Here is a 72,089-nt window from a genome sequence, read left to right on the forward strand (position 1 = left end):
TAATACTGCCAAGCCCTGAGCATGGGAGATCTTTCCATCTTCTGGTATCTTCTTCTAATTCTTTCTACAGAGACTTGAATTTTTTTTTTTTCATACAGTCTGACTTGCTTGGTTAGGGTTACACCAAGGTAAGTTATGTCATTTGTAGCTATTGTGAAAGGTGTTGTTTCCCTAATTTCTTTGTCAGCCCTTTTTAATGCACATATAGTTACTTTAGAAATCACCATTCTATGGTGCTATCATTGTTTCCTTTTTGTGTACTTCTGAGATTTACAGATATTAAAATAGATTTAAAAATCTTGGATATTTTACTTGGTTCTCACCTGCTAAATATTTATGAGTAACATAATTATGGTTTCTTGGAAAAATGTTTCTGTTTAAATTAGGTTTAGATTTGGCTGTAGTAGAGATTGTTCAAATAGAAAAAAAATATATACCTAGGACTAAGACATAAACATCCAGGTTTTCCTCAAACTTGTTACAAAGCTGTAGATTATCTTGAATTTTTTTCCTCCTCTCTTCATCCCCTGAGTATTAAAATTATGAATATGCACTACCATCCTTGGTTTATGTAGTACTGGGATTTGAAGCCAAGTTTGCATACTTCCTAGGCAACACTCTACTAACTGTTATACCCCAAAGCCTAAGATACAATAATTTCAATAAATATTAACAGTTTATCAGGAGACAGAAAATCTGGCACAAGGAGGAGAGAATTAAAAATTCATCTGGGACCCAGACTAGTCATATTAACCTATTTCCAATGAAAGAACAGAAATGCAAAGCACAGCATTGTGAACTAAAACACATATCTCTCGCCTGCTAAATAGGTTGAGAGGAAAACAGAAAGGTGATATCTCCTGCAGTAGAGCACATAAACACCTTACCATTGTCTGATTACATCTTCTACCTCATGGTCCATGATGGTTGCTTAATTGCTCTCACTTGAATGTTGAACAATGACATGCTAGCTATGTTATATGAATACTTTTACCAAATTGTGTAGGGCACCACTTTTGTTTCATTAATCAGATGTGTTTATATTTAAATAATGTATAATATAATATAATACAAATATCAACATTATATGAGTTATTAATATTAAGCATTATAATTACATTACATACTATTTATATATTCTATATAAACACAATTTATTAATACAGATATATATCTGTATATGTATACATATATACATATATGTGTATATATACATTTATATATATATAAAGCTTGTATATATGTATATATATAAAGCTTGGATGCAAGTGAAATTGAGAAATGAGGGACTAGAACAAGTTAACTTTATGCTGATTTAGAGAAAAGCAAATAATACCAAGTGTCCCCTACAAAACTAAATTCTGAATGACTACATAGAAACTGATTTCTTTCTTTTTTCTTTTAGAAACTTATCTCAATTAATATAAAGATGAACTAAAAAAAACTTCCATGTCTAAGTTCTCTTTCTGATCTTATATTCTCTTATTACAAATTTCATCAACAGGGAGCATTAAAGGTATAGATCATGTATATATTTTTTCTGTGTTGCTCTAATAATTTTAACTATGGAATTTTTTATAGTTATAGCTGCAGCATATTATTAAATCAAATAAACAAGTGTAATAATAGCAAAATGTACTACAGTTAACTGATCTACAGCACCATGATCATAAATCATTACGCATAAATTACCATAGCATTGTGTGTTAAAGATACTTAAAATTAGTCATATGGGGCAAGAGAATCCCAATGTTCAAAATCATGCAATTTAAAACCACCTTTAACTCCAGTTACAGGGTGTTCTTTTCTGGCCTCTGTGGCACCTGCATGCCGCTGGTGCAAATAAATTCACACAGGCATGTACATATGCACATAAAATAAAAATTGAATTTAAAATTGGTCATATAAGAGTAAAAAATATTAGATCATGTTTTGTTCTGTTTTTTTTTTTTTTTTTTTAGAAATTGGTAGAGAATATGTATATTGGGGCACCCTAGTAAGGGGAGCAGGAGCTGTCTATGACAGGAACTCAGTGGCTGCCTCTTTGATCATCTCCACCTGAGGGAGGGAGTATCCTGACCAAGCCACAAGAAGACTTTGTTTAATTTCAACGAACATTTTTGATTAACAACATAAAGCATATGCTTTTTTAAAAAATTAAATAAATTTATCAAGCATTGGTGGCACATGCCTTTAATTCCAGCACTCTGGAAGCAGGGGCATATGAATCTAGGGTCTCTGTGAGATCAAGGCCAACCTGGTCTACTGAGCTAGTATCAGAATAGCCAAAGATACACAGAGAAACCCTGTATTGAAAAACAAAACAACAAAATGAACGAACAAACAAACAAACAAAAAGCTTGGCTGTGAGTCTCTGAATCTGCATCAATCCCCTGCCTGGTAGAGTCTTTCAGAAGACATCTATGGTAGGCTCCCACCCTGCTCCCTCTTTTTCTCTGCTTCTGATGTCTATCCTGTTTAAGCATCCTCTTTAGGATCCTTTTTGTTGTTTAGCTTCTTTAAGTCTGTAGATTTTATTATGTTTATCCTATATTATATGGCTAATATCCACTTGTAAGTAAGTGACTATATACCATGAGTGTCTTTCTGGTTCTGGGTTACCTCACTCAGGATGATTTCTTTTTTTCTAGTTTCATCCATTTGCCTGCAACTTTCATGTATTCCTTGTTTTCAATAGCTGAGTAGTATTGCATTGTGTAAATGTACCACAACTTTTGTATCCATTGTTCACTTAAGGGATATCTTGTTTGTTTCCAGATTCTGGGACAGGAGCTCCACAAATCTGGGCCCATGGTGAAAGATCTGCAGAGAAAGATCCATCAACCAAGGACCATGCACAGAGAAGACCTAGACCCACTGCTCAGATGTAGCCCATATGCTGCTCAGTCAACATGTAAGTTTTCTAGGAAGGGGAGCAGGAGCTGTCTCTGTAATGAACTCAGTTGCCTGCTCTTTTATCACTTCCCCTTGGTGGAGCGACCTTGCCGGGCCACAGAGGAAGAGGATTCAGGCAGTATTGATGAGACTTGATAGACTAGGATCAGATAGTAAGGGAGGAGGACACTCCCATTTCAGTAGACTAGGGGAGGAGAATGTGGGGGGGAGGGAGGAGGAGGATAGGGCACAAGGGAAGTGAGGGAGGGGACTACAATCGGGATATAAAGTGAATAAATTGTAAAAACAAACAGGCTGATGGTGCATGCCTGTAATCAAACCCAGTACTTGGGAAGCAGAGGTAGGTGGATCTCTGTGAGTTCAAGGCCAACCTACTCTACAAAGTGAGTCTAAGACAGCCAAGGTTACACAGAGAAACCCTGTCTCAAATCTCACACACACACACACACACACACACACACACAAACAAAAAACAACAATCAAAAACACCCCCCCCCACAAATTTAATATTTATTTACTTATTTTGTGTGTATCCATATTTTGCTTCCATGAATGTATGTACATAGTATAAGGACCTGGAACCCTTGAAGGTCAGAAGTAGGCATTAGATCTGCTGGATTTGTTGTGAGCCATTATGTGGCTCCAGTACATGCTTTTAAATATCCCGGTTATAAAAGCGTAGATCCTTAAAGTTATGACATACAGATAAAAATGATAAGCAATGTCATCTTTAATGATGATACTTTAGAGATTATAATCAGAAATAAAACATGCATGATCTATCAGTACATTGGTTGAATATTAATTTTAAATATTATGGTGAATGCAATAAAAATATTCACATAGAAATTGTAAAGAATCAAGCATAAAGATCTTAGAATTGATGACAAATTTTGTAGTAAAATGGCAAGTGCAAAATAAAAATCTTACATACTAATATTCATTAATTGGCAAGTATAAGGGGAAACAAAAGACCTACTTTCAATGATAACATAACATACAAAATACTCAGAATTAAACAATAAAAATGAGCTAGACAGAATTACAAAACTGTGCTGGAAGAGAGATAAGATTTATGTAAATTTATGTAGAAGAACAACATGTTCCTGGATGGGAAGACTAAACATAATAAACATGCCAAATTTTCCCAAACTCAGATGTAAGTTTACTGTTACTCAAATTGAAATCCCTACAGGATTTTTGAAAGTTGAGAAAGAATTTTAACATTTGCCTGGAAGCTTTTAAAAGTGGGAAAGCCAAAAAGGTTTTTTGTTGTTGTTTTGTTTTGTTTTTTGTTTGTTTGTTTGTTTGTTTTTAAGGTAAAAGAGAAGATACTTGCTTACAGAAAAATGTATCAAAGAAACATTTTTTTAAAACACTGTGGGGTTGCTATAGGAATATGCAGATGTGGAAAAAGACTGAAACTCAGACTAAAGATGAATATCTTAGTAAAAAAAATATTAAACACATGAAATAATAAATATGGCAATGTCCAACCTAACAATAATGAAAAGATAACTTGAAGTTTATATATAAACATTTATTTGCACTTATGATCCTAAAGTAATAATTCTATTTGGTGGTATAGTAATTCACCAACAGAAATTCGGTCACCACATGCTTTTTACCTTGATTGAATGTTTGATTTTACTGTTATCTATATTGGTGTACAGAAAGCATATGATTTTGTATTCTGTCATTTTACCAATTGAATTTCAGCCTCAAAGGTTGTTTGATATAATCTTCACTTTAAAAAAAATTATTTATGTGTATTTGCATGTGTCAGTGTGAGTGGTTGCCACGTGTGAAAGTTCACAGAGAGGCAAGAAAAGAGAATCAAATCCCTTGTTGCTGGAGGCTGTAGGCTGCTAGAAATAGGTCCTGGAAACCAAAGTCAGGTCCTCTAGAAAAACAAGCACTCTTAACTGTTGAGCCTCTAGTTTTTGCATTTTAAGAAGTTTTATTTTATTTTATTGTAAAATTTGACATGGTTAGCATGATTTATTGCCTTATATATGCATATTTGAATTTATAAAGTATGCTAATTGTTTCATTGTGACATTTCATAAATGTATATAATGTACTTTAATATTTACCTACCCATTCCTTTCTTTTCTCTTTTTATCCCCTCACATTCCTCTACACTGGCCTTCCTCCAAAATACAGTTCCTTCTTTTTTCTTCTTTTTTTTTTTTGCGTTTGAGTATTTGGTTTTATTTTTAGTAATTTACCATTATTTAAAACCCATCTCTTTTTATTTTTATTATTAGCTACATTTTATTAACTCTGTATCCCAACTGTATCCCGGTCCCTCATTCCCTCCCAAACCCTTCCTCTCTCCCTCATCTCCTCCCTGCTCCTTTCCAAGTCCACTGATTTTGGGGGGAATCTCCTCCCCTGTCATCTGACCCTGTTTTATCAGGTATCTTCAGGACTGACTGCAAAGTCAGTCTTCCTCTGTGGCCTAGCAGAACTGCTCCTCCCTTAGGGGGTGGGGATGTCAAAGAGCCTGCCATTGAGTTCCTGTCAGAAATAGTCTCTGTTCCCCTTACTATGGGAAACCAATTGGTTACTGAGCTACCACAGACTTCAACTGAGCAGAGGTTCTAGGTTATATCCATACATGGTCCTTGGTTGGAGAATCAGTCTTGTATAAGAACCCTGAGCCCAGATATATTTGGTCCTTGTGGAGCTCCTGTCCTCTCCAGGTCTTACTAACTCCCCCTTCTTTCATATGATTCCTTGCACTCTGCTGAAGATTTGGTTATGAGTTCTAGTATCTGCTTTGATACACTGCTAGGTAGAGTCTTTCAGGGGTCTTCTGTGGTAGGCTCCTGTCCTGTTACTTGTTTTCTCCTATGTCCAATACACCTCCCATTTGTCTTTCTAAGTGAGGATTGATCATCATACCCCAAGTCCTCTTTCTTGTTTATCTTCTTTAGGTGTATAGATTTCATTATGTTTAGCATATCTTATAGGACTATATGAGTGAGTATATACCATGTGTGTCTTTCTCTGTCTGGGATACCTCACTCAGAATGATCTTTTCTAGATCCCACCATTTGCCTGCAAATTTCATGATTTCCTAGTTTTTGATTGCTTCTCTTTTTATGTTTTATTTGTGTGTTAGTTTCTAATTGAAAAAAAATCATACAATAAGTTCATTTTTGATGTTTGTTTGTTTGTCTGTTGTTTCAAGACAGGGTCTTACTATGCAACTCTGGCTGTCCTGGAGCTTATTATGCCCACCAGTCTGGTTTCAACTCACAAAGAATGTCCTGTCTCTACATCCAGAGTGCTGTGATTAAAGGTGTGTCTCATATGTCTGTCTCATATAAAGATGTGTCACATGTGCTTATCTCATACAATATGTTCTGACACAACTTCTCCCAGATTATATCCACATTCCCACTCACCCAACTCTATGCTCTTTCTTTCTCTCTCTTCAGAAAACAGGCAAGCAAAAAAAGAAAGAAAGAAAGAAAGAAAGAAAGAAAGAAAGAAAGAAAGAAAGAAAGAAAGGAAAGGAAAGGAAAGAAAAAGGAAAAAAACCCACAAGAGACATATGTATAAGGACACACACACAGACACATACACATACTCCATAAAAATGAAAAATTCAAAAGCAAGACCACTAAGGCAAAAAACAAAAATAAAACAAAATAATTCCCAAACAAGGCAATATGAGACAAAACATACCATTAGGTTTATTTTGTGTTTCCATCTACTTCTGTGTGTGGGGCTTATTCTGACGCCCTTAAGGATGGTTAATATGCCTGGTGAGACTCGACTGGAGAGAAACAATTTTTCCTTTGTCAAGTGGAAGTTGTTTCTTAATTAAGAGGAGGCCTGTGTCCTCTTCCCCCTCAAGAGAGCCCCATCTAGCTTGTCCACTTCTGTGAGCTAGAGGGTCCCATCTGTTGCCTTCTGCATGCTGCCTCAGTCTGTGTGAATTCATATCTGCACCCATCCTGTTGATTTAGAGGGCTTTGATTCCTTGGCATCCTCCATCCCCTATAGCTCTTGCACTCATTTTTGCCTCCTCTTCTGAAGGTTTCCCTGAGCTTTAAGGAAAGGGATTTGATGGAGACTTCCCATTTAAGGCTAGGTATTCCAAAGTCTCTCACCATCTGCATATTTTGTTGTTGTGGGTCTCTGTATGTGTTCCCATCAGCTCCAGAAGGAAACATCTGAGATGATGATCTATATAGCAAAATGTCATTAAGAGTCATTTGGTATCTATGGTTTCTTAATAGAATAGTAGTATTGCAGCCTAGGTCCCTGGGCTATTTAGCTTTGAGACATTGTGACAACTATTGCGTCACCCAAGTAGTATGAGGTGCAAGTTCCATTTAATGGAGTGAGCCTTAAGACAGTCAGTTATTTATTGGTTATTCTGACAAAATTTGCACAACCTTAGTACTAGTATATCATGCAGTCAAGACATAATTGTTGATTAAACGGTTTGTGGCTGGGTTGATGTTTTATGTTTGTATTTTGATAGCATGCAGAGTACCTTCTTGTACTAGTCCATAGTGGTGAAGGTATATATAGGTACCAGATTGACTTCTTCACATTCAATTAGTTTTTTAAGTATTGTCTTCTTCAATAGGGCCTTGTTGTCAATTAGTGTAAGTGCAAACCATAGTCTTAGGAATGTTCTGGATTGTTTTGGGGCTTCCCTGGAACTCCTCTGGCCAACTACTCAATTAGAAGTAACTCAATCCCAGTACTAGAAGATTGATTTGGTGACAATAGATGCCTAGTTTTGGCTTTGTCTCCTCCATTATTTGTTGAATTCATATAGATTCCCTTCATATGTATAGATATATTAGAAGCTTCTAATGTACTTTAGGTCCATACCACTCCTCAGATGACCCTTAATTTTAGCTATCTCTCCTTGTATTTCTTCCCTCGTCCCCATCTTTCCTTCCCATCCCTGAATGATCCTCCTGTTCTCCTGTCCCCTTCCTTTATCCATCCATAACTATTTAGTCCATTTTCCTTTCCTAGATTGATTTATCTGACACCCACTCCCAGTTCCTCACTCAATACACATCCTTTGTGGTTCTATGGATTGTGGTTTGTTTATTACATTAATAGCTAATATCTGCATAAAAATACATAACACTTTTCTTTCTGGGTTTAGGATACCTCACTCAGAGAATTTTTTCTCGTTCTATTCGTTTGCCTGAAATTTTCATGATTTCGTTTTTGAAAGGCTGAGTAACATTCAATTGTATGGATGTATCATAGATACTATATCCATTTTTTTCTCTTGAGGAACATCTAGGTTTTTCCAATTTCTGGCTCTTATAAATAGAGCAACAACAAACATGGTTGAACAAGTGTCTTTGTGGTAAGATAAAGCATCCTTTGGGTATATACCCAAGAATTTAGCTGGGTCTTGAGGTAGACCATTTACCATCTTCTTGGGGAAACACTATCCTGATTTTCATAGTAGCTATATAAGATTACACTCTTACCAGCAATGTATGAGTGTTCCCCTTACTCTATATCTTCATCAGCATGAGTTATAAAATTTTGAAATGTCCAGTGTAAGATTAAATCTCAAAGTAGTTGTGTTTTGCACTTCCTTCATGGCTAAGGATGTTGAACATTTTTAAGTGTCTTGTTGCTCTAGCTAAAACTTCAAGTACTGTATAGGTATGAAAAGAAGCTCAAAGAAATTTTACTAAAAGCAAGAACAAGACAAGATCCTCCATTTACTTCATATCTATTCAATATAGTACTTGAAGACTATTCTTAATTTTGGGGCTATGGCTTGAACAGAGTGGAAGTGAGAAATCAAGCTGAGCACTCACATGAATATATATATATATATATATATATATATATATATATATATATATATGCTGTTTCTTAGGGATTCTATTTCAAATTCTTATAACTTTGTTGCTGTCTTAGTTACTTTTCTTTTGCTTTGATAAGACACCATGCCAAGGCAACTTCTAGAAGAAAGAACTTATTTGGGCTCACAGTTCAGCATGTAGTAGAGTCCATGACCATCATAGAGGGAATTGTGGAAGCAGGTAGGCAAGCAGTAACTGAGAGCTCATGTCTGATTTATAAGTATTAGAGTGAGAAAGATAACTGGGAATGGTGTGGGCTTTTGAAAACTCAAAGACACACACACACACCACCAAAGATACACCTTCTCCAAAAAGGCTACACCTCCTATCCTTCCTGAAGATTTCCAACAACTGGGACCAAACATTCAAATATATAAATGATGTGACACCATTCTCATTTAAATAATAATTAATACCTTTCCATCTCCAAAATGATGAACCTATAACCTGGAATTGTGAGCCAAAACATTCCGTTATACCTTAAGCTGGTTATCATAGCATTATTTGGGTAAAGTATTTTGTAGCGTTGTGTGTTCTTGTCTGTTTTTGGTACCAAACTAATACTGGCTTTAAAGCATGAGTTTGTTAGTATTAGTTTCTTTACTATTTTTGCAGTACTTTAAGAATCATTAATATCGGTTTGATAAGGGTCAGCATTGAATACATCATGTCTTGGTCAATTTAGTTGACGTACTATTAATATTTAAATATCATTGCATGTTCTTAATTTTAGTAAGACATACATGTGCTAATATTTACTCACTTCTAAGTTTTCTAATTTATTGCTATATAAATTTTCTAATTATTACTGTATTGAAATCCTTCTGGACTTTCATATTTAATAATTAAAAAATTCATGTAAAGTGTTCCAATTATATACATGTAGATTAATAATTGCTATATGTATTTTATAAATTGATACCTTTATTGTATAATGAAATTCTTCATCCCTTATGATTTTTTTGTTGTAATATCAGTTTTGTCATATATAGTTGTAGCTAATCCTGCTTGCCTTAGATGTTTATTTATTTGGATAACATCCTTTCATTTTCTTTCATAATCATTAATATTTGCAATTCTAAAAGCCTCCATTATTTAGATATCCATGATTTCTGTTAGACTAGGGACATTTGGTTTTCTAATTATAAATATTAATTATAAATAATAAGGGAATTTATTATGACATGTTCATACATGTAATATATTTTGGTAATATTAACCTCCCAACTGTAATAGTAACACCTACTTGTTGCCTCTATTTATGTGGACTACTATTTCATTCTTTCACTCTAAAGCAGTGTCTGTCCTTTCAGGCTAAGGCCCATTTTTCAAAGACAGCAACTAGATTCATTTTTTTTCTCTTAATCCATTGTTTCTCTGTGTGTTTTGGTTAGGGAATTAAAACTATTTTTATTCAGAGTTATTATTTAAAGGTATATATTGATTCCTTTCATTTTTATAAGTTTTGTGATTTATTTGGTTTTTGTTGTTTGGAGAGTTGGTTTTATTGTCATTTTTTTTTGTTTGTTTGCTTGCTTGCTTACTTTTGTTTCCTGAGACAGAGTCACTTTTCATAGCCCTGGTTGTCCATGAACTCACTAAGTAGACCAAGCTGGTTTTGAACTCACAGACATCTGCCTGCCTTTGCTTCTCATGGTTTTGTGCTTTCTAATTTCTCTCTTGCTTACCCATTATTAAAGCATGCATTATTCTTTCCAGTGACTTCACAGGTGTGTTATCTTTTTGTTTAGTATTAAGGACTCCTTGAAGTACCTTCTGTAGAGCTGTCTTAGTGGCTGTGAATTCCTTTAGCTATTTTTTTAAAACAGTGGAAATATTTTTTAAATCAGAAGGATAAATAGCTTTGCTAGGCATAGTAGTCTGGGCTGTCAGTTATCTTTCAGAACTTGAAATACATCATTCCAAGCTCTCCTGGCTTTTAAACTATCTGTTGAGAAATGTGAGGTTATTCCGATGGGCCTAACTTTGTATGTGACCTTGTGATTGTCTCTTGTTATTTTCAATCAATATAAAATGTTCTGTGGTTTTATTATACTGTGATGAGGGAAAGTTCTAATCTTGTCGCTGTGGTGCTGCTCTATATGCCTCATGTTTCCTTCACTAATTTTGGCAAGTTTTCTAGTGTGAATTTGTTTAGTACATTTTCTATACCATCAAAGCTATTTTTATGATGCTTAGACTTTGTATTTTTTCAGGGAACTTATTACCTTGAACATCTCATCCATTCTTTACTAATTTTCTTCTGTCTTCATTGCAATGCTCTGATTGTCCATCATGTTTTCAACCTCAGATATTTTGTTTTCTCCTTGGTCCATTATATTGGTGAGACCTTCCATAGAACTGTTTATTTAGCTTGTTATGATTTTTCATTTCCAGTATTTTAGTTACTATTTTTGTTTGTATTAGTTCTACTTCTTTGCTTAATTCTTCTTTAATATCTTGTTTTGACTTTCTTATTTCATTGTTTTTTTTTTTTTTTTAGTGTTGTTAATGTTCTCTTGGACATCATTCATGAGTTTATTTTCTTCTTTTAATATACTTATAAACATTCTTTGATGTCTTCGGGATTTTATCTAATTCACTCTCACTGGAGCTATTACTGTGGGATTAGTAATTTTTGGAGGAGTTCTGGTCCCCTGTATTTTCATGTTTCTTACATTACTGTGTTGAGATGTATACATCTCAGTGTTCTATGGTGCTGGTATAAGGGGAATTTGAGATTGAAAGATGTTGCGTGGTAGTCACTATGGTCCTCAGATGATTCTTGAAGTCTGTTTCAACTTTTTATGTTCTAGTAATGTTGGCATGTGAGAGAAAAGGCACTTCCATAGCAATTTCCACCACAGCTGCAAGTGCTTTGTCTGGAAGCTTATACAGACAGCTTAGTGCAGGCAGGCACTAATTCACAGTAATTCCTACCTGCTTTCCTGTAGGAGGACTCACTCACAGTAAGTATGTCTTCTTGTAGTATTTCATAGAATATATTTATTGTGTCCTTAATCTTTATTTCATGTGCTTTAGATAGACCAGTAGAATGGATGTTTCATCATTTAATAGTGGCCCAAAACTTGCTTCATTTGTTTGTTTCTGTTTTTAATTTTTTTTTCTTGCTTGATTTAAAAAAAAAAATACTAGATCTTGTTATTTAGTACCAACTGGCAGGGTAATTGCTATGTAGCCCAGCCTTGCCACTACTTCATGGCAATACTGCTGCCTCAGACTTTTGATTGCTGTAATTATAGGCATGTATCACCTTGCCCAATTTCCCTTATTTTGTTATTCTTGCTTTTTGTCTGACTGTAATGTTTCAAAAGACATCTGTTTAAGCTCCCACATTTTTTCTTCCATTTTACCTAATCTTTTCTTGACAGTTTAAAGTAAATTTTCTGTTAGGCTGTTAATTTCTAATATTTATATTTGGTTATATTTTCAAAAATATTTATCCCTTTACTAAATTTCTTAATACCCTATATTGTGTATTTTCTTCAGTGTATTTCATTGAGATTTCTAAAATTTATTCTTTTGAATTTGTCTTCAGTCATTTCTTTCATGTTGATGTGTTTGGAATTTGTTACTAGAATATATGGGTTTTTTGTTTGTTTGTTTGCTTGTTTTGTTTACTGAGACAGAGATTCTCTGTGTATTTCTAGCTGTCCTGGAATTCACTCTGTAGACCAGGCTGGCCTCAAACTCATAGAGATCTGCCTGCTTCTGCCTCTCAAGTTCTGCGATTAAAGGTGTGAGCCACCACTGCCTTGCAAAATATATGATATTTATTAGTTGTCATATTACTGTATCCTTTCATACTTTTTTGTGTCTAATGTTGATACTTTGGCATCTGATATAATAGATATCCCTACAACTTTTGGGAAATGATCTTGCTGGTAAGCAGCTTTTTTTTTTTTTTTTCAATGCAGTTTATTCAGGAACCTTGAACAATCACCTGACCCTGGGGAAAGCCAGCCCACAGCTTAAATAGCCTCTGGGTAGCCAACCCCAGCGTGCCACGTGGGCAATGCAGATAGGTCCACATACATGGAAGCAAGCCAGATCCTCAGCCTTAGCCAAATGTGGAATTGTTCGTGACAGAGAGTACTCACCATCGGGAAGGTGGAAGGCAGAAACCAGCTCCATCTTTAAGGCATAGCATTCCGCAGCTCTCTACAGTTCCCCCTTTTTGTTTTAGACTTATCTTTTAGTATCGGTGTTTTGGGTAATGTTGAATTTATATTTGGATGGGCACTGTACCTTTAAATATTTTACATGTATTTATTCCATGTGTGTGTTTGTGTGGGGGTGTGTGCCTGTCCCATTGTTATGCCCAGATCTTAAGGTCTCCAAAGACCACTAGGAGCCAGACCAAGTATGCAAAAGCAAAGAACTTTATTCAGGCTTAAACTTGGTCTCTCCACTGTAACCATTGTAGTGGATCAGAGAAGACAGCCCAGAGCAGCTACATGGCAGGTGTTTTTTTTTTTGTTGTTTTGTTTTTGTTTTTTTTTTTTTTTTTTTTTTTTTTTTTTAGGGGGTGGTCTTGAGCAAGAACCAGGAATTCCCAGTTTAGCAGTTACAAGATTGATAATCAGCAAGGGCAAGCTACAAAGTGACTGGCTAACTAACATCCAGTGAGCTATCTATAGACTTCAGGAATGTTTGGTTGGTGGGCTGCCCAGCCCAAATGCTCCAACCTGAGATAAGATCTCTTCCAATTCTTGTGGTTACCTCCAGGCTGTTCCTTGGGTAGAAAATTTTAAGAGTTTCTTATTTCTGGAATTGGTGACCTATGGCCTGGTTCCTGGGACTGATGACTTTCGGGGTAGGGGGTCACATCTGATTCTTTCACTGGTAACACAGGGCTATCAGAAGACAACCTGTGAAAGTCAGTTCTCTCCTTCTACAATGTGGGCTCCTGATATTGAAATGGAGTCATTGGGTTTGGTAGGAAATCCCTGTCCCCACTAAATTATCTTCCTGGTCCATCTCTCCTTCCCTTGGTTATAATTATTGAAGTCGGGAACATTGCATGTAGTATAAGTTTTGAAAAGAACTATTGTCTCTGCAGGTCACCTGAGAGAGGACACTAGGAACTGAGGTAGGTATAGTATATACAATAGATTGTGTCAGTTGCAGCATTCATGACTACACCTACAGTAGGAGTGGTGGCCTCTATCAGATGATGGAAATTGTCTAATGCGTATTGATGTTGGCTGTGTTGTTTGGAAAAGTCTTGTATCAGATGCTCTAGTAACTGTGAGGCACCTGAACACATAACTTATTCTTTGTCTAGACACTGGTGAGGATTTTGTTTTTTCAGGGTGAAAGATGGTGGCAGAAATCACAGCAGTCCTTATGTGGTGCTCAAACCCAGTCTTGCCAGCAGTGTGTGCTTAGCCAAGGAGCAGAAACAACCAACTGTGGGTGGCATAGGTGTGGTAAAAATAGCAAGTGCCACATTCCTTTCCTTGCTGTTGTGAATGGACATGCCTTCCCAAGCCAGTGTATCACACATTTCGTCCACCAGCTAAGTGACTTTCAGGATTTTTTTCTCTTCCCAATCCCAGCAGTAATCAACAGGAGTTGGTCACAGTAGAGCTGGGAATATTCACCCACCTGAAGTGCTTTAGGGAACTAGAGAGAGCTGAAGGTGGCTGATAAAAGGCAAAGTTTCCCTCGTGACCTTCTTTGCTGCAGCCCAGGGGTGGGGCAGGGCAACAAGCAAAGTGGAGTCATTGCTCAAGCCAGCCTCAGCATGCCTGTGGGTAGGAGAGAAGGTGGTAACAACAAATTCTTTCCTTGATAGTGTGACAGGCACTTAAGTCCAGTGAGGGGGGAAGGGCTGGTGGGTACTATGTAGGTAACTGCCTTGAACTTGGAGGGAAGCTGCGCTTGATTGCCCATGCCCCTACTCTCAAAGAGCAAGAATGACTGAAGAGCTCTAGGTTCTCTTTTGTCTCATACACACCCCCACAACAGTGAAGCTTTCTCAGGCACCTTTTGTTACAATCTTGAGTCAATTTTTGTTTGTGAGACAGCTACCTACTGAGCCAGTGCAGTGGAATGTTTATTGGATCTCAGAGATTGGAATTTGCAGGGGTTTCTGTCATGCAGTACAATGCAAATTCAAATGACCGAGGCTTTATCAAGCAGGTTTCTGGTTACAGCCCCCTGAGGGTTTGGTCAGAGGTGTTGTGAATTCCTTTTCCTAAGCCTAGCTACCAAGTATATTTTAAGTTGTTTATTTACCAAGGTTACAAGCCTGTAACAGTTTCATATCTTTTAATGGTTATGATTGTACATATTCATACTGACTGAATTTACAAGGATTTTACATTTGTAGTGCCAAGATATTTTATTTTCTTTAATGTGTCGTAGTCTCACTTGTTTTGAGATCTTCATTCTCCTCCTCTGGTCAATTTCCAGAGTTCTTCCAGTATTACTCACCTCATTTTGCACTATTCATTCCTTCTGTTGCTTTGCTTCTTTGTGGATAAGGTGAAAATAGCTGGTTGCCTGAATCCAGCCATTAAATGTTCTTAAAATCAATTCAATTTAGTTAAAAGCTTTAAAATATTTATATCTGAACAATTCTAAACCAGGAATATAGCCTAAGAAACTAGTACTTGACAGGTTAAGCTAAAGGTACACACAAAAACTCAAAATTTTCTGTTCATTTAAGCAGTGTAAAGCTGGCAGGAATTGAAATGAGTACTCATTGTTACTAAGGGAATGGTGGCTAACCACTGCACACTGTAGTTTAAATTTTTTTTAACAAATGCTCAAATGTTTATTAAACATTACATGGTAATTTAGTATATGAACTATAAGACATAGATTTACAAAACATACAAACATATAGAGTACATATGTGTCTAATACATATTAAGAACAAAAGGTAAAAGTAGAGAAACTGGAAAACTCCACTGAGGTTCACAATAATAAACATTTTATGATATTTCACCAAAAATTTTATGTTCCTATTAATAATTAGCATGCTTAAAAAACATCACCCAGATGTTAAGGTTTTGTCATGTTTGTTTGTTTTACTTCTCTCCCTCCATCCCTTCCTTTCTCCATCCCTCAATGCTTTCTTTTCTTTTTTTTAATGATTTATTATTATTATTTTATTTTTAAAAAATTATTCATTTTATACCCTGATTTTAGGCCCCTCCCTCAACTTCTTCCTACCCTCCACTGCTTCCCCCAACTCTTTTCCCCTAGTCTACTGAAAGGAGAAATTATTTTCTCCTGCCATCTGCATAGCTCAACTCCCCCTGCCACAGCTTATTAAGTCTCATCAGGATCCCTGGATCCTCTTCTTCTGGGGCCTGGCAAGGCCCTATTGCCAGGGGAAAATGATCAAAGAGCAGGAAAACAAGTTCATGAAAGGCAGCTCCTGCTCTCGTTACTGGAAGACCCACATGGAGACTGAGCTGGTCTTCATCTAAGCAAAGGTCTAGGGGTTCTCCATTCATGGTCCTTCATTGATACATTAGTCTCTGCAGGACACCTTGGGCTCAGATTTTTTTTTAGCTTTTTGGTCTCCTTGTGGAGCTCTGTCCCTTCCCTGTTCTTCTTTTCCCACTTTATTCCATAAGACTCTCTCTGCACTATGTTCATAGCAGCTTTATTTGCAATAGCTAGAATTTGGAAGCAGATATTAGTCTTATAATATAGGATAAACATACTAAAATCTATAATCCTAAAGAAGCTAAACAACGAGGACCCTGGGGAGGAAGCTTAATCTTATTCAGAATGGCAAACAGGATAGACATAGGAAGAAGTGGAAGAGAGGAAACAGGATGGGAGCCTACTCTTGAGGGTCCTCTGAAAGGCTCTACCCAAGAAGGGATCAGCTAAAACACTTTCTTTCCCTTCCTTCCTTCTTTCCTTCCTTCCTTCCTTCCTTCCTTCCTTCCTTCCTTCCTTCTTTCCTTCCTTCTTTCTTCTTTCCTTCCTTTCTTTCTTCTTTCCTTCTTTTCTGGTTTCTATGTCATTCATCAGAAACTGTCTACCTTGGTTTTCTTTTTTTTTTCTTTTTCTTTTTATTTTTTTTATTTTTTTTTTCAATGCAGTTTATTCAGGAACATTGAACAATCATCTGACCCTGGGGAAAGCCAGCCCACAGCTTAAATAGCCTCTGGGTAGTCAACCCCAGCGTGCCACGTGAGCAATGCAGATAGGTCCACATACATGGAAGCAAGCCAGATCTTCAGCCTTAGCCAAATGTGGAATTGTTCCTGACAGAGAGCACTCACCATCGGGAAGGTGGAAGGCAGAAACCAGCTCCATCTTTAAGGCGCAGCATTCCGCAGCTCTCTACAGTTCCCCCTTTTTGTTTTAGACGCATCAGGCAAGAGTAGAGGTCTGATCTCTGATATTAGAAATAAATTGGGACTTTGTACTGATGTTCATTTAGGTGTCATCCACCCAAAGAGCGTCAGACCCGTCTGATACCTTTTTCTCAGAGGCGGGACCTGGGGCATCAACCCGCATGCAATCAGACATGCTCTTCTCTGGGTCCAAAGCGGCTGACCCTGAGTGCTGTGCTTAGCCTAGCATCCTGAGCGTAACATTTTAGCTTTTTATGGTAGCCAACCATGCTTTGGGAGACTGTCCTGCTTCAATGGCTGTAAAGGCCTGAATGGTCATGGCTGCATTATGCTGTTGTGAGGCTCTAATCTTGCATATATACCACAGGCAAACCAAGGAGACCAACACCAGAAGGCCTGCTAATGCTCCCATGCCCGCCCATTCCTTCAACAGCACAGACTCTAAGAGCAACAATCAATAAATGAGACCTCATGAAACTGAAAAGCTTCTGCAAAGCAAAGGACACCATCATCAAAACAAAGCGACCGCCTACAGACTGGGAAAGAATCTTCACCAACCCTTTATCTGACAGAGGACTCATATCCAGTATATATAAAGAACTAAACAAGCTGAAAAGCAGCAAACCAAGTAATCCACTTAAAAAATGGGGAACAGAGCTAAACAGAGAATGCTCTGTAGAGGAATAACGAATGGCAGAGAAGCACTTAAAGAAATGCTCAACCTCATTAGCCATTAGGGAAATGCAAATCAAAACAACCCTGAGATTTCACCTTACACCCATGAGAATGGCCAAGATCAAAAACTCAAGTGACAACACATGCTGGAGAGGTTGTGGAGAAAGGGGAACCCTTCTCCACTGCTGGTGGGAATGTAAACTTGTACAACCACTCTGGAAATCAATCTGGCGCTTTCTCAGACAACTAGGAATAGCTCTTCCTCAAGATCCAGCCATACCACTCCTGGGCATATATCCAAAAGAGGCTCAAGTACACAAAAAGGACATTTGCTCAACCATGTTTGTAGCAGCTTTATTTGTAATAGCCAGAAGCTGGAAACAACCCAGATGCCCCTCAACTGAGGAATGGATGCAGAAATTGTGGCACATCTACAAAATGGAATATTACTCAGCAATGAAAACTAAGGAAATCATGAAATTTGCAGGTAAATGGTGGGATCTGGAAAGGATCATCCTGAGTGAGTTGTCCCAGAAGCAAAAAGACACACATGGTATATACTCACTCATATAGACATACAACATAGGACAAACCCACTAAAACCTGTGCATCTAAAGAAACTAAGCAAGAGAGAGGACCTTAACTAAAATGTCCAATCCCCATCCGGAAAGGCAAAGAGGATGGACATCAGAAGAAGAAGAAAACAGGAAACAACCTAGGAACCTACCACAGAGGGCCTCTGAAAGCCTCTGCCCTACAGACTATCAAAGCAGATGCTGAGCCTGATGGGCAACTGTTGGGCAGAGTGAATGGAATTTTAGGTAAGAACTGGGAAATAGTAAGAGCTGGAGAGGACAGGGTCTCCACAAGGAGAGCAACAGACCAAGAAAATTTGAACACAGGGAACTTCCCAGAGACTCATACTCCAACCAAGGACTATTCATAGAGATAACCCAGAACCCCTGAACAGATGTAGCCCAGGGCAGTTCAGAGTCCAATTGTGTTACATAGTAATGTGAAGAGGGACTGCCTCTGACATAAGCTGATTGGCCTGCTCTTTGATCACCTCCCCCTGGCGGGGAGCAGCCTTACCAGGCCATAGTAGAGGACAATGCAGCCACTTTTGATGTGAACTGATAGACTAAGATCAGAAAGGAGAGGAGAACCTCCCCTATCAGTGGACTTGGGGAGTGGCAAGCAAGCAGAGGGAGGAGGGAGGGTGGGATTGGGAGGGGAGGAGGGAGGGGCTTATGGGGAGATGCAGAATGAATAAAGTGTAATTGATGAAAAATTTAAAAAAAAAAAGGAAAAAAATAATTTAAGAACCTTAAATGACTTTCAAAAGTGGAAGAAAACATGGAGTTAGTCAATTTACATGGAGTACGTCTTGCCCCTGGAGGCAATGGTCTCCTGAACCTACTCAGACCTTGGACTCCACCACTGCTAGTTCTAGAACTGATGCAGGATGTTCCAACAAGGGGGTTAAGGCTTCTCATAATATTTCCTATAAGCCCACACCTGTTTGTTTATAACCCCCATTTTTATTCATTATTAGCCAAATAGAGCCAAGTAATTGTGGTAATGATACTTGCTTTTTTGCCCAATGCTGGAATGCTAGTGAATTTAGGTATGCTCTGGTTACTCGCATGCCTCGCTGGGTGCCTGTGCCCGTTGATGCCCCTCACGCTATGACTCTCTTCAGACAGAAAAGGGATCTTGGAATTACAGCTGCCATTGTTACTGCCATCACATTGGCGGTTGTTGTAGCTACCACCGGGGCATTAGCCATGAGTCATACTGGGCAGACTGCTCAGACCCTGAATAATCTTTTAGCCAATGTAGCTCATGCCTTAGTTGTACAAAAATGAATTAATGCTCAACTAAAAGGAAGCTTGATGGTGTTCAATCAGAGGATTGACCTCGTGCAGGAGCAAATTGATACCCTATGGCAAATCGCTCAACTTGGCTGTCAATGAAAATATGCTGAACTTTGGGTCACTAGCATACAACATGAGAATTTTTCCTGTGCTGCAAATCTGTCTAAACAATTGTCGAGCTATATTTTAGGTAATTGGACTGGAGAACTCGATACTACGATGGAGCACCTGAGAGTGGCCATTGCCACGGTAAATTCTACCAGAGTGGACGCAGGACTAGCCACAGGATTATCATCATTGATTGCTGCTGCAGCCATGAATCATCTACCTTGGTTTTCATATAGTTGAAAACTCTTGGCCAGTGAGTTCCAAGAGTTGATTCCTGTCTGCCTTCCCTGCCTTGAGATTATAGTGAAAGCCACTATATTTTTATGTGGGTGCTAAGGAATGAGCTCATGTTTTTATGCATGTGCTGTAGGTTCTGTTCCATAATTTTTAGGCATAAATATTTAATTGAAGAAATTTACTGTTGTTATAATGTTCTTGTGAAATGAATACAATTTGCCCTTGTTCATTCAAATGCTGATTTCTCTACCCCACTATCTGGTTTCAATCTGGACATTGTATTTAAGCATCACCTGTATCAAGTTTGTATAAATATGCCACCATTTGTTCTCTGTATTTTCAATAAAACAACCAACCAATGCTGTGCATTGCAGAGATTAGGGTGGGATATCATGGTCTGAAGGCGAGGAGAAAGAAGTTGGTGGGAAGAGTCAGAGAGCAGATTGCAGCGGACAGGATTTGGAACCACAGGGAGAGATGAATCAGACCTAAAAACAAGTATAATGTTGGAAATTCTGAATGGGAGGAAGCTATGTGGGCTTGGGGGTTTAGGATGGAGTAATCATTGCCCAGCATTCTGCTCTAGGTTTATTAAGTAAATCTTAGTCTCTGTGTGCTAATTTGGGTATTCAGTTGGTTTAGGATTAACAGCTGTTTAACTAAAACATAAATCAATAATAAATATTAATAATTCACAACATTTTACCCTAAACTTGCCTAATAGTTTCATCATAGGGATAACTATGACAGTATATTGTTTTTAGATTTATATTACAGTTCTACAATAACAATAGACATCTATTCTCTTTTGTAAACATGTCAATCTTTGTCTAGAGAATGAGCTAAGAAATTGCATTGTTAGGTTGTAGAACAGACATAGTTTCAGCTTTAAAAGGCACTTGCTAAAATACTGTTTAACAAGTCTGTAAACCACAGTATTTGAGAGGAACTGTTTATCCACACCTTTTTGTCAACTTGTAGGGCATGTCATACATTTTCTTAAAATTGCTGCGGAATGCTATGCCTTAAAGATGGAGCTGGTTTCTGCCTTCCACCTTCCCGATGGTGAGTGCTCTCTGTCACGAACAACTCCATATTTGGCTAAGGCCGAGGATCTGGCTTGCTTCCATGTATGTGGACCTATCTGCATTGCCCACGTGGCACGCCTGGGTTGGCTACCCAGAGGTTATTTAAGCTGTGGGCTGGCTTTCCCCAGGGTCCGAGGATTGTTCAATGTTCCTGAATAAACTGCATTGAAAAAAAAAAAAAAAAAGAACAGACAAGAAACATTAAAAAAAAAAAAAAGAATAAAATCAGATGAGGTGAACCTGAAAAAAAAAATTTGTGTTTCTCTTACTGTTAGAAACTTATATTTCTCTTTAATTAATTATTTGCCTGTACCATTTACCCAAATTGTAACTCTTTTTTTTTTTTTTTTACAGTTAATTCACTTTGTATCCTGGCTGTAGCCCCTTTCCTCCTCTCCTTTCAGTTTCACCCTCCCTCCCTCTTCTCCTTCTATGTTATAACCTTCCCCTAATCCTTAGACAGGGAAGGTCCTCCTCCCCTACTATCTGATCCTAGCCTATCAGGTCTCACCAGGACTGGCTGCATCATCTCCCTCTGTGGCCTGGCAAGGCTGCAACCTCCAGGGGCAGGTGATCAAAGAGCTGGCCACTGTCTCCATATCAGGGTTAACTCCTGTTCCATTAACTAGGGAACCCACTTGGAGACTGAGCTGTCCATGGGCTACATGACTACATATGAGCAGGGGGTTTAGGTCTTCTCCATGCATGGTCCTTTGTTGATTCATCAGTCTTTGCAGGAACCTTGGGCAGCATTTTTTTTTGGGGGGGCTGTGTTGGTCTCTTTGTGGAGGTCCTGTCCCCTGCAGATCTTTCTGTATCTCCCTTCTTCCATAAGATTTCCTGCATTCTGCAAGTTTGGCTAAGAGTTTCAGCATCTGCTTCAATAATCTGCTGGGTAGATTCTTTCAGAGGCCCTCTCTTGTAGGCTCCTGCCCTGTTCCCTGTTTTCTCACTCTTCTGATGACTATCCCATTTGCCTTTCTGCATGAGGACTGAGCAATTCCCTAGGCTCATACTTCTTGCTTAGCTTCTTTAGGTATACAAATTTTAGTATGTTTATCCTGGATTTTATATCTAATATCTACTTGTACGTGAGTATATACTATGGTGTCTATTGGCTTCTGGGTTACCTCACTCAGGGTGATCTTTTGTAGTTCCATCCATTTTTCTGCAAATTTCATGGTTTCCTTGTTTTTAATTGCTGAGCAATATTCCATTGTGTAAATGTACCACAATATCTGTATCCATTTCTCTGTTGAGGGAAATCTAGGTTGTTTCCAGATTCTGGGTATTATGAGTAAAGCTGCCATGAACATAATTGAGCAAATGTCCTTGTTTTATAGTTAAGCATATTTCATATATTTGGTTAGGGGTGGTGTGGCTGGATTTTGAGTTAATACTATTCCTCATTTCCTGAAAAAACACCAGATTGTTTTCCAAAGTGGTTGTACATGTTTACATTCCCACCAGCAATGGAGGAAGGTTCTCCTTTCTCGGCCCTTTTGTCATTTGTATACAGGAGGGCTTCTGATTTTTTGGCATTAATTTTGTATCCAGCCACTTTGCTGAAGCTGTTTATCAGCTGAAGCTGTTCTCCGGTAGAATTTTGGGGGCTACTCATGTATTCTATTATATCATCTGGAAATAGTTATACTTGGAATTCTTCATTTCCTATTTGTAGCCCCTTGATCTCTTTCAGTTGTCTTATTTTTCTAGCTAGTACTTGCAGCACTTTTTTGAAGAAATAAGGAGAGAGTGGGCAGCCTTGCCTTTTCCCAGATTTTAGTGGAAGGGATTTAAGTTTCTCTCCATTTAGTTTGATGTTGGCTATAGGTTTGCTGTATGTTGCTTTACTATGTTTAGGTATGTGCCTTATGTAAGTGATCTTGATTTAAATTTGGTAAGTGGAATCTATTAAGAAAATTGTCCATTTCTTTTAGATTTTCAAGTTTTGTGGCATATAGGCTTTTGAAGTAAGACTTAAAGATTGTCTGGGTTTCCTCAGTGTATGTTGTTATATCCCTTTTTCATTTTTCTCCAAGACTTTAAACATGAGCAGGAGTTGGATTTTGTCAAATGCTTTTTTGGCATCTAAGGAGATGACTGTGTTTTTTTGTTTGTTTGTTTTTTTCCTTCAGTTTGTTCATATGGCAGATTATATTGATAGAATTCTGTATGTTGAACCACACCTGCCTACTTGGGATGAAGCCTACTTGGTCATGTCGGATGATATCTTTGATGTGTTCTTGGATTTAGTTTGCGATTATTTTATTGAGTATTTTTTATCAATGTTCATAAAAGAGATAGGTCTGAAGTTTTCTTTTTTTTGTTGGGTCTTTGTGTGGTTTAGGTATCAAGGTAACTGTCGCCTCATAGAATGAGTTTGGTAGTGTTCTTTCTGTTTCTATTTTGTGGAATAGTTTGAAGAGTATTGGTATTATCTCTTCCTTGAAGGACTGACAGAATTCTGAGTTGAAACATCTGTCTCTGTGATATTTTTGTGGAAGGGAGACTTTTGATGACTGCTTCTATTTCCTTAGGGGTTGTAGCAATATTTAATTTATCTACCTGATCTTGATTTAACTTTGGTAAGTGGAATCTGTAAACAAATTGCCCATTTCATTTAGATTTTCTAATTTTGTGGTATATAGGCTTTTGAAGTTCTAATGATTGTTTGGATTTTTTCAGTATCTGTTGTTATTTCCCTGTTTTCGTTTCTGATTTTGTTGATCTGGATAGTGTCTCTTTGCCTTTTACTTAGTTTGCAGGTGTACTTTCCCTTTTATATGTAGAAGACCCAATCTAACAGCAGACTTCTTGATGCTCGGGCTCTTGCAATTATTCTAGCCCCTCTTCTTCAATGTTCTTTGAGCTTATTGTTCAGGGGTTGTCTGGTAGATCTATCAGTTGAAGTGACAAAAAATAATAGAAAGTAGGAAATAGATAAGAGACTTATGAATTCAACCTCAACAAAATAAGACTCTGGAAAATAGATTATACTCAGATCATTTTCCATGAATCATGAAAGTTAGATTTTGTACCTATGTGTGAAATATTTGCTACATCTAGCACTAAATGTGATTGGCATGTTATGTCCTGAAAGCAAAGTTCAGATAAAGACATTTCTTTGAGGTAGTGGCATCTATCTGCAGTGAGTAGATAACATTGCAGCTAAAAATAAATAAATAAATAGACAGTGCACTGAGATCATAAATCTCATCAGAGTACTTACATCATTCATTAAAATTCCAGTAATACTTATTGCTTTATAGTTTCGTTTTATGTCAATATGGCTTTATCTACTCCACATTAGTATTTACCTGAAGCAAATTAAGTCAGTTGATTTTAAACATTAAATGTCTTTGTGTTTTAAAAGAAACTTGGCAGTACTTTGCTGTTTCCTAATCTAAAATCTATCTTAATAAGTAAGTAAACTCCATTAATATCTGTTATGAATGACAACGTAGTTAAACTTATCACACAATAATATTTTGGGTTTACTATGCTTTATAAATGGTCATCCATTTAGTGCTGTCTTTTTTTAGTGCTGTATTTTTAAGTTAAAATATGAATATTTTGTAGAAAGATTAAAATTAACATCATTATTCTTCTCAGAAATGCTGGATGTCATCTTGTGGACCAGTATTTTAGCTCCACTATTTCTGTCATTTATTGATATTTTTTTTTAGATTACATGCTACTAATAAAATTCAAAATTTATATGCCAGTTTAAGAAATTATAAAGTGGATACATGTATTGTTTTTAATTTTTTTATTTATTACAATTTATTCACTTTGTATGCCAACTGCAACCTTCTCCCTGATCCCCTGCCAATCCTGCCCTCCCTCTTTCTTCTTCTCCCATACCTCTTCCCCAGTCCACTGATAGGGGAGTTCCTCCTTCCCTTCCATCTGACCCTAGCCAATCAGTTCTCATCAGGACTGTCTGCTGTCTTCCACTGTGGCCCGCTAAGGCTGCTCCACCCCAACTGAGGGGATGGTGATCAAAGAGCTAGCCCCTGTGTTTATGTCAGAGACAGCCCCTGTTCCCATTACTAGGGAACCCACTTGGAGACTGAGCTGCCATGTGCTACATCTGTAGGGGCTCTAGGTTATTGCTGTGCATGGTCCATGGTTGGAGTATCAGTGTCAGAAAAGATCCCTGTTTCCAGATGTTAAAAACTCTACACAGCCGGGTATTAAAGCAGATGCTGAGACTCATAACCAAATTTTGGGCAGAATGCAGAGAATCTTTTGAAAAATACATGTATTCTTAACTCACCTTTGCTCATGGAAACATCTTGGTAAAACACTGGACAGAGTTAAAACCAGGACTTCACCCTGTTACATAGCAGTCATGATATATAACTACATAGAAATTTTCCTTTAACCCTATCTGTTATTCTTATCCACAATCCCTTGACAATTTGTAATCTGCTCCTTATTTCTATACTTCCGTTATTTCAAGAATGTCACATGAAGAAACTATGTATATCATTGAGACATTGACTGTGTCATTAGGTGTAATTCTAATCTAAATCAGAGGAATTAGTATTGATACATTTGACCTTAAGACTATGAAGATTATTAGGACTATATTGAATACTATAAGCAGTTAGTTATTATTTCCAAACTTTCACATAAGTATAATTCTTCGGGAGTTGGTGCTGTCTGAAATGGTACATTCCTTTTCATTGTTTTTTCAGATTAATTTATTATTATTTATTACAGTTTATTAACTTTTTATCCCAGCTGTAACCCTTCCTTGTTCTTAAGCAGTACTACATAACATGGATATATTACTTTATCTAAACGTACTTAATGAAAGCTATTTGGGTTGTTTCACAGGGTACTGCTATTTTAATTTTGTCATAATATGTACCTTATAAAAAGGATATCAATTTAGGTTCCTTTACATAATCCCTTTTACAACATTATTATCTTAAATGTTTCTTTTCACACTTAGAAGCATATAATTGTTAGACTTTTTGATCAACCACAAAACATAATTAGAAACTCTTATAGGAAAAAAGATCCTGTAGTGTTTATCCATTTTATTTATTTATTTAATCTCTTTACAGCCTAATTCCAGTCTCCTCCCTCTTCTCACATTCTCACCCTCATTCTTCCTTTCTCCATTCCTCCCCTCTTTTTTTCTCAGAGACTGTGGAGAACCCCAACGGGTATCAAGTCCAGCACAATTTGCTTGATGAATTTTTCTTCCTTCTTGGTAGTCAATGATCATTTCTTAGTTTTCTTTTTCTTTGCAGAACTTGCTTTACTCATTATTTCAAATAGTTTTCTGACAACAAATTGACTTTTCTTTCAGCAGAAGCCTACTTTTCCTTCTTCACCCTTAAAGCTTAATTTTGATGTCTATACAGTTGTCAATGTAAAACAAACAAACAAATAAACAAACAAAACCTCAAGCAAGCAAAGAAATAAAAACATTCCAATGTTTTCCAATTTAAGGTAATTTTCCCCAAAACTTAGGTGTACACGAGTACATTTTTTTTTTGAGTTTATTCTGTTTGGGATCCACTGAAATTTAAAAAATAGTACAAATTAACTAACTAACATAATTTTGTATGTACACAACCATGCTTTGATTACATTCACCTTATTACTCTCTTTTCCCCTACTTCCTACCTTTAGTCCTCTCCATTTCCTTAAGTGTTTTTCTTATAAATCACTGTCTTCATTTTTTCCCCTCTAGATTCCATATATAGGAAAACACAGGCAATACTGAACTTTCTGAGGCTGGCTTACTTGGCTTGACTTGATCTGAAGTTACACAATTTTTCTTACAAATGAATTCAGACTTTATGGGTAAATAATACTCTATTGTACATTTGTATGTATATGTATGTCCATCACATTCTCTTTATCCCTTCACCTTTTAATATTTTCCTAACATTATTCTGTACCTAGGATGCCGCAGATTCACTGGACTTCTTGAATATGTAACTATGCTTTGGAGGAAGTGTTGTGCTATTTACAATCTTAATGTCCTTGAGTGCTTTTTCACCCCCAACATTTTCCCTCCTATAACTCCAATGACATAACAAACACTTCATTCTGTCATTGTTCTACTGAATGTCCTCTGTTCTCATGTCTTTCTTTCTTAAATTAATTAATTTTTTTATCAATTCAAGTTTATTCACTTTGTATCCCAGCTGTAGCCCCCTCTCTTCTCCCCTCCCAATCCCACCCTTCCTCCATCTTCTTCTATACCCCTCCCCAAGTCCACTGATAGTGAAGGTCCTCCTCCCCTTCCCTCTGACCTTAGTCTATCAGGTCTCATAAGGACTGGTCGCATTGTCTTCCTATGTGGCCTGGTAAGGCTGCTCCTACCTCAAGGGGAGGTGATCAAAGAACCAGCCACTGACTTCATGGCAGAAAAGGTCCCTGTTCCCATTACTAGGGAACCCTCTTGGACACTGAGCTGTCATGGGTTACTTCTTTTTTTTTAATTTTTTATTTAACTTTTATTAATTACACTTTATTCCTTTTGTATACCCCCATAAGCCCCTCCCTCCCCCCCTTTCTGCATGCATGCCTCTCCCTAAGTCCACTGATAGGGGAGGTCCTCCTCTCCTTTTTTATTTTTTTTTTTTGTTCTTCTCAATGCAGTTTATTCAGGAACCTTGAACAATCTTCTGACCCTGGGGAAAGCCTGCCCACAGCTTAAAATAGCCTCTGGGAAGCCAACCCCAGCGTGCCTCGTGGGCAATGCAGATAGGTCCACATACACGGAAGCAAGCCAGATCCTCAGCCTTAGCCAAATGTGGAGTTGTTTGTGACAGAGAGCACTCACCATCGGGAAGGTGGAAGGCAGAAACCAGCTCCATCTTTAAGGCACAGCATTCCGCAGCTCTCTACAGTTCCCCCTTTTTGTTTTAGACGCATCAGGCAAGAGTAGAGGTCTGATCTCTGATATTAGAAATAAATTGGGACTTTGTACTGATGTTCATTTAGGTGTCATCCACCCAAAGAGCGTCAGACCCGTCTGATATCTTTTTCTCAGAGGCGGGACCTGGGGCATCAACCCGCATGCAATCAGACATGCTCTTCTCTGGGTCCAAAGCAGCTGACCCTGAGTGCAGTGCTTAGCCTCGCATCCTGAGCGTAACATTTTAGCTTTTTATGGTAGCCAACCATGCTTGGGGAGACTGTCCTGCTTCAGTGGCTGTAAAGGCCTGAATGATCATGCCATGGGTTACTTCTGTGCAGAGGTTCTATGTTATCTCCATGAGTGGTCCTTGTTTGGAGTATCAGTCTCAGAAAAGACCTCTGTGTCCAGATTTTTGGTTCTGTTGCACTCCTTGTGGAGCTCCTGCCCCTCCAGGTCTTTCTATCTCCCTTTTCTTTCATAAGATTTCCTGCACTTTGCCCAAAATTTGGCTGTGAGTCTCAGCATTTGCTTTGATATCTTGCTGGGTAGGGTCTTTCATAATTACCGAAAAAAAAAAAAAGAGAGACAGTTATTTTACTTTTGAATTCTTTGTTGGTGCAAGTGCAGGTGCCCATATTGTCCAGAAGAGGGCATTGGATCCCTTGAAACTGGAGTTATAGGTGGTTGTGAGACATCTGACATAGATGTTGTAAACTGAGCTTGGGTCCTCTGCAAGTGCACTACAGGCTCTTAACTGCTGATTCATCTCTTTCTCTGGTTCCTTGATTCTTTTTTTTTCCATCACTAATAATAATTTTTATTTTTTAGTTGAAAATTTATTTTTTCATATAGTGCATTCTGATTATGATTTCTCTTTCTCCAACTCCTCCTAAACCCTCTACACTGCCCCACCCACCCAAATCCATACTCTTTCTCTCTCTCATTAGAATAGAGATAGACATCTAAATAATAAGAATAAGAGATTGCACACACAGGAATATCATAACAACACAAAATTGGAAGCGATAGTATATATGCAAAGGACCTGTAAAATTTTTAAAAAGTGCAAAGAAATTACTATAAGATGAAAAAAAAAGCTTGAATTTGTTTTATATTATCTATCTGCTGCTGAACATGGCACTTGTCCTTGAGTGTGGGTTGTATACCAAGTGAGAAAACTATTTTTCCATTGAAGAAAACTATTTTTTTCTTAGTGAGCACTTACCAATTGGAGACAGCTTCTGGTTTAGTCAGGAGAGCTCATGTCTACTTCCCCTCTCAGCCCTGACACCCTAAATGGCTTAGATTTGTGCAGGCCTTGTGCATGCTTCCACAGTCTCTGTGAGATCATATTTGTATCATTTCTGTTGTGTCTAGAAGGCTTCATTTCCTTGATGTCTTTTTTCCTCACTGGCTCTTATAATATAGTGCCTCAATTCTTAATTGTGTTGTTCAGCTTGTATAATTTCTGGGTTTTTTTTTTTTTTTTCAGTTCACTTATCCTTTGTTCTATTCATGTTTTGTAAACCACGAATGGAGTCTTTTAATTTAGTTTTTGTACTTGTAATTTCTAAAATATCCATCTTACTCTATTAAAAATCCCCTTGTAGATACATTTTATTTTGTGTGTTTGAATGTTTGTTATGTATATGCACCACATGTGTACCTGTGCCCAGGGAGGTCAGATGAGAGTGTTGGATCCATTTGAACTGGAGTTATAATAGGTAGTAATCTATTATGAGGATATGTGAAATTGAACTTGGGATTTTCTACAAGAGTAGCAATTGCTAAATTGCTGAGCCTTCTCTCTATCACTACATCTTATTTTTCAGACATTCTTTTTCTCTGTTAATACTTACTAGTCCATATTCTCCATGTGGTCTTTACTTATACCTGGAATCACAAATACCATCTCAGATGCTGGGATGATAGAGATGTTTGAAATTTCTCTCTCTCTTTTTAATGAATCATTAGAAACACTCTTAAAACAAATGAAAACTTATGAGTCTCAGAAAGAAATTAAAAAGTATTTTCTGACCCACCTCCAAAAGAGAATGAATGCAGTGCTTCAATAGTGACTGATAGAGAGCTAAACCCAGATTCTCCCATATGCCAGTCACTGCCTCTGAGTAGATAATATTTGTTACTAGGTGGAGGGGTTCTGCTGTATGCCTGGCTGTCTCTGAAACACTGACATTTTAGCTGTGAAAAAAAAAAAAAAAACTAAACTCCAAGTGGATCAAACACCTCAATATAAAACCAAGTACACTGAATCTAATAGAAGAGAAAGTGGGAGATATCCTTGAACTTCTTAGCATAGAAGACAACTTCATGGACAGAGTCCTAACAGGCTCTAAGATCAACAGTTAATAAATGGGACCTCATGAAACCTGAAAGCTTCTGCAAGACAAAAGAAACTGCCATTTGGACAAAATGGTAGCCAACAGAATATGAAAAGACCTTCAACAACCTTTCATCTGTCACAGGGCTAATATCCAAAACATATAAAAAAAAAAAAACTCAAGTAATTAGATAACAATAAACCAAACAGCACAATTAAAAAAGGGGCTACAGTGCTAAACCAAGAATTCTCAACAGAGGAATCTCAAATGGATAAAAAACACTTAACGGCATGTTCCACCTCCTTACTCATCAGGGGAACGCAAATCAAAACCATCCTGAGATTTCATCTTACACCCCTCAGAAAGCCTATGATCAAAATTCAAGTGACAGCACATGCTGGCAAGGATGTGGAGCAGGTGAAACACTCTTCGATTGCTGGTGGGAGTGCAAACTTGTACAATCACTGTGGCAATCAATCGGGCACTTTTTCAGAAAATTGGGAATAGTTCTACGTCAAGACTCAGGTATACCACTCTTGGGCATATTGCTGAGAGATGGTCCTCCATGCCACAAGGATACTTGCTCAACTACGTTCATAGCTTTATTCATAATAGCCAGCAACTGGAAACAACCTTGATGCCCCTCATCTGAAGAATGGATAAAGGAAATGTGGTACATTTACACAATGGAATACTACTCAGCTATTAAAAACAAGGACATCTTGAAATTTGCAAGAAATTAGACTGAACTATGAAAAAAAATTCACTCTGAGTGAGGTAAACCAATCCCAAAAAGGCATGCATGTATGTACTCACTATTAGTCATAAAGTATAGGATAACCATGCTACAATTCTCAGGCCCAAAGAAGCTAAGGTACAAGAAAGATGCAAAGGAGGATGCTTGAATCTCACACAGAAGGGGAAATAAAGTAAAATAAAATAAAATAAAATAGGAAATAAAATTGAGGGTGGATGGAAAGGTGGATGGAGGGTGGATGGGTAGGAGAGAGGTTGGGGAGGGGAACAGGTGTGGAGATTAGGAGTAGAGAAAGTGAAGGTTTGAGGCCCTGGAGAGAGAACAAAAATTAGAGATGGGAGGCATTTCTGGGATTTTCCAAAGACCTAGGATAGGGGAAGCCCTTGAAAGTCTATGAGGGTCACCCTAGCTGAGACTCCTTGGGAGCAGGATATATGGAACTTAAGGTGGCCATCTCCTGTAGCCAAGCATGACTTCCAGTGGAGGGATAAGGACACCAACCTACCCACAAAATCTTTCAACCAAAATTTGTCCTGCCTACAAGATATGGGGGGACAAAGACTGACCAAAGATTGAGGGAATGGCAAGTCAATAACTAGCCAAACTTAATTCCCACTCCATGGGAGAAAACCAAGTCCTGTCACTATTAATGATAGTCTGCTATGCTTGCAGATAGAAGCTTAGCATAACTCCCCTGGGAGGCTTTACCTAGAAGCTGATGGAAACAGATGCAGAGACCCACAACCAAACATTTGACAGAGCTCAGGAAATCTTATGGAAGAGGTGGGGGAATGATTGATGCAGCTAGAGGAATCAAGGACTATACAAGAAGACCTACCGGGTCAACTAACCAGGGCCCATGGGCTTCACAATAACTGAACCACCAACCAAAAACCATTCATGGACTGGTCCTAGTCCTCCCCCCCCCCCGCCAAATATATGTAGCAGATGTGCAGCTTGGTCTCCATGTGGATCCCCCAACAACTGGAGCAGGGGCCTTCTCTGACTCTGAGGTCTACCTTTGGATTCAGTTTCCCTACCTGGGGTGCTTCGTCTTCCCTCAGTGGGAAAGGATGAACCTAGGCCTGTAGCACTTAGTGTGCCAGGGCAGGTTGGTACCTATGGAGGACCTCCCCATTCTCTGAGGAGAAGGATAGAGGAGAATGAGGGAGGGATGTATGTGGGAGGAATAGAAGGAGAGGAGAGGGGTCTGCAATCAGGATGTAAAGTGAAAAAATAAATAAAGAAAAAATAGGAAAGTGGATGTTAGGCTGCTCACTGTGGCTCTACTATCATGTTGTAGGGGTGAAACCACAGTTCATTTGCATTTCATGGTCCTTCAGCTAATGAGAATAAGTTTCTTTCTTTTTTTTTAATGCATGATTAATCAGCATTTTCAGTCATGTTTGGCAGAGAATAGGAGGATTAAGGAAATACATCATGTGACTACTCTTTCTTCTTGGGTTTGAAACTGCCAGATTATAAGCACATCCAAAATATTTTACACAATATTCCCAGTAAACCTTACTCATGTATCATGAATTTTTTTTTTTGCTTTTAGTTTAGCCCATTATTATATTATAGTATATCTCATGTTTGCAATTTCAAGCTCCTTTAGTGTTTGTCTGAAAATGTCTTTAGTCGCATTTACCCTTGGATATTTATCTGCATATAGCATCCTAGGTGAGCAAGTTATTTTTCATTTAACTGTTAGATGACAGTTTAATGGTTTCTTTTATCCAGTATAATATTTAAATTTCTCTGTATTTATTCTGTGTGTATATGTGTAGGCACACATGTGCCATGATGTTCATGTTGAAGTCAAAGAACAATTTGTGGGATTCTGGTCTCTCTTTTCATCATCAAGATCCTAGCTCTGCCATTTTACTGGTCATAATACTGTATTATTGATACAAAGTCCATTGTTAATGTGATTCTCATTTCATCGGTGGTAACAGACCCTCTTTGGTTGTCCTTTGTCTTTGATATCTGATAGTTTTCTTACCTTGTTTTTCCTTGTGAATTTTATTTCACTTATTTTGATTGCATCTTTACTCTTGCAATCTGAGTACTTGCATCTTCCTTAAAGTGTGGAAAATCAAGCCTTTCAATATTTCTACTCTTCAATTTGTATTTTTCAGTAAGAATGACTAATAAATGAGTGTAACAGCTTCTCTCACTCACAATTCCATCTTTTCACCTCTCCTTAATATTTTATATCTTAACAATGCACCAACTGTGTTTTTTAATCAGGTGACTATTTTTATTACTGAAAAATTTGTGGATTACTTTTAATACAACTTACTATATATTTTTAGAACTTTTATTGTAGTTACATCTGTATGACATATTCTATGTTTAATATTTGAGCACATGTATACCATTTAGTTGTTGTTTGCGTTCTCCTTTTTAGTCTTTTCTTTTTCCCTTCAGAAGCCTCTGGTATTCTGTTTTTTGTAAGGTTGTCCATACAGAGTGATCTCTGTACAGATTTGTGTTAGAGGCAGCTGGGATTTAATCCATCATGAAGCAGCTTTCAGTGTTAATTTTACTTTCTATATGTTCACCCCATATGTAATATAAATTCAGACTTTAATAGGGCAATTTATCGTAAAATACAGGCTTTCATTTCACTTTGTAGACTTTATGTTTGTCTTTTACCCTGTAAGCAGGCCAGAAATGTTTCTTCGAAGCTTCCCTGGGCTAGTAAACAGAGGTATTGTTTTTCTTCTAGTTCTCTACTCTCAGGAGAGAGCTTATCATATTTATGCCTCCATTTAAAGCTCTCTTTCTTACACAGGTACAAGGTCACGATCCATTTCTCTGAAAAGGCTTTTTAACAACATAACCCATTACCATCCGTGCCTATAAGCAATTAAAAATGCATTTAGATCACTGTAGTACTAGCTGATGTGCTTATTACCTAAGGTTCGAGGTCTTCATATATTATGACAACCGAGAATTTTGCTTTTGAGATTTATCATGATTATTAAAATTTCATTCATTATTTCTATGTCCTTATAGCAGTGTTTGGTGGTAGACCAATTTGTCATGCTAATGATACTATCATAGAAATTATTTTAAATTATTATAGAATTATAAAATTATTATAGAAATTATTATAGAATAATGTAAAAGTGAGGTAGATAAGCTTTTGTGTACTTTCATGGTCATTATCCTTGGAAATGTATTTCCCCAGAAGACAAAGCCCTCTGTGACTCAGTCTCAAGCAAATAAATATATAGGCATATGACCATTACAAAATGCCATGAACAACCATTCTACCTTGTAGAGAACTGATAGTCTTCTTGATATTGGGTGTGTTTGAGCACATGTGTCTGTAATGGACAAACAGCAACATGCTTACTATTGTTTGGTTGAAATAATCTATGATTTACTTTGCATCAGTCCTCAAATTGAGGTAATACATTTTCTCTGTCTAACCCTCATTTAGCTCAAAGTTTGCCTGATAATTTCTGAGGTTGCCCACTTCCAATACAGAACTATAGGTATTTTTTGACCACTTATTTCTTCCAGTATTTTGACTTACGGAAAAATTGTTTCATCCAAAAAGGAGTCATTTCAATAAAAACTTGCTCCTTTTGCTTTTTACTGAATTTTGCATGTTTTAATTTGTTAGTTTTTATGTTTTGTTGTGCTTATTTACTTTTAGAAAATGACTGCATGACTGAGGCCTCATGGGCTCTTCGTTGTCCACTTTGGTATATATCTATTGTTGTCTTCCTTGTTCAGCTCATGTGTGGGCAGTCATATTGGTGAGACTTTATGGATGTAGCTTCTGTTGTTACTCGCAGACACCCTCTCACAGCAAAGTCCCTGACTCTCTGGCTCTTAAACCTTTCTTCCCTCTCTTCCGTAATGTTCCCTGTGCCTTGGCTATGGGAGTGTTTTGTAGATGTATTCTCCGTCACAGGGTTGCACAACACTGCATTTTGATTGGTTGCGATTTGCTTTGAAATGGTCTCCGTCCGTTGTAAAGAGAAGTTTTCTTGATGATGGAAGTGAGCTTATTTATATATATGCATATTTTACAAGAAAATGCTACAGTGGTTAGGTTTCCATTTGACTTTTTCAAAAGCCTTCAGTGTTAATTATCCCACCCATATCCTTTCATCAGCCTTGTCCTCCTACCTCCAGTTCACCTAACTCTACTTGTATTCTTCATTTTCCCTTCATACTATTGCCATGCTCTTTCCTCTCTCTACAAGCCTCATGCCTTACTGTTTTTCTGACTTCTATAGGTACTACAATTTAAACACATATGTTTAAAATTCAAAGCTAACATTCACATATAAATCAGAATCTGTGCCATTGTATTTCTTGTTCTTAGTTTATTCCCTCAGAATTATTATTCCAGCTACATCAATGACTTTTATATTTTACAACTTTATATTTCTTAAAAAGTGAATAATATTCTATTGTATAAATATGTCTCTTATTCATTATTTATTAATTAACTGATGGATATTTAAGTTATTTACACTTCCTGACTATTATGACTAGTGCAGCAATGAATATGGATGAGCAAATATTTCTGTAATAAAATATAGAGTCTTTTGGTACCTGTCTTGGATAGGTAGAACTACAAAATGTGATATATCTATTTCTGGCCTTTTGAGGAACTTTCACATTGAGTTCAATTCTAGATACAGAAGTTTTCATTTCAATCAGTAGTGAATAAGTGTTTCCCTTTCCACACACTTATGCCAGAATTGGTTTTTATTTGTTTTTTATCCTACACATTCTGACTATAATAATATGAACTCTCAAAGTAGTTTTAATTTACAGTTTTTGAAGGCTAATAAGGTAGAAAATTAAAAATATATATTTCAGACATAAGGACTTTTTCTTTTGAGAACTCTGTTAGGTTCTATGCTCAAGTTGTTAATTGGGTTCAGTTGTGTGTGTGTGTGTGTGTGTGTGTGTGTGTGTGTGTGTGTTTATGTGTGTTTTGTTTTGGTTTTTGTTTTCTTTAAGTTTTTTTGTATGTGTGTGCTTTGGATTAGGATGTTCTTTGTATATATAACACCCTGTCAGATGTATATATGGTATAGATATGTTTCCTATTCTGTACTTTACCACTTCACTTGAATCATGGCATCCTTTGGGATTCTGGGTATCTGCTTGGTTTCTGGGGTTTCTAGTACTGGCTTGGCCTCTGTTAAAGCAGGGTCTACTCTCAGAATTGTAGGTCAGGATACCAATTTTGTTAATATCTCTGTGTTCCACTAAATAGCAAACATCATGGAAATGTGCTACAACAGTGACGTGTACACCATTGACATTAAATATACTTTTATTCATGCAATTTATCTGAATAGACACAAATAATTTTCCATGTGCTTTTTTACTCATTTATTTATTTCATTCACTTTAAATTCTCATAGCTCTTTCCCTCCTCCCCTCAGAAAAGGGGAGCTCCCTATCCTATAGACCCAGTTCATTGAGTTGCATGAAGACTAAATGTGTCCTCTTTTCCGAGGCCTGTCAAGACAGTCTGCAAGGGAAAAGTAATCTAAAAGCTAGCAAGTGAGTCCCTGTCTGATGCAGTCCCCATTTCACTTACTAGAGTACTTGTGTGAAGCCTAAGCTGCCCATCAGCTACTTCTTTGCAGGGGGTCTAGGTCCATTTCTTGCATGGTCCTTGGTTAATGCTTTAGTCTCAGCGAACCCCTCTGGGTCCAGGGTGGTTGTTTGCTCTGTTTTTTTGTTTGTTTGTTTTGTTTTGTTTTTTTGTGTTTTTGATTTTTTTTTTCTTGTAGAGCTCTTGTCATTTCCAGGCCTTTTTCTCTTTCCTCCCACTATTCCCCAAGACTCCCTATGTAGCCACCAACATGTGGCTATGAGTCACAGCATCTGCTTTGAGTCACTTCTGGATAGACTGCCTCATCTATCTATCTATCTATCTATCTATCTATCTATCTATCTATCTATCTATCTATCTATCTATTTCAATTTATTCACTTTGTATCCCATTTTTAGCACCTCGCTCATCTCCTCCCAATCCCACATACCTTCCCTCTTCTCCTGCTATGCCTCTTCCCTAGTCTACTGATAGGGAAGGACCTCCCCTTTTTCTTTCTGATCCTAGTCTATCAGGTCTCATCAGGGCAGGTTGCATCATCTTCCTCTGTAGCCTGGCAAGGCTGCACTGCCTAGGGGGAGGTGAACAAAGAGCCGGCCACTGAGTCCATGCCAGAGACAGCCTCAGATGCCCTTACTGAACCCACTTGGAAACTGAGAAGCCTATGGACTACATCTGAGCAGGAGGTCTAGGTCCTCTTCCTGCCTGGTCCTTGGTTAGAGTATTGGTCTCTGTAGACCACCTTGGTCTCAAGGGTTGTCGGATCTGTTGGTCTCTTTGTGGAGCTCTTGTCCACTCCAGGTTTTTCTATCTCTTAATTCTTCTATAAGGTTCCCTGTAATCTGCCCAATGTTTAGCTATGAGTCTTAACATCTCCTTTGCTACCCGAATGGGTAGAGTCTATCAGAAGACCCCTGTGGAAGGCTCCTGTCCAATTCATTGTCGTCTCTTACTTCCAATGTCTATCCTGGTTGCCCTTCTGAGTGAAGTTTCAGCCTCTTCTGTAGGGTGATTCCTGTTGTTTAGCTTCTTTAGGAGTATAGATTTTAGTATGTATATCCTATATTATATGTCTAATATCTACTTATGAAAGAGTATATACCATATGCATCTTTCTGCTTCTGGGTTACCTCACTCAGGATGATTTTATCTAGTTCCCACAATTTGCTTGCATTTTTCATGATTCCTTTGTTTTTAATTGCGGAATAGTATTCGATTGTGTAATTGTACAACATTTTCTGTATCCTGTCTTCAGTTGAGGAACATCTAAGTTACTTCTACATTCTTACTATTATAAATAACACTGGTATGAAAAGAACTTCATTCCATAAGGCAACAGCCACCTTGATACCTAACTCACACACACACACAAAAAAAACAACAAAAAAAGAGAACTTCAGACCTATCTCTCTTATGAACATAGACACAAAAAATATTCAATAAAATTCTTGCAAACAGAATCCAAAAACAAACTAAGGATATGATCCACCACAACCAATTATACTTCATCCCAGGCTTGCAGAGGTTGATCAACATATGAAAATCCATCAATGTAATATAGCATATAAACAAACTGAAAGAAAACAACACCAACACCAACACATGATCTTCTCCTTAGATGATAAAAAAGTATTTGACAAAATTCAACATCCATTCATGTTTAAAGTTTTGGAGATATCAGGGATACAAGGCACATACTTAAACATAGTAAAAGCAATATGCAGCAATCCTATAGCCAACATCTGACGAAATGGAGAGAAACTGAATTCAATCTCATTGAAATCAGGAACAAGTCAAGGCTGCCAATCTCTCCTTATCTTTCAACATAGTTCTTGAAGTCCTATCTAGAGCAATAAGACAACTAAAGGAGATCAAGGGGATACAATCTTTAAGGAAGAAGTAAAATTATCACTATTCCCAGATAATATGACAGTATATATGAGTGACCTCCCCAAATTCAGAGACCTCTTTCAGCTGATAAACACCCTTAGCAATGTGGCTGGATACAAAATTAACTCAAAAAATCTGAATCCCTCCTGTATACAATAGATAAATGGGCAGAGAAAGAAATAAGAAAATAAGATTCTTTGCAATAGCCACAAATAACATAAAGTAACTTGGTGTGAATCTAACCAAGGAAGTGAAAGATCTGTATGAAAAAAATAAAAAACAGAAACAAAAAACAAAACAAACAAACAAAAAAAAAAAACAACAAAAATCTTCAAGCCTCTGAAGAAAGAAACTGAAGAGGATACTGGAAGATTGAAAGATCTCCTTCATGGCTTGTTAAGATTAACATAGTGAAGGTGGCTATCCTACCAAAAGCAATGTATAGATTTGATATTCCCATCAGGATACCAACACAATTCTTTACAAAACTTGAAAGAACAATTCTCAATTTCATATAGAAAAACAAACAAACAACAACAACAACAAAAAACCAGAGTTGCTAAAAAAAAAATCTTGTAGAACCACAGATCTTCTGGGGGTCTCTCCATCTCTGATCTCCAGCTGTACTATACAGCAAGAGTAATAAAAGTGTCATGGTATTAGCATAGAAACAGACTGGTCAATCAATGGAATTGAATCCAAGACCCAGAAATAAACCCACACACCTCTGGATACTCAATTTTTGACAAAGAAGCCAAACCCATGCAATGGAAAAAAGATTGAATCTTCAAAAAAATGATGCTTGTCTAACTGGATATGTATATGTAGAAAAATATGAATAGATCCATATTTTATCTCCCTGCACAAAACTAAAGTGCAAGTGGATCAAAGACCTCAACATAAAACCAGACACACTAAATGTGTTGGAAGAAAAACTGCATAAGAGCCTTGAACTCATTTTCACAGGAGACCACTTCTTGAACTGAACACCAACAACACAGGTTCTACGATCAACAATCAGTCAATGGGACCTCCTGAAACTGAAAAGCTTCTGTAAAGCAAAGGACACTGTCATCAGAACAAAACAACAGCCTACAGACTGGGAAAGCTCTTCACCAACCCTACATCTGACAGGAGGCTAATATCCAGAATATATAAAGAACTCAAGAAATAATATCAACAGATTAAAAAACGGGGTACAGACCTAAAAGAGAATTCTCAACAGAGGAATATTGAATGACGTAGAAACAAAGAAATGCTTAAAGTCTTTAGTCATCTGAAAAATGCAAATCAAAATTACCTAGAGATTGTATGTCACACCCATTAGAAATGCTAAGATCAAAAAATCAAGGGATAAAGCATGCTGAAGAGGTTGTAGAGAAAGGGGAGCCCTCCTCCATTGCTGGTAAGAATGTTACCTTGTATATGCATTTTGAAAATCAATCTACTTCTTTCTCAGAAAATTCTGAATAGTGCTTCCTCATGATCCAGCTATACCACTCCTGGGCATATATCTGAAAGATGCTAAACCATACAACAAGGATGGAGTCTCTTAGAGTACAACTTTCACAGGCTTCCGTCTGCAAGCTTAGCAGAGTATCTTTCATACTGTCAGAGTTTGGCACTCTGATAGGGTGGGTCTATGATTGGCCCAGGCATTTGTTGGGCATTCCCTAAATCTCTGTTTTATCTGCTCTATCTTTATTTCTGAACATCTCATAGGCAGGGTAAATTTTGGGTCAAAGTTTTTTGTGCATGGGTTGGTGTATCCTTCCCGTTAGTAGAATACTAACTACCCTAGTTAAAGGATGTCATCCTCTGCTACTGGAGTCTCTACTTGAATCCTCTTGTATCCTCCAAGGAGCCTACCTTAGACTACTAGCTAGTCACAGTAATGTGCCCACCCTCATGTCTCTTTTCTCTCCAGACCTTCTGTCCTATTGCCTTTGCTCTCCTCAGGTCTGATCTCCAGCCTATTAACTCTCGGTGCCCCTCTCCTACCATTTTTTTTTCTTTCTTCAGCCATTACTTCCTTCTACTCTATTTCCCTTTCCAATTGAGATAATATGCACTCTCACTTGGGTCCTCCTTATTACTAATCTCCTTTGGGTTTGTGCTTTGTAATATGCTTATCTTGTACGTTATGACTAAAATCCACTTATAAGTGAGTACATACCAGGTGCATTTTTCTGGGTCTGGATTTCCTCGATCTTGATGATCTTTTCTAGTATTTGTATGCTTGCAAATTTTATTTCTTTGTTTTTAATAACTGAGTAGTATTCCATTGTTTAAACATGTAAGCTTCTTGTTTATATGCCTCCCTTTCTTTAGGAAGTTTTCTTTTATGATTTTTTTTTTTTAAATATTTTGGGGCCTTGGAGCGGCGAGTCTTCTCTTTCTTCTTTTCCTATCATTCTTAGGTTTGGTCTTTTCATAGTGTCCCAGATGTCTTGGATGTTCTGTGTCAGTAACTTTTTAGAACTGATATTTTCTTTGACTGATATATCCAATTTCTTCAATCATATCTTTTATCCCTGAGTTTCTTTCTTCCATCTCTTCTGTTCTATTGGTGATGCTTGTATCTGAAATTTCTGTAGTCTTCCCTAGGTTTTCAACCTCCAGGATTGTCACAGATTTTGCTTTCCTTATTGAATCTAGCCCCATTTTTAGGTCTTAAACAGTTTTATTCATTTATTTCTGTGTGATTGTAGTTTCCTATATTTTTAAAATTTCTTTAAGGGATTTGTTCAATTCTTTCATCTGTTTGAATGTATTTTCCTGTGCTACTTTGAGAGCTTTATATTCCCCCTTTAATGCCTCTAGCAAGGAGGCTTTTGACCTGTGCTGAACTCACCTCCTGTGAATTCACTCACCAATAAGTTTTAAAAAACTTAAATATTCCTCACATTTAGCTAAGGAGCTCTTGGCCATGATGGCTCTTGGAGTAAGGCAAGTCAGTTATCCTCAGTGATATCCTATGTGGTCCCAGATAGGTTGACAATGCTCCATTTACTAAACCCACACTCCTATACATATGGACATCATCAATTTCATGGGTTATTTGAATAAAGAGGACATTAAATAAAAAGTTGAATGATGAAGCACATGTAGACTCAGACAGTTTGAAAGAAGTGCAATGATCAAAACATTTTGAATATTTTTATTAAATTTTTAAACAATGTATATAAGAAATAAAAACATTAAAACCTTGAATAATCTATCACATGTTACTGACAAAAGTATTAACATAAAATTCTCTAAAAACATTATTATTATTCTATATTATTTTTCCATGTACTTTAAAATGTATAATTGTTAAGCTTGTGCATTTCCCTCTGCCTTAGTGTGATAAGAACTGTAATGTACTTTATACAACATGTTTCATACTTGCTCCCCTACTCCTTACATTTTTCAGACCCACCACCCTTCCTTTTCCAAACAACTTTGTGTCTTTTACTTCAATGCTGTGGACCAAAGTACACTGACAATACTTTATTGAATAGATCTGTACTCCTATACATATGGGCAACATCAAAGCTAATTTTTGCTTCCCAAACATTCTTGAATACAGTATTTATGAAAAACATGACAGAAAGGCATGTTTATTTATTTGAACAAAAAAAGGTTTGAAATGTCTTTTTAAGTTATCCACTTATTTGCTTAGTTTATGTATTGATTTATGTTGTTTTTATAACTTAAGACTGCAGTATTGATTCTGTGTGAAATTTGGCAATTAAGATTCTTTGTCAGATTATAAGAACATGAGTGCATTGTCTGATAGAAGTGATTATTACTCCAATGCATTTTTACAGGGTTAAAGCACGCTGTTGCTTTTGAGGAGTTATTCTATCTTTTGTTCTAATTAGAAACAAGCATCATTCTTACTAGCAGGAATCAGTAGCTTGCTGAAAACTTTATGTCTTATTAGTGACAACACTGTAAAATAACAGAAATAAGGCTAATAATAAATAATTATCAAATAAACCTTGATAAATATTATATGACAATATCTTAAGTGCATTCATATTCAAATAGGCATAATCCTCTCTGTGATAGATGTTATCTCATTTTGTTAAAACAATATATAAGCTTATGGTAATTTGGCGTCTTGCGTCATATAAAAAGTTTTGGATTGCTAGTCTATTTGTTTGAAGCTCTTTTCCTCTTTAATTATACTTTATTGTATCATAATTCTCTTAACTTCCAATACAGTGTTCCATACTGACACACTTTTAGGGAGTACAGAACTATTTTAGGAAAGGTTACTTGTAATCCAAATGATAGATATGTTGCAATTATATGTTTATTTGGAAGGTAGAGGAGATGGTAAATTTATACTTTAAAGTATTCAGCACCGTACATTTAAAACGGATAGTAAAAGATAGCTTTATATCAACCAAGTAAGACTCTTCATATATCTGAGAAGAAACTTAGACTTAGCATGGAAAAGAAAGGCATTGGGAGGCCACAAAAGAAATCTTGGTATGCCTTGTAATTCATTTCTTTTTCTCCAGATACTTTTATATAATAGTGAATATGCAAAACAAGAACTTCATCATTGTAACTGTTTTAAATTATATAATTCAAGGACATATAGTTCAATATCAAAATTACTCAGCAATCACCACTGTCCAGATCCAGAACTTCTCCCTCAAAGAAAAACCCAAAATAGACCATTTTATTTTAAAACTTAGATTATATGATAATTTACTCGGAGTGGTTAAAAAATTAAGCACAGAAAAAGTACCTTCCTATTTAAAACAAACAAACAAACAGGATATCTTTAAGTTTCTCAATCATTCAATTTCTCTTCACTGGAACCATCTCTTTATATTCAACAAATAAAATTCAGCCACCAGAAATGTCATTTTCCACAGCCTGTTCGAAAATATAGACTGACAGCTGGCTGCAATTTATTATATCAACTTGATTAAATACCCATTCTTTATGTAAAAGAGGAGAATATAATTCAGAACATGATATAAGACTCTGCTGAGATAATATACTTTACTCATTAAAACTTTAGTTCTTATATACATAAGAATCCTGAACAAAGTCTGGGTGTGAAGGCATATGATGGTAGAAATGGAAAGATATTTTTACAATTATTGGTTTAAAGGAGATAAAACAAGTTTGTGATCAAATGTAACACATTTTATTGAAGTGGCAAGGTGAATAATATAGAGGATGTGGAAGGAAGGAGGGATAAATAACTTTAAGGATGTTTAAAAACTTTTTGGAAAACCATATTATTTTATGTTTATTTAAAAATATATGAGGGGTGTGTGTATGCAGGTATGCAATATGGGGTGATAAAGCTCCGCTAAGAACTGTATAGGGATTAAAATGGATCAGATTGAGGGAATGACAAATCAACAACTAGCCCAACTTGAGACCCACCCCAAGGGAGATAGCCAACGCTTGTCACTATTAATGACACTCTGCTATGTTTACAGACGGGAGCCTATCATAGCTGTCTTCTGAGAAACTTCATAGATGCAGAGACAAACATCCAAATAATAAGATGACCTTGAGGAGTTCTGTGGAAGAGCAGGAGGAAGGATAGAGGGAACTGAAGGTGTCAAGGACACCACAAGAACTCTTTCAATATAAACTAGCCTGGTCCCATAGGGGCTCACAGTGACTGAACAATCAACCAAAAAGCAAGCATAGGCTAAAAGTAGACCCCCTACACAGATGTGCAGCTTGGTCATCATATGGGTCCCTAACAATGAGAGTAGGGGCTGCCTCTAACTCTGTTGCCTGCCTTTAGATCCCTTTCCCTTAGCTGGGCTGACTTGCCTGGTGTCAGTGGGAGAGACTGCACTTAGGACTGCTGTTACTTGACGTGCCAGGGTGGGTTTGTACCACTTGACGGCCTCCTCTTTCTCTAAGAAGGAGAGATGAGAATGGAGGGAGGAGTGGGTAAGAGTGGGACTGGGAGGAGGGAGGGGGGCTGGAATTAGGCTATAAAGTCATTAAATAATTTGTTTATTTAATAATTAATAATAAATATTAATCTATCACATAAATACATAGATAAATGAATAATGACAGCAACAAGTATAAACTATCTAACACAAACTCAACACTAAGGTGATGATCAAGGGGTCCAAGTCACTTCCCATTACCCTTGGTTGTTTCCTAGAACTTGAAGTTAAGACACTATTTGACACTACTTATTTCAGACTTGGAAGACTTGGAAGAATCACACTGGGACAAATCTGAAAGCTTCCACCCTGAGGATTAGCTCTTTTAGTTGTAGATGATGCTATGCAAGCTCCTAAGGGGGAAAAAAAAGCTATTAGTAGTTCTACCCAAGAGTAAAGTGTGTAAAACACAGCAATGACTGGCCAGGCAAGGTATTGCTAGTATGCAATAGTAGCACTTTTAATCTTGGGGGTAACTAATGGCCTTATAATTAGATATAAGTCCTGTTTTGTAGAATGGAATTTATTATCATTACTGAAAACCTAGCCAAACTACTCGCAGATGGAGAGTGCAATTTTTTCTAAATTATATAATATCTAACTGCATTCTGAATGCTTAGCTTATCCTCATACCTACAGATAAGTGTACTTCTTACCCCTAATTAATGAAGCATTTTTTTCGAGGGATAGCAACTATTGCAGAGATCCTCTACTGTTCAAAATAAAGAGAACAAGTGACAGTGATGCATGACCCCATTTGATACATCCACAATGCAATCCTTACAACTAAGGCTCAGGGAAACTCACAGAAGATGGGCAGAATGATTTCAGGATTGAAGGAACAAAAAGTCTGCTGAGAGGTACTGTCTGTTAGCTATGATAAGGAAGCTGCACCCATGAAATCTTAACAATATGATCACTTAAACAAAATCTGCATAATTACAACTCCAGTTGACATGCCAATGTGGATGGAGAAATTTCACAAGTCCCACCCTTAGGTGAAAAGCTACAGGCAATCAGTAGCTTCTGAAACAGGATCATTTTTCTCCAGGGACAAACTTGCTGTTACTGGTTACCCACTCTCAAATAGTTACCTTACACACGTGTACATACAAGCATTAGTAAATAGACTCAGTAGGTCTGTTTATATGAATATATAGCCAAAAACTATAATTTAAAAAGAGATTATTAATATGAGATGAACTAGGAATGGTATAGGAACAGTTTGAGAGAGGAGAAGGAGGGGTAGAAATGAGACAAATATAGTATTCACATAAGAACTTTTCAAAAAATATTTAAAAAATGTTAACCTAGAATTAAGTGTTTCCTGACAAAAAGATATCAAGGAAGCACCTAAAATGCTAAAGAAATATTGCATATCAGTGTATAGAAGTAACAAAAGAGAAAACTAGAAAGGGAAGAAGATGGGGTGTTGTAGTTTAAGACTTATAAATGCTTAAGGTAATGGAGGCTATAATACCTTCCATGGAAGCTTTCTTTAACGGTGCAGAGCAATCTTCACTGCAAGAGAAAGAAAAAATAGAACTGATAATTGATTTACTTTCCCAAAAGGCAATTCTCCTTTCACAGAAACTGTGCAGGGCATTGTCTGCACGAACCTACCAGATGGTCTGAGTAAGGAGGGAAAATAAAACATAATGATACAAGGGAATGCAAATCAGTCATTTTTATTTCAGTCTTGCTTGGAATTTGATTGGAATGGTAGGCAGCAAGGGATCTTTTTAGTATGCACTTTATATTGTTCTTTTGGGAACCAATTTATTTTGATATTTTCCCTCAGACATCAAAATTATACCCAGAACCAAAAGATGACAGCATAACTATCTTAGTTATCCCCAGGATGAGGTCAGATTCTATCTTCCGGTCAAGTTAATTAGAAAAAGAACAAGACCAAGGATTTGAAGCAAGTGGACCAGATGTCTATATAGAGTATCCCACCAATCTACACAAACTGCTTGGAAAGATGTAGTAGGCAGAAACTAGAACCATTTCACCATAATGTGGCTTTCTTCTATTTTTTTCAGATACAGTAATCCTAAATATACACCTTCATGAAGGCAATGACAGGTACAGTTTCACTTTTCACAGAACAGATCTGGATAAAATGACTAAGGTATTCTTTAGTCTGAGAAGATATGGGTACTCTAACCTTTCTTTATAATTTAATTGCTTAGAATTTGTAGTGCATATTCAAAACGAGGTCACAGATCAAGCTGTAAGGCTAAAAAACAATCTAACTTATCTTGGATCCTTGGTTTGGGGTTATAAAGTAAAATAGTGGTGAAACAAACACTTTTCATTGTCTATAGAGGTTATAATTTTTTTCAGAGTTTCATATATGATATAGTATTTAGATAATTTCAGATCTCTTTCTCTTTCCTTCAATTCCTCTCATGTTATCCATCAACAATCTCTTAAATTCATGATCCTTTATTCTTAATTATATATAATATATTATAGTTATAAAATATATTTCATATATACACATTTATAAATACAGCCTGCAGAGTTTCTTTAGTGTTACTCATATGAACATGTATTTAGGATTGATCACTTGGATTTAGATAACTTAAATTTTAGCCCCATCTAAAACTGAGTCCCCTTCTCTCAGCAGCCATTAATTTTAGTATTTCTTTATTTAGGATTGCAGCACTGGGAGATTTCACACATTTACTTTGGCATATAAACTGGTGTTGTCACTGGGCAGATTTTGTTTAGGGAACCACACTATTGTAATTCCATGAGTTCATTTTTCTAGACAACACTGTCTCACATCCTGGTTCTCTGGCTTTTACAATCTTCTTCCCTTCTTTTGTGATGTTCCTTGAGCAGTTCTTATAGGAGCTGTATTGTAGATATATCAATTGAGGACGGGCAGGCCAGAGTCAGTTGTTCTTTATGTTTTGACTAGTTCTGAATATCTGTTATATCCTTCACATGTTGCAAAGTGAAGCTTCTTTGATGAGATATGAGACCTGCATTTTTCTGTGGATGTAAGGATAAGTTTTTAGAATGCAGTTTTATATTATGTTGGTTTAGGAAGTGGCAGATTTTCCTCCGTGGTCCATAGCTTCACCAACCATATTTAGTGAGCTCGGTTTACAATACAGGAAAGGGAAGACTTTATTTGGGAGTCCTGTGCCAACATCTTTCCTAAGGCTACACAAAGTATCGTCTAGGATCTCTAATAGTCCCACCTACCTACCACTGTGGAATTATCAGTTAAAGCAGGATTTACCAGTTAAAGTGCTGGAAGATCCAAAGTGATTTGTTCCATTTCTCTCCAATATAACTGTCATGCTTTCTTCTCAGACAAATCATTTTAGTTCATAGGGTTAAGCAGAAAACAACATGATTTAAGAGTCTCTCATGAACACATATCAATTATCCCTAACTTTTGACATAAGTGGTTAAATTAATTAAACACAATTCTTATTAATAAAAAAAAATCACCAATCAGCAGGTTTTATTTTGTTAACATGTAAGAACATATTACCCCAATTAGGAAAAATGGAACTAAAGACTAATAGTCTAGTTATTCCTCTATGTTCTTCATCTAAGATGTTTATGATTTTTAGTTTCTTCTTTAGTTTTTCTTGTTGCACACACATATACATATACACACATATCTATATCTATCTATATAACATATCTATCTATCTATATTTTTTATATTGTTATATTGATATAGTCACTTTTAAGGCTGCATTGATGGTGACATCAGTGTTGGAAGAGATGAGGCATAAAGGAGTAACAATCTTGATTTGGAAGTTGGTATTTGAAGGTAGAGGAACTAACTCATGAACTGATGATCAAATTCACCATGTAAGAAAATTGTTCACTCTTTTAGTTAAATTCAGCCAAATTATGAGAAGAAGAAAAAAAAGAAAATGTAAGATTTGTCAATGGTCAGTTGTTGGAAGAATGATTTAATGAGGAATTTCTGTGCATTGTTCTTCCTATATGTGGGTTATCCTTACTGGAACCCATGAGTCAATATGACTGACTGATGATTAAATACTAATGATTAAATACCAATGATTAAAAAGTAAATTTTAAAGGCATTTTTAAATGTTATATGTTATGGAACAGTATAACTCAAAAGGTTTTAACGAAAAGATGAGTAGTCAATTATAACTTCTAGGAAAACTGTATTAAAATTGTTCAACGTTGTATTTCACGCCCATTTTCAACAAATCTTACCTATGAAGCATGAAGTTTAGATTAAGAATAATATTAAGTAAGGAAATGTGAAATAACTACTCCAAATTACCAAACTAGGCAGGCGATACTTAAGTAAGGAACTGCAAAAAACAAACAAACAAAAACAACTTTCTCCAAACACCAATGAATTTGTTCACCATATGCTCATTTGTTCCTTAAACATAGCTAGTTTGGGAGTGAATCCCAGGCATCTTTGCAAGGATGAATTTGTCATAAAGTATTTTTTCTTTTTGTCTCACCCATTCTCTCTCTCATTTTATGTACATGGGTGTGCAGTGTTTGAAGGGGCCAGAGCCAGAATGTGCTGTGAGATGTCTTGATACTGGAGCTATAGACAGTTGTGAGCTGGAAGGTGTTGAGACATTTTTCTAGCCCCTACTCCTTTTTTCAATCACAGTTTTAAATTTCACACAAACTCTGGATTTTTGGGGAGACAAGCGGCAGGAAAACAATTTCACAATGTACCAAAACTATTGTGCATTCATTATGGGACATTAATATAAATGTTGCTACTACAATTAGTAGTATTGTTTCTTGTCAGTACTTCAGATTAAACCCAGAGCTTCATACATACCAGGCTTAATCCTCTGTTTTTGACTGAGCTTTCCCTTCAGACATACACACATTTTCTAATTTAATTCTTTGATACCAGGAGATAAGCATTTTATTACCTTCATTTTGTAGATAACAAAAAGGCAGCTGAAAGAACTTATGTCTACCCTAAAGTTCTATAGTTTGAATAATAGAACACAGGATTGAACCAAGGTTTGCCAAAACAAATGCCTGCTCTAAATCCACCATTTTAAAACTGGACATATGCATTCTAGCAAATTCACAAATTATTTACTTAAGTCCTAGTGATTTAAAGAAAAAGAGATAATTTAACTATAAAACAACCCCTTCCAAAGTTTATCAAAGTTTAGTATATAAATTGATAGAGTCACCCTCAGTAGACCCAAAGTATATATTGTACGTGGTATGCATACATATGTACTGTATGTATTATAGGACTTCTGCCGCAAGGAAGGTATGGGTTTCTTCACACTGGCACACTTTACAATTGCTCTGTTTTCTTTTATGCTCATTTTTTCGATTATATTAAGAAATTAAGAATGACCTTAAAAGAAAACATTTTTATGCATAATTTTAAAAGCAAGAATGAATAAGAAAAAATAGGGCTGAATATGTTTTTCATCATACAGTAACATTTTTAATAGACCTCAATACACTACAGTCCTGTGTTGCTGCAGTAAGCGTATTAGGGCTCAACATTTTTTTAGTGAACACTCCGTAATCCACTGAAAATTATTAAACCTTTCAGTTTCAGTTTCTCCTTAAGTCCCTTTTAAAAGTAATTTCTACAGTCATAACGTTCAGTTCTTTTTTAATACAGCCTTATATGTAAAAACTATACAGATAAATATTTGAAGTGAAATTTTATTATTGTGAAACAGTGGCTTTGGTGTATTAGTTACCATTTGTATTTTTATGTTTTGTCCTTTTTATTTTCCAATCCAATGAAGCACTAATATTCAGGTTCTTTCCTTCAGTGAATTGATATAATTAGACAATGAAAATTGTGCACTAGACACTCCTATTGTTGCACAAATGCACCTGTGACCTTCCTACCTTAGCTGCACCTGAAACACCAATACTCACTCTCAAAGTAGTGAATCTCTCTCATCTTCCTGAAGAATACTCCAGAATCCAGAGACAGACAGACCCAGGCTGCAGTACAGGATCCAGGAACAATCAGCAAAAGCTACTGATGATCAGCTGGCTAGAAGCAGGAAAATCAGGACATCATGGCTTCACCAGGAACCCCCAGAATCAGTAGATATTTTAATTTATTGGAAACACAGGAAAATGATTATAAAGCTAAGCTTATTGTGTTATTAAAAGCACATAAAGAGGAAATGAACAAAACTCTCAAAGAAATAGCCACACAAATAGAGACACATAAAGAGAAAATGAACAAAGCTCTCAAAGAAATACAAGCAAATATAAAAGCACAAATAGAGGCACATGAAGAGGAATTGAATAATAAAAGAGATGTCATCATGGAAAGACAGGAATCTACATTCAAACAGATGAAGGAAATAGTGCAAGACATGAAAACAGAATTAAAAATCAATAAAGAAAACACAAACACAGAAAACCCTGGAGATGGAAAACTTAGAGAAAAGAGAAGGAACCATAAGGTGGCACTACAAACAGAATACAAGAGATGGAAGAGAGAATTTCAGGCACTGAAGATACAATTGTAGAAACTGATTCATCTCTCAAAGAAAAAAATAAAATTGGAAATGTCCCTGAAACAAATCATCCAAGAAATCAAGGACGCCATGAAAAGACGATATCCAAGAATAATAATAATAGAAGAAAAGGAAGATTCCCAGCTCCAAGGTCCAGAAAATATTTTCAAGAAAATCATAGAAGAAAATATTCCCAACTTAAAGAAAGAGATGTCCAATAACATACAAGATGCCTACAGAACACCAACTAGACTAAAATAGAAAATAAAGTCTTCACATCACATAATAATCAAAACATTAAAATTACAGAACAAAGAAATAATAAAAGATGCAAGGGAAAAAGACCAAGTAACATATAAAGGTAGACCTATCAGAATCACACAAGAATTCTCAAAAGAAACTATGACAGCCAGAAGGGCCTGGACAGAAATCATGCAGACTCTAAAAGAACACTGATGACAAACCAGACTACTACAAACAGCTACAAACATTCAATCACTATAGATGGAGAAAACAAAATATTTCATGACAAAACTAAACTTAAACAATACCTACACAGCAACCCAGCCCTACAGAAGAAACTAGAAGGAAAACTCCAATCTAACAAAATCAACTACGCCCAAGAATATAGGACATAGACAACCTCTCAACAAAACAAAATAAATAAATAAATAAATAAAAGCAAGCACACAATCACACTATCACCACTAATTCAACAAGAAAAGGACCAAACATTTATTGGTCACTATTACCTATCATCATCAATGGACTCAACTCTCCAATAAAAAGACACAGACTAACAGAACGGTTGTGGAAACAGGATCCAACATTCTGCTGCATTCAATAAACACACCTTTGCAACAATGATAGATACTACCTCAGAGTAAAGGGCTGGAAAAAGAATTTCAAGCAAACAGACCCAGAAAACAAGCTCGAGTAGCTATCCTAATATCTAATAAAATAGAATTTCAACCAAAATTAATAAAAAATGATGAGGAGGGGCACTTCATTCTCATCAAAGGAAAAATCCACCAGGAGGACATCAGAATTCTGAAATCTATGCCCCAAATTACAAGAGCACCAGCATTTGTAAATGAAACATTACTAAAGGTCAAATCACACATCAATCCCAATACCTCAATAGTGGGAGACTTCAACACTATACTCTCACTAAAGGACAAATCACCTACACAGAAGCTAAATAGGAAAATAATGACACTTACAGAGGTACTATATCGAAAGGACTTAATAGAAGTCGACAGAATTTTTCACCCAAAGTCAAAAGAGTATACCTTCTTCTCAGCACCCCACGGTACCTTCTCTATAATTGAGCATATAGTCAGACACAAAGCAAGCATCAACGGTTACAAGAAGATTTAAATAATCCCTTGTATTTGATCAGAACACCGTGGCCTAAAACTAGATCTCATTAGCGAAATAAATTATAAAAGTCTACACATGCAAGGAAACTAAAAAACTCTCTGCTCAACGACAGTTGAAGCAGGGAAGAAATAAAAAAAAAGAAGTTAGAGAATTCCTAAAATTCAATGAAAATGAAGGCAGAACTTACCCAAATTTATGGGACACAATGAAAGCAGTGCGAATAAGAAAGTTCATAGCATTAAGTGGCTTCAAAAAGAAGTTTGAGACATTTCATACAAGAAACTTAAAAGCATACCTAAAAGCCCAAGAAAAAAAGAAACAGACACACCCAAGTGGAGTAGATGATTTGAAATCATCAAACTCAGGGCTGAACTCAATAAATTAGAAACAAATAAAGCAATTCAAAATATCACTGAAACCAAGAGATAGTTCTTTTTTTTAGAGTATTAATATGGATTTTACTGGATAAATTGCTGCACAAAACAATGTTAATTCTATACTTAGTTTAAGAATCTTGAATAATATGGGACTTACATATAGTGACTAGATAGAGTAATAGAAAAATTTCAGTACTGTGATATGTGATATGAGATACTGTAATATGTGATAACATATTAGAAAAATGACAGGTTTATACCCAGTATTTCTAAATGCTTGAAGAAGCAACATATTCAACTAGACATGTTCTTAAAGTTACACAAAAAAACATATAAAAGCATAAATAGCTATAGTCACACATATCTAGCTCTTATTTCTTGTGATCCATATTTCATAACTTTAATCTTGCATCATGAGACAATTGTCTGTTTTATATCCAGTGTTTTCACTGCTCTGTCTGCTTAGATGATACAAGCTCCCCATACGGAAAGGCAAAGAGGATGGACATCAGAAGAAGAAGAAAACAGGAAACAACCTAGGAACCTACCACAGAGGGCCTCTGAAAGCCTCTGCCCTACAGACTATCAAAGCAGATGCTAAGCCTGATGGGCAACTGTTGGGCAGAGTGAATGGAATTTTATGTAAGAACTGGGAAATAGTAAGAGCTGGAGAGGACAGGTTCTCCACAAGGAGAGCAACAGAACAAGAAAATTTGAACACAGGGAACTTCCCAGAGACTCATATTCCAACCAAGGACTATTCATAGAGATAACCCAGAACCCCTGAACAGATGTAGCCCAGGGCAGTTCAGAGTCCAATTGGGTTACATAGTAATGTGAAGAGGGACTGCCTATGACATGAACTGACTGGCCTGCTCTTTAGTTACCTCCTCCTGAGGGGGAGCAGCCTTACCAGGCCATAGTAGAGGACAATGCAGGCACTTTTGATGTGAACTGATGGACTAAGTTCAGAAAGGAGAGGAGAACCTCCCCTATCAGTGGAAAGAGATAGTTCTTTGAGAAAATCAACAAGATATACAATCCCCTAGCCAAAATAACTAAAAGGCAGAGAGAAACTATCCAAATCAGCAAAATCAGAAAGAAAAAGGGAGACATAACTACAGACACTGAGGAAATCCAAACAATCATTAGGTCTTACTTCAAAGGCTTATACGCCACAAAAATTGAAAATGGCGGGGGGAGGGGGCAAGATGGCAGCGCCAGGAGAACACTGCATCTGAGGAGCAGGACAACATTTTCCATAAAGCAACCAAGACACTGAACTCTGGGCCCTAAAACAACAGTAATCATGTTTCCCAGGTGAGAGGAAACCCCCACGGCATGGGAATCAGTCGGGTCCAATCTCAGGCCACCCATCCAGAACCCGGAAGAGAACCCGGATCCCACAGGCACTAAGTCGCTGGACCAGAGCCACACGCCTGTGTATCCTGATCACCTTCCCAGGCTGAACAGGTGGGCACAAAAACACCAGAGTCTAGGTGTCCCAGTTGGGAGAAAAACCCATGGGGTAGGAAAGTAGCAGGACTGGCCAGGGGTCACCCAGTCTTTCCCTGGAAAACATTTCACAGACCAGCGGGTACGAGCCGCCATCACTGAACTGAGTGAGCTGCTATCACTGAACTGGGCTCAAACCGCCAGGACTGAGAGAGGCTGCACGACCAGCTCTCAGACACAGATGGAGCTGTGCACCACAGTGCAACAGAAACTGGGAGTCCCTGTCGGAAGAGGACCCCACAGCGAAGGAAGGAAACAGTGCTGACTTGGGCCACTCAGTCTTTGCCTGGAGAAGGTCTCGCAGACTGGCGGGTACAAGCCGCCTTCACTGATCTGGACCCAGCATGGAGCACAGAGACTTATTGGGCACTCAGCTCCCGCAGAATAGAGGGCAGGCAGCACGCCACTAGCCCAGAGTCCTGCTTTGTACCAACTATTCCTCACAGACAGAACTGTGCGCCCCAGGACACCAGGGACTTGGAGTCACTATAGGGAGAAACCCTCACAGGGAATGAAGCAAAGGGGATGGACTTACGCCACCCAGTATATCCCACAAACAGGCCCAACGCAGGGACCTGCTGTGCACCAGATAGCTTGCTGTTACCAGGAGAGCAGTATTCACACGTTACAGACTATTGTTGGGTACTGGGGCACAGAGCCCCAACCTCAGACATACAAAAGCCTAGGATCCCTGAGATCAACCCCCAGATACTGATCCAAGGGGCAACCAGTTATCCCTAACAACTGACCAAACCATAGGACACACAGGTTACAGCAGCAGACCACTAAATTTACAGCAAGAAACACAGAAGCAGGGCAGCTGTCTTCAGGACTTCTCCAGGTGAGAGGAGAGCCCTCTTGACTAACAAGGACCACAGTTACCACTCCGGTCTCTATGCCTGAGGTGAGCTGTGGCAACTTCTGATAAACACCGGCTATCCTGTGACTATACCCAAAAAGCTGAGAAGGCTTCCTTCAGGAAAAACCATCTTCCTGCCAAAAGGATTCTCTCCACCACAGGATTCCAGGAACCACCAGAAACTAACTCCAAACACCTAAGAAGCCCCAATGGGTAGATGCCAGAGTAAAAGTTCAACCAACAAAAGCCAGAGTAATATGGCATCTCCAGAACCCAGTTATCCAGGGCAAGTAGCCTTAGACACCCCAACACAATTAAAATTCAAGAAGATGACCTAACATCTATGATCATGAAGAGGATAACAAAGGAAACAAATAAATTACATGAAGACCTAGAGGAAGATAAACAGATTACGGCCATCTGTAAAGAAATAGAGGAAGTTGCAGACAAACAGTTTGTGGCCTTTAGAGAGGAATGAAATAAATGAAACAGAGGATTGTTCAAACAAACACCTGAAAGAATTGATGGAAAAACAGGAAAATACTCTCAGACAGGGGAAGGAAATCAACAAAACAGCTCAAGATCTGAAGATAGAATTGGAAAAATTAAAGAAAACACAAATGGAGGAAACTGTGGAAAGAAAGAACTTTGGGAAGAAAACAGGAACCACAGAGGTTAGCATAACCAAGAGACTACAAGAGATGAAAGAAAGAATCTCAGGTGTGGAAGATACAATGGAAGAAATAGATGTATCTGTCAAAGAAAATGTTAAATCTGAAAAATTCCTGACACAGACCATCCAAACAATTCAAGACAATATAAAAAGACAAAACCTAAGAATAATAGGAATAGAGGAAAAAGAAGATTCCCTGCTGCAATGTTCAGAAAATATGTTCAACAAAATTATTGAAGAAAATTTCCCCAACTTAAAGGAGAGGACAATAAGAATAAAAGAGGTCTACAGAACACCCAATAAATTAGACCAGAAAAGAAAATCCTCCCACCACATAATAATCAAAACAGTAAGTATACAGAAAACAACAACAACAACAAAAAACTAAAAGCTGCAAGGGAAAAAGGTCAAGTAACATATAATAGCAAACCCATTAGAATCACACCTGAATTTTCAACAGAGACTATGAAAGCCAGAAGGGCCTGGATGGATATCATGCATACCCTAAGAAAGCACAGTTGTAAGCCCAGGCTATTATACCCCACAAAACTCTCAGTCCTCATAGACGGAGAAAACAAGATATTCAAAGACAAAAACAAATTTCAACAATACCTACACACAAATCCAGCATTACAGAAGACACAAGAAGGGAAAAATACAACCCAAGAAGACCAACTACTTTAAAGAAAACACAGGAAGTAATTAACCTCACTACAGTAAAACAAAAAGCAACCAAGCACACAACCTTATAACTGCAGACATCATCAAAATCAAAAGATCAAACAGCCATTGGACATTAATCTCTCTCAACATCAATGGACTCAACTCTCCAATAAAAAGACACAGACTAACAGAATGGATGTGAAAACGAAGCCCAGCAATCTGTTGCATAAAAGAAACACACCAAAGTCACAAAGATAGACATTACCTGAGGATAAAGGGTTGGAAGATGGCTTTCCAAGCAAATGGACCCCAAAAGCAAGCAGGAGTAGCCATTCTAATATCTGATAAAATGAACTTTCAACCAAAATAAATAAAAAGAGATGGGGAAGGACACTTAATACTCATCAAGGGAAAATTCCACCATGAAGACATTACATTCCTGAACATCTATGCCCCAAATACAGGGGCACCCACATTTGTAAAAGAAACATTGATAAAACTTAAACCACATATAGATCCCCACACATTAATAGTGGGAGACTTCAGCACCTGACTCTCAACAAAGGACAGATTATCAAAACAGAAATTAAACAAAAAAAATAATGTCTCTAAAAGAGATCATGATTCAAATGGACCTAACAGACATTTACAGACCCTTACACCGAAACACAAAAGAATCTACCTCCTTCTCAGCACCTCATGGAACATTCTCCAAATTAGACCACATAGTTGGTTCCAAAGCAAGCCTCAACAGATACAAGAAGATTGAAATAACCCCATGTATTCTATCTGATCACCATGGAATAAAGCTGGTCCGCAACAACAACAGAAATAGCAAAAAGCCTACACACACATGGAAACTGAACAACTTGCTACTAAATGAGAGCTGAGGGAAGAAATAAAGAAATTAAAGTCTTCCTAGAACTCAATGAAAATGAAGACAAAACATACCCAAACATGTGGGACACAATGAAAGCAGTGCTAAGAGGAAAGTTCATAACAGTAAGTGCCTACAAGAAGAAATTCAAGACAGCTCATTCAAACAACTTAATGGCTCACCTAAAAACCCTAGAAAAAGAAGAAGCAGACACACCAAAGAGGAGTAAACAGCTGGAAATAATCAAATTCAGGACTGAAATCAATCAGGTAGAAACAAATAAAACAATTCAAAGAATCAATGAAACCAAGAGCTGGTTCTTTGAGAATATCAACAAGATAGACAAACCCTTAGCCAAGCTAACTAAAAGGCAGAGAGACATCATCCAAATCAACAAAATCAGAATTGAAAAGGGGGACATAACTACAGACACTGAGGAAATCTAAACAATCATTAAGACTTAACTTCAAAAGTCTATAAGCCACAAAATTTGAAAATCAAAATGAAATGGACAATTTTCTTGATCAATTTGACTTACCAAAGCTGAATTAGGACTTGGTAAATCAATGAAATAGTCCTAAATCCGCCAAGGAAATAGAAGTGGTCATTTAAAATCTCCCATCCAAAAAAAGCCCAGGAACAGATGGTTTCATTGTAGAATTCTACTAGACCTTCAAAGAAGAGATAACTCAAGTTCCCTTCAAACTATTCCACAAAATAGAAACAGAAGGAACACAACCAAACCCATTCTATGAAGCCACAGTCACCTTGGTACCTAAACCTCACAAAGACCCAACAAAGAAAGAGAATTTCAGGCCAAACTCCCTTATGAACATTGATGCAAAAATACTCAACAAAATACTTGCAAACCAAACACAAGAACAAATCAAAGATATCATCCACTATGACCAAGTAGGCTTCATCCCAGGCATGCAAGGGTGATTCAATATATGGAAATCCATCAATGTGATCTACCATTTAACAAACTTAAAGAAAAAAACCACATGATAATCTCCCTAGATGCTGAAAAAGCATTTCACATAATCCAACATCCATTCATGTTTAAAGTATTGGAGAGATCAGGGATACAAGGCACATATCTTAAGGTAGTAAAGGCGATATACAGCAAACCTATAGCTAACATCAAATTGAAAGGAGAGAAACTTAAAGCAATCCCACTGAAATCAGGGACAAGACAAGGCTGCCCACTCTCTCCATATCTCTTCAACATAGTTCTGAATGTTCTTGCTGGAGCAATAACAAGTTGAAGGAGACCAAGTGGATACAAATTGGAAAGGAAGAAGTCAATTTATCACCATTTGCAGATGATATGGTAGTATACCTGAGTGACTCCAAAAATTCTACAAAGGAACTCCTACAGCTGATAAACACCTTCAGCAAAGGGGACTGATAAAAAATTAATTCAAAAAAATCAGTAACACTCCTGTATACAAAATACAAAAGGGCTGAGAAAGAAATTAAGGAAACAACACCCTTCACAATAGCCACAGATGACATGAAGTATATTGGTGTAACCCTAACCAAGCAAGTCAAAGACTTGTATGAAAAAAAATTTCCGGTCTCTGAAGAAAGAATTAAAGAAGATATCAGAAGTTGGAAAGATCTCCCATGCTCATGTATTGGCAGGATTAACATAGTAAAAATGGCCATCTTGCCAAAAGCAATCTATAGATTCAATGCAATTCCCATCCAATTACCAACACAATTCTTTACAGACCTGGAAAGAAAAATTCTCAACTTCATATTGAATAACAAGAAACCCAGAATTGTTAAAACAATCCTCTATAATAAAAGATCTTCTGGAGGTATCTCCATTCCTGATCTTAAGCTGTACTATAGAGCAATAGTTATAAAAACAGCATGGTACTGGCATAGAAACAGAATGGTGGATCAATGGAACCGAACAGAGGACCCAGAAATAAACCCACACACTTATGGACACCTGATCTTTGATGAAGATGCCAAAACCATACAATGGAGAAAAGATAGCATCTTCAATAAATGGTGCTGGTCCAACTGGATGTCTACATGTAGAAAAATGAAAATAGATCCAAACTTATCACCCTGCACAAAACTAAAGTCCAAGTGGATCAAATACCTCAACATAAAACAAGACACCTTAAATCAGTTAGAAAAAAAGAAAGGTGGGGAAGACCCTTGAACTCATTTACACAGGAGACAACTTCCTGAACAGAACACCAACAGCAACAGGCTCTAAGAGCAACAATCAATAAATGGAACCTCATGAAACTTAAAAGCTACTGTAAATTAAAGGACATCATCATAAAAAAAAATCGACTGCCTAATGATTGGGAAAGAATTTTCACCAACCCTATATCTGACAGAGGACTAATATCTAGTATATATAAAGAACTCAAGAAGTTAAACAGAAGCAGAAGAAAACAGGAAACAACCTAGGAACCTACCACAGAGGGCCTCTGAAAGCCTCTGCCCTACAGACTATCAAAGCAGATGCTGAGCCTGATGGGCAACTGTTGGGCAGAGTGAATGGAATTTTATGTATGAACTGGGATATAGTGAGAGCTGGAGAGGACAGGTTCTCCACAAGGAGAGCAACAGAACAAGAAAATTTGAACACAACGAACTTTCCAGAGACTCATACTCTAACCAAGGACTATTCATGGAGATATCCCAGAACCCCTACACAGATGTAGCCCAGGGCAGTTCAGAGTCCAATTGGGTTACATAGTAATGTGAAGAGGGACTGCCTCTGACATAATCTGATTGGCCTGCACTTTGATCACCTCCCCCTGGGGGAGAACCTACCCTATCAGTTTACTTGGGGAGTGGCATGCATGCAGAGGGAGAAGGGAGGGTGGGATTGGGAGGGGAGGAGAGAGGGGTTTATGGGGGGATGCAGAATGAATAAAGTGTAATTGATGAAAAATTAAAAAAAGGGAAAAAATTATTTGAGAACCTTAAATGACTTTCAAAAGTGGAGGAAAACATGGAGATAGTCAATTTACATGGAGCACGTCTCGCCCCTGGGGGCAATGGTCACCTGAACCTACTCAGACCTTGGACACCACCACTGCTACTTCTAGAACTGATGCAGGATGTTCCAACGAGGGGGTTAAGACTTCTCATAATATTTCCTATATGCCCACACCTGTTTGTTTATATCCCCCATTTTTATTCATCATTAGCCAGATAGAGCCAAGTAATTGTGGTAATGATACTTGCTTTTTTGCCCAATGCTGGAATGCTAGTGAATTTAGGTATGCCCTGGTTACTCGCATGCCTCGCTGGGTGCCTGTGCCTGTTGATGCCCCTCACGGTATGACTCTCTTCAGAAAGAAAAGGGATCTTGGAACTACAGCCGCCATTGTTACTGCCATCTCATTGGTGGCTGTTGGAGCTACCACCAGGGCATTAGCCATGAGTCATACTGTGCAGACTGCTCAGACCCTGAATAATCTTTTAGCCAATGTAGCTCATGCCTTAGATGTACAAAAAGGAATTAATGCTCAACTAAAAGGAGGCTTGGTGGTGTTCAATCAGAGGATTTACCTCCTGCAGGAACAAATTGATACCCTATGGCAAACCGCTCAACTTGGCTGTTAATGGAAGTATGCTGGACTTTGTGTCACTAGCATACAACATGAGAATTTTTCCTGTGCTGCAAATCTGTCTAAACAATTGTCTAGCTATATTTTAGGTAATTGGACTGGAGAATTCGATACTACGATGGAGCAGCTGAGAGTGGCCATTGTCTTGGTAAATTCTACCAGAGTGGATGCAGGACTAGCCACGGGACTATTATCATGGATTGCTGCAGCCATGAATCATCTGAAGGAATGGGCGGGCATCGGAGCATTAGCAGGTCTTCTGGTGTTGGTCTTCTTGGTTTGCCTGTGGTATATATGCAAGATTAGAGTCTCACAACAGCATAATGCAGCCATGACCATTCAGGCCTTTACAGCTATTGAAGCAGGACAGTCTCCCCAAGCATGGTTGGCTACCATAAAAAGCTAAAATGTATGCTCAGGATGTGCGGCTAAGCACTGCACTCAGGGTCAGCTGCTTTGGACCCAGAGAAGAGCATGACTGATTGCATGCAGGTTGATGCCCCAGGTCCCGCCTCTGAGAAAAAGGTATCAGACGGGTCTGACGCTCTTTGGGTGGATGACACCTAAATGAACATCGGTACAAAGTCCCAATTTATTTCTAATATCAGAGATCAGACCTCTACTCTTGCCTGATGTGTCTAAAACAAAAAGGGGGAACTGTAGAGAGCTGCGCAATGCTGCACCTTAAAGATGGAGCTGGTTTCTGCCTTCTACCTTCCCGACGGTGAGTGTTCTCTGTCACAAAGAACTCCACATTTGGCTAAGGCTGAGGATCTGGCTTGCTTCCATGTATCTGGACCTATCTGCATTGCCCACATGACACGCTGGGGTTGGCTACCCAGAGGCTATTTAAGATGTGGGCTGGTTTTCCCCAGGGTCAGATGATTGTTCAAGGTTCCTGAATAAACTGCATTGAAAAAAAAAAAAAAAGAAGAAGTTAAACAGCAACAAATCAAATAATCCAATTAAAAATTGGGGAACAGCTAAACAGAGAATTCTCTGTAAAGGAATGTCAAATGGCAGAGAAACACTTAAAGTAATGTTTAACCTCATTAGCCATTAGGGAAATGCAAATCAATACGATCCTGAGATTTTACCTTACACACATCAGAACAGCCAAGATGAAATACTCAAGTGACAACACATGCTGGAGAGGTTGTGGAGAAAGGGAAACCCTCCTCCACTGCTGGTGGTAATGTAAATTTGTACAATCACTCTGGAAATCAATCTGGCGCTTTCTCAGACAACTAGGAATAATGCTTCCTCAAGACCCAGCCATACCATTCCTAGGCATATATCCAAAAGAGGCTCAAGTACACATTAAGGACATTTGCTCAACCATGTTTGTAGCAGCCTTTTTTCGTAATAGCCAGAAACTGGAAACAGCCCAGACGCCCTTCAACTGAAGAATGGATGCAGAATTTGTGGTACATCTACACAATGGAATATTACTCAGCAATGAAAAATAAGGAAATCCTGAAATTTGCAGGTAAATGGTGGGACCTAGAAAGGATCATCCTGAGCGAGCTGTCCCAGAACCAGAAAGACACACATGGTATATACTCACTCATATAGACATATAACATATTATACACTTACTAAAAACTGTACCTCTAAAGAAACTAAGAGAGAGGACCCTAACTAAAACACTCAATCCCCATCCTGAAAGGCTAAAGAGGATTGACATCAGAAGAAGAAGAAAACAGGAAACAACCTAGGATCTTGCCACAGAGGTCCTCTGAAAGGCCTGCTGACAATCAAAGCAGACGCTGAGACTTATGGCCAACTTTTGGGCAGAGTGCGTGGAATCTTATGTAAGAAAGTGAGAAATAGTAAGATCTGGAGAGGTTGGGAACCCCACAAGGAGAGCAACAGAACCCGAAAATTTGAGCATAGGCAACTTTTCAGAGACTCATACTCCAACCAAGGACTATTCATGGAGATAACCTAGAACCCCTGCACAGATGTAGCACATGACAGTTCAATGTCCAAGTGGGAAGTGGGTTACATAGTAATAGGAAGAGGGAGAGCGTCTGACATAATCTGATTGGCCTGCTCTTTGATCACCTCCCTCTGATGGGGGAGCTGCCTTACCATGCCACAGAAGATGATAATGCAGCCACTCCTGATGTGATCTGATAGACTAAGATCAGAAGGAAGGAGAAGAGGACCTCCCCTATCAGTGGACTTGGGGAGGGGCATGTGTGAAGAAGGGGAGGGAAGTTGGGATAGGGAGGGGAGGAGGGAGGGGCTTATGGGGGGAAACAAAGTGAATAAAGTGTAATTAATAAAAAAAATAAAAAATATTCTATTCAAAAAAAGAGAGGGCAGTTAAGAGGAAGAAAGAAAGCAAGAAAATAGTATTTTTGTTCATGAGTAAACTTTTTATCTATCTATCTAAAAACAATTGAAAATGTAACTGAAATGAACAATTTTCTTGGTAGATTCCATTTCCCAAAGCTAAACTAAGATCAGGTAAATAGATTAAACAGTCATATATCCCCCAAAGAAATAGAAGCAATTATCAAACTTGTCCCCGCTGGGGAAAAACAAAACAAAACAAAACAAAAAACCCAGGGCCTGATGTTTTTAGTGCAGAAATCTACCATACCTTCAAACAAGAGCTGAAACCAATACTCTTCAAACTAGTCCACAAAATATAAACAGAAGGAACATTACCAAAGTCATTCTATGAAGCCACAGTCACATTGATACCTAAACCACACAAAGACCCAATAAATAAATAGAACTTCAGACCTACTTCTCTTATGAACATTGACACAAAAATACTCAATAAAATACTCGTAACCTGAAACCAAGAACACATAAAATATATCATCCGTTATGACCATGTAGTCTTTATCCCAGGCATGGAGAGTGGTTCTTATATGGAATTCTATCAATATAATCCATCACACAAACAAACACAAGGGAAAAAAAAACACATGATCATCTCCTTAGATGCTTAAAAAGCATTTGACAAAATCCAATACCCATTCATGTTTAAACTTTTAGATAGATCAGGGACACAAGGCACATATGTTAACATTGTAAAAACAATTTATAGCACTCCTATAGCCAACATCAAACTAAATGGAGAGAAAGTTAAATCAATCTCACTGAAATCAGGGACAAGGCAAAACTGCCCTCTCTCTCCATATCTCTTCAACCTAGTACTGGAAGTCTTAGCTAGAGAAATAAGACAAGTAAAGGTGATCAAATGAATACACCTTGGAAAGAAAGATTTCAATGTAGCACTACTCACAGATGATATGATATAATACTTGAGTGACCCCCAAAGTTCAACCAATGAAAACCTTCAGTTGATAAAAGCCTTCAGCATCGTGGTTGGGTACAAAATTAACTAAAAAAAAATCAGTAGCCATAACGTATATAAAAAACAAAAACCTGAGAAAGAAATTACTGAAACAACACCCTTTACATAGCTACAAATAACATAAAGTACCTTGGTATGACTATAACCAAGCATGTGAAAGACCTGTTTGAAAAAAAAAAAAAACTTCAAGTCTCTGAAGAAAGAAATTGAAGAAGGTATCAGAAGTTGGAAAGATCTCCCATGCTCATGGATCGCTATGATTAACCTACTGAGAATGGGCATCTTACCAAAAGCAGTCTTCAGATTCAATGCAATTCCCACCAAAATACCAACACAATTATTACAGAACTTGAAATAATAATTCTCAATTTCATATAGATAAACAAAAAACCTAGAATTGCTAAAACAGTCTTGGACAACAACATATCTCCTGGAGGTTTCTCCATCCCTGATATCAAGCTGTACTATAGAGCAACAGTAATAAAAACTGCATGGTACTAGCATAGAAATAGACTGATCAATCAATGGAATCTAATAGAAGACCCAGAAAGAAACTCACATACCTTTGCACACTTGACTTTTGACATGAAGCCAAAACATTACAATGGAAAAAAGATAACATTTTCAACAAATGGTGCTGGTCTTATTGGATGTCTACATGTAGTAAAATGCAAATATATTGCTATTCATCACCCTGTACAAAACTGAAGTCTAAGTGGATCAAAGACCTCAACATAAAACCAAATACACTAGACCTGTTAAAGGAAAAAATGGGAAGAGCCTTCAACTAACTTGCAGAGGAGACAACTTCCTGAACAGAACACCAACAGTACAGGCTCTAAGATCAACAATCAGTAAATGGGACCTCATGAAACTGTAAAGCAAAGGACACAGTCACCAGAAAAAATGTGAACCTAGACACTCGGAAAATATCTTCACCACATGTATATCTGACATAGGGCTAATATCCAGGATATATAAAAAACTTAAGAAGTTAAACACCAACAAACCATATAATACAATTACAAAGTAGGGTATAGAGCTAAACAAAGAATTCTCAATAGAGGAATATAGAATGGCAGAGAAACACTTAAAGAAATATTCAATGTCTTTAATCATCAGGGAAATGCAAATCAAAACAACCCTAAGATTTTAGCTTTCATTCATCAGAATTTCTAGGATCAAAATCTTAAGTGGCAACACATTCAGGAGAGGACGTGGAAAACGGGGAACCCTCCTCCGTTGTTGATGGGAATGTAAGCTTGTACAACCACTTTGGAAATCAATCTGGTGCTTTCTCAGAAATTTGGTAACAGTGTTACCTCAAAATCCAGCTATACCACTCCTAGGCATATAACCAAAATATGCTCAACTATACAACAAGGACTTTTGTTCAACCATGTTCATAGCAACTCTAATTATAATAGCCAGAAGTTGCAGACAATCTAGATGTCCCTCAGTGGAGGAATGAATACAGAATTTGTGGTACATTGACACAGTGGAATACTACTCAGCTATTAAAAAACAAGGAAATTATGAAATTTGCAGGAAAATGGTGGGAACTAGGAAAGATCATCTTGAGTGAGGTCACCCAGAAGCAGAAATGCACATATGGTATATACGCACTCATAAGTAGATATTAGCCATACAATATAGTGTAAACATACTAAAACCTATACTTCTAAAGAAGCTAAACAACAAGGAAGACCCAAGGGAAGATGCTCAATCCTCATTCAGAAGGACAACTGTGATAGACATTGGAATCAGGAGAAGACAGGGAATAGGACAGGTCCCTACCACAGTTGGCCTCTGAAAGACTCTATTGATGGTGGTTTCAAAGCTTGAGTCTGAGACTCATAGGCAAACTTTGGGCAGAGTTCAAGTAATTTTATGAAAGAATTGGGAGATAGAAAAGTCTGTAGGGTACAGGAGCTCCAAAAGGAGAACAACAGAGACATAAAAACTGAGCCCAGTGGGCCCTGTAGAGACTGATACCCCAACCAAGGTCCATACATGGAGAGGAACTAAAACCCAGGGTCTGATGTTGCCCACAGATTCAATTTCCAAGTGGTTTCTCTAATAAGGGAAGCAGTTGCTTTCTCTGGCATGAACTGAGTGACAGGCTCTCTAATCACCTCCCTCTGAGGGGTGCAGCCTTGCCAGTCCACAGAGGAAGACAATGCAACCAATCCTGATGAGATCTGATAGGTTACGTTCAAATTGAAGGGGAGGAAGACCTCATCTATCAGTGGCCTAGGAGAGGGGCATAGGTGGAGATGATAGAGGAAGGGTGGAGTTGGGAGGATAAGATGGAGGGGAACATAGCCATGATACAAATGAATAAACTGTAATAAATGATAATAATAAAAAATAAGAAAGAAAATTGTGCATTAAAAGTTATATTGATACAGACCATGTATGTGCAAACACTAAATTCTGGTTCAAGTGATCGAATTTTTCCCTGCCATTTTCCACTTGACAAAATAGTGATTTTGTGCCAGTCTCACTCGGTAGTATTTCTACAGCCTCCCACCTAGTGGCAACTTCTTTAATTGCAGCAAGCATGCTTGTCCAAGAACTGTGGTATATAGCACATGCTAAGCACTAGTAGAAAGATATTTACACAACTGAGAGTAGGTAAATTAATCAAAGCAGAATATATGAAACAAAGAGATGCATACTTGGGACTCAGAAAGATCTGATAACACATGAGACCAGAGATGGACTTCAGAAAGTTGCATTCCAAGAGAAAGCAATAGTCTGAGAAGAAACTGGCAATAGGCAATAGTTAGTCCAGGATAAAACTCCGGTTTCTAAGGAAAAAAATTACAAAAATCACAGGCAATTATGATGCAAAAATTCAGGGGAAGCTATACTGCTGTGCGTGTAAACATGCTTTTATTTTTGATCCTATGTGTAGGATATGGGACTGATTCAGTTTCTCCACGACAGCAAACTATTTGCCTTCTTGGGGCTATGAGAAAAGCTCTTTATCAGCTACTAATAGTTTAAATATGAGGACTCTGGAGTGAGAATAAGTGCCAGAGCCCAGAGAATTTCAGGAGAGCTCTGAGAAAGAAAAAGGCTGCTGGTGCTTCCCCCATGCTGCTTCTGGTTGCTGTTGATGCAGTTGGATGAGAAGAATTTGGAGATATCCTGAAATGAAGATTGAACTAGCTCCAAAGGACCCAAAGACCCTAACCAGCAAGAAGTAGCTAAGAAAAAACATGCCCACTCTTCCCACTAACCTCCATTTTCTACTACCAGGTGTTGAGTGTTGTAAGAGTTTGGGGTGGAGAAGGGAAGAAGAGGAATTAAGAAATGAAAATAGTTTAAGAAGTAATGTTTCATGTTCTTTGTGGCTATTGTGCAAGAGTTGTTTCTGTAATTTCTTCTCAGCCTGTTTGTCTTTTTTATACAGGAGGGCTTCTGATTTTTTGAGTTAATATTGTGTCCAGCCACTTTGCTGAAGGTGTTTATCAGCTGAAGGAGTTCTCTGGTAGAATTTCGGGGGTCACTCATGTATACTATCATATCATCTGTGAATAGTGATGCTTTGACTTCTTCCTTTTCTGATTTGTATTCCCTTGATCTCCTTTAGTTGTTTTATTGCTCTAGTTAGGTCTTCAAGTTCTATATTGAAGAGATAACGAATGAGTGGGCAGCTTTGCCTTGTGTTTGATTTCAGTTGGATTGATTTAAGCTTCTCTCCATTAACTTTGATATTAGTTATAAGCTTGATGTATACTGCCTCTACTATATTTAGGTATATTCCTTGTATCCCAGATATCTTCAAAACTTGGTGTGACTCTAACCAAGAGAAAGACCCGTTTGGAAAAAAAAAATCCTTCAAGTCTCTGAAAAAAAAAAAATTGAAGTACATAGCAGAAGATGGAATGATCTCCCATCCTTATGGGTTGGTAGGATTAACAAAGTGAAAATGACCATCCTACCAAAAGTAATCTACAGATTCAATGCATTTCCCATTAAAATACCAACACAATTCTTTGCAGAACTTGAAAGAACCAATCTCAATTATGTATGGAAATATAAAAAAACCTGAATAGCAAAAACAACCCTGTACAATAAAGATCTTCAGGAGGTATCTTCAGCCCTGATCTCAAGCTGTACTATAGAGCAACAGTAATTAAAACGGCATGATATTGGCATACAAACACCTGGTGGATCAATGGAATTAAATCCAAGACCCAGAAATAAACCCACATACTTAGGTAAACTTAATTTTTGACAAGGAATCCACAATCATACAGTGGAAAAAAGGTAACATCTTCAACAAATGGCACTGGTCTAACTGGATGTTTATATGTAGAAAATGCAAATAGATCCATATTCATCACCCTGTACAAAATTAAAGTCCAAATGGATCAGAGACCTTTAACATAAAATCATACACACTAAATCTGTTAGAAGAAAAAGTGGGGAAGAGCCTTGAACTCATTGGCACAGAAGACAACTTCCTGAACAGAACACCAACAGTACAGGCTCTAAGATCAACAATCAATAAATAGGACCTCATGAAACTGTAAAGCTTCTGAAAAGCAAAGGACACTGTCAACAGAACAAAACAACAGCCTACAGACTGGGAATCAATCTTCACCAACCCTACATCTGATAGAGGGCTAATATCCAGAATATATATAGAACTTAAGAAGTTAAAAGCCAACAAAGCAAATAATCCATTTAAAAATGGGGTATATACCTAAACAGAGAATTCTCAACAGAGAAATATCAAATGGCACAGAAACAATTAAAGAAATGCTCAACATCCTTAGCCATTAGGGAAATGCAAATAAAAAATCTGGGCCCATGGTTTCCTGCAGAGGCTGATGAATGAACCAAGGACCATGCATGGATAGGACCTAGACCACCTGCTCAGATGTAGCCCATAGTCAACTCAGTCTTCATGGGGTCCTCTAGTAAGAGGAGCAGTGGCAGTCTCTGGCATGAACCTTGTTGCCTGCTCTGTGATCACCTCCCCCCTCCTCCCTGGATATGTGGCCTTACTAGGCCACAGAGAACAAGAATCCAGACATTCCTTATGAGATCTGTTAAGCTAGGGTCAGATAGTAGAGGAGGAAGACCTCCTCTATCAGTGAAATAAGAGAGGAACATAGGGGGAGATGAGTGAGGGAAGTTGGAGCTGGGAGGAGATGAGGGAGGGGCTACAAATGCATAACAAAGTGAATGAATTCAAGTTAATAATAATAATAAATGAAGAAATTGAAAAAAGTAATGCCACATAATACTATACCTCACTTTTATAAACACACGGTAAACGGTGATCATGATGTTTTACATCAAACACAAAACAGTGAATTGAAACATGCTGTACTTTTATAACTTGAGTTGACTTCATGTTTAGCCATAAAATTGTGTATATTAATTGTATTGCAAAATATGATAGATCAGTGAGTTGCTGTTAAATGATTTCACCCTGGAGCTTAGTATGTGGGCTTACAAAACTTTGGAAAAGATTTCTAATTAGAGACACTTGGTAACCACACTAAGGATGGTTGGAAATCTGAACAATTCCATTGTTTCTATTTTTAAAATTTATTTTTCACTGGTGATGATCTTTGTAAAGGATTGCTATTATGTCTTTTAATCACATGACTATGTAAGATGTGATATTATTTTATCATTCAGTGAAATTGTATACTCTGTCTCATATATGTGTATTATTCTCATAAGAGTTCTTTAGAAAAAATATGTATATATGTCTTTACATAGATAGCCATCTGAATGTAGACAAAATGTGTATTTGTAAATGTGTATTTTCATGGCTCTGGAATGTATATATGTTATATGTTTATGCTACGTGTCATATATATGGCTCTATGTCTAGTAATTATGAACCTGAAAGACATATTGGTTAGCTAGCAAGTCAGTAAAGAGTTTTAGTTGCAGCTAAAAAAGAGAGTTCTCTCTTCCTTGAGGGATTACCATTATTTTTTCATTTAAAGTTGTTATTGTGATTGGATTAAACTCACATGTAATGTGGAAAACAATATAGTATATTCAAAGTGTCTTGATTTAAATGTTCATCTCATAGCAACCACTAGAGTAGTGTTTTATCAAATATTTGGTTGCCATAACTAGTCAACCCAATGCATAAATTTAAGTATCACTTGCTTATTAGTATACTAATATACTCCAATAAAGTTTATCACTTACTCTGTACTGAACACTGTACAAGACCAATTAGAAAAGGGGGAGGTGAGAAATTGAACTGTCAGCTATTAATAGTATCTTATATTCTAGGCAATAAAAATGATGAACTTTTAAAATGATTCTGAATGTGACCACTTTTTATCATCATTTCTCAGGTCATAATATAATCACAGCCTTTCTCCCTTTGCTTTCCTCTCTCCAAAGTCTCTCATACCTTTTTACCCACTTGCCTTCACATTCATGGCCTCTTTTTTTCATCAGTTGTTATTGAATGCATATATGTATGTACATATATTCTTAAATATAACCTGATCAGTACATATAATGTCACTTGTATGTATGTTTTTGCCACCCTATGTCCAAACCAAACTTATCTGGAGGTAGGGAAGTTTAGCCAGGCATGGATGAGTGCAATGCACGATTTAGTTGCTGATGAGTGCATGGGCAATGAACACACCCAGGAACAGCTTCAGAGAACTGGTTACATTTATTTGGGGAAAGGGGGGAACTTATGGTCATAGGGAGGTGGCCAGGGTCTCTGGGGCAAGATTTGTGCAGCCATACACAATTAGCCAGGAAAGGGGTGTTGGAAGATTCTCCAACTGCATACTCAAAGGCTGTAGGGTGGAGGGTGTGGGGGACCTTATAAGGTCAAACAAGGAGGGAAGTCTCATAACTGTCAGGGTAATAAATTCTTACTAGGAACTATGCCTCCTTATATCTTTCATTCCATTCAGGCCCCAGATTGAACAGTAAGGCTGAAACACTCATCTAACTTAAATGTACAGTGACAACTTAACCCAGAATTGCGTCCCATTTCATTATATACTAGGTGATGGTTTCTATTGATTGTCAACTGACAGGCTCTAGAAGGATTTCATAGACAAATTTCTGGGCATGTTTGTGAGAGATCTCTAGATTAGGTGAATTGACATCGGAAAAAGAAACAGTATTAAGTGTGGGAACATTGAATTATAGGGTGGGGTTCTGGTTTAATAAAAAAGAGAAAGGAGGTCAGACCAATATTCATCACTCTCTATGATTTCAGTGTCAGTATGCTTTTTGCTCTTGGCATTATATCTCTTCCCTGCTATTATGGACTGTGTCTGCTGTAACTGTCAGCCAATATCATAAGCCCTTTCTTACTTGAGCTGCACTTGTCATATATTTCATCACAGTAACATTGAAAATAACACAGACATTTTATCTGTTTTATTTTTATGAAACTTAGAAATGACATTTATTTATACCTATTAATTAATCTTTATTTTGCTTATATATTTATCTCTACTATGATATCATTTTTATACATTTTATTTAGTATCTATATGTGTGTGTGTGTGTATGCCTGTGCATAAACATGCAAACACATGCCTTGATGTGTGTGGAGGTCAGAGGACAACTAGTGAAAGTTTTCTCCTTCCATGATGTAGATTCTGGTAATCATACTCATGTCTTGGTGACTGGCGTCTTTACCTGCTAAACCATCTTGCTATCCATAGTATGATATTCTTAAGTAAATGATAATGGAATTCAGTGTACATATAATTAATATTCA

The sequence above is a fragment of the Meriones unguiculatus genome, chromosome X, assembly GCF_030254825.1.
Source record: "Meriones unguiculatus strain TT.TT164.6M chromosome X, Bangor_MerUng_6.1, whole genome shotgun sequence".
NCBI lineage: Eukaryota > Metazoa > Chordata > Mammalia > Rodentia > Muridae > Meriones > Meriones unguiculatus.